At 53.3% G+C, this 63,359-nt stretch overlaps 2 protein-coding genes across 5 annotated transcripts; one reads left to right on the forward strand and one right to left on the reverse strand.

Moving 5' to 3' along the window:
• Nucleotides 1–10,301: 10,301 nt before the first annotated feature.
• Nucleotides 10,302–15,545, forward strand: TMEM106C (transmembrane protein 106C). 4 transcript variants are annotated; one of them, XM_010997464.3, is made up of 8 exons: nt 10,302–10,361; nt 10,897–11,108; nt 11,988–12,051; nt 12,536–12,695; nt 12,786–12,926; nt 13,379–13,428; nt 13,907–13,960; nt 14,825–15,545. In XM_010997464.3, exons 2-8 carry the CDS (start codon nt 10,925–10,927, stop codon nt 14,919–14,921), a joined length of 750 nt encoding a protein of 249 aa, XP_010995766.1. In that variant the 5' UTR covers nt 10,302–10,361; nt 10,897–10,924; the 3' UTR covers nt 14,922–15,545. The 4 variants fall into 4 exon arrangements, with proteins under 4 accessions (XP_010995766.1, XP_031318544.1, XP_010995767.1 ...); XM_031462684.2 differs by having other exon boundaries at nt 10,326–10,357; XM_010997465.3 differs by having other exon boundaries at nt 10,347–10,421.
• A 4,826-nt stretch (nt 15,546–20,371) lies between these two features.
• COL2A1 (collagen type II alpha 1 chain) lies at nt 20,372–51,397 on the reverse strand. The gene is made up of 54 exons (XM_031462683.2): nt 51,189–51,397; nt 46,822–47,028; nt 45,291–45,307; nt 45,049–45,081; nt 44,919–44,951; nt 44,762–44,815; nt 44,498–44,599; nt 43,428–43,505; nt 42,756–42,800; nt 42,598–42,651; nt 42,135–42,188; nt 41,313–41,366; nt 40,881–40,934; nt 40,700–40,753; nt 40,376–40,420; nt 39,833–39,886; nt 37,246–37,290; nt 36,726–36,779; nt 35,174–35,272; nt 34,825–34,869; nt 34,635–34,733; nt 34,417–34,470; nt 33,914–34,021; nt 33,472–33,525; nt 33,292–33,390; nt 33,088–33,141; nt 32,552–32,650; nt 32,117–32,170; nt 31,686–31,739; nt 31,290–31,343; nt 31,024–31,077; nt 30,759–30,803; nt 30,446–30,544; nt 30,106–30,213; nt 29,721–29,774; nt 29,362–29,415; nt 28,854–28,907; nt 28,445–28,498; nt 28,057–28,164; nt 27,390–27,443; nt 26,862–26,915; nt 25,927–26,088; nt 25,604–25,711; nt 25,285–25,392; nt 24,947–25,000; nt 24,667–24,774; nt 24,399–24,452; nt 24,143–24,250; nt 23,812–23,865; nt 23,257–23,364; nt 22,621–22,909; nt 21,965–22,152; nt 21,410–21,652; nt 20,372–20,949 (listed from the first exon to the last, which is right to left on the reverse strand). The coding sequence occupies exons 1-54, from the start codon at nt 51,271–51,273 to the stop codon at nt 20,803–20,805; spliced, it is 4,464 nt and encodes a 1,487-aa protein (XP_031318543.1). The 5' UTR covers nt 51,274–51,397; the 3' UTR covers nt 20,372–20,802.
• Nucleotides 51,398–63,359: the final 11,962 nt, after the last annotated feature.

Raw genomic sequence — 63,359 nt, forward strand, 5'->3', positions numbered from 1 at the left:
TATGAAGATGGCTGCCCTTCTCTGGGGCACTGGGGTAACCATCTCCAAAACCGGGGTCGTCTCAGGGTTTCCTGTGGATTCTGGTTTGACTAAGAAATCACCAGGGCATCAGCCAGTCCAGATACAGCCCTGGTGCTGCCACTTACTTGTTGGATGGCCTTAGACTAGTTATTAAAACCTTCTGAGCCTCAGTTTTCTCATCTGTGAAATGGGAATAATAAAGTTATTGTGAAACTCAGAGATGATAATATCTAACAGACTCAAATAGTTTGGAAGACAAACAAGGAAATGACAATCACAGAAGTCAAGATTCTGGTTCCCTGCAGGGCAGAGGGATGGGGCTGTGATCAGGGAAGGACGAGGGACTTCTGAGGTGTTGGCAATATTCTATTTCTTGACCTAGGCTATGGAAACATGGGTGTTGGATTTATAGTTATTTATTAAACTGTACATGTATATTTAATATGTGTATGTTATGTTTCATAATGAGAAAAAACGCTTTGGAAAATTTTGTCTTCAGCATAAATGTAAAATAATATTAGCAAATACAAGTTCCCATTCTCATACCCTCTGAGAAGCCTCTGGGACTCTAAATTTTGCTCTGGGTTAGCTGGGTGGCAAGCAGAAATTTCCGTTATAAATTTAGACCAATGTTGTTTTCCTTGCTAGGGGATGTCTCAGAGGGCAGAGGTGCCTAAGGGATTTGGATCGCCATGGGGAGACCTTGAGGAAAGCTGTCAATCCACTCAAAACTGAACCCACCTTCCCCATGGTCCCCCCCTGCCACAGAACGCTGAGAACTGCAGGCACGTCTGCCCACCCGGATCTCGTGGCTGGCATAATCCTCGCCCCTATGGAGCTCCCTGAACCCCAGACAGGCTCCTTTCCACACCCAGCTGCCACCCCTCATTCCTCAACAGCATGGCGCCTTCCTCAGGCCCAGCACTTTCCAGCTCCACTGGCGTCCTACCTTGTGCCTGGAAGCTCTGTCCCCTACTTCCCAGCCTCTCCTATAAAACTGCTGGCTCCCCTAGACTGGGAGGCACCCTCTACCGCCCTCAGCATCCCAGGGCTCCAGAACATGGTCTGCACAACCGCATCTCCCCCACTACTTTTATTGGCTCTGACTCCAGGGAAGGGAGCCCTTGGGAGAACAGGGGCATGGAGGGCAGGGAGGCCAGAGACCCCATGCTGGGCCCCAGCACCCGAACAGCTGTCTGGGCTGAGCCCACCCTGTCATCAGAGGCCGCAGGAATTTCCACAGGGCCAGGCCTGGGACATGGGACACTGCCTGGTGACTGTCAACTCCCTACGCCACATCTGACTTGCTCCCTGTCTCTTTCTGACTCGGCTTCTGTTCGACTCTGTGAATTAGTGTCTCTCCCAGCCCTGATTTTCTGTGGGTCTCTGTCTCCGCAATCCTCCCCAGCCAGCACGGGGGCAGCAGGAACCGTCCCCCTGCATGTGGGGCGGCCCGTGGGCCCCGCTCCTGGCTGTCAGCTGGAGGGAGCCGCTGCCTGCTCCTCTCGGGAGGTCTCCCCACCCAGGGAGGTGACTGGGGTGAAGATTTCGGGAAAGAGCCCGAGGGCCTCGATGGCAGGGCAGAGCTGAAAGGGAAGAGGAAGCTGATGAAACCTGGGGTGCAGTAGGCTGGAACTTCTCTTGTTAGGGGAATAAAGGGCCACTGACGGGGGTGCTGTCTGGGGTATTGTGTAATACAAGCTAAGAAGGAAGTTGAGTTCTAGAGAAAAACAGTCTGGAGTGACATAAAGGTGGGTTTCTGAGGTAGGATCTGATACTAAATTCTTTTCAGGGTCTCACCTCGATCCTGCCTGCTGCAGAACCAGCTCTGTCCCGTCCATTTATTTCTTGCATCCTCAGAATCCATGCAGGGCAGAAAGTGAAAGCAAAAAGCAAGGACAAGAGGTGCTTGTGAGGGGCAGAGAGCCTTCCTCCTGGGCCTGGGAGGTCACCAGGTTGCCCCCCCCCCCCCCCCCCCCCGCCGGTAGCTCCACCGTCCTTGGCAAGTAACCCAGAGACCAAGCTGTAGGCAGTGGCAGCTCCAAGCCATTTAGACAGTCTTCCTTTCACGGGCGTATTTATTATTCTTTTCCCACCTCCCCACCCCTTTCCCCACCAGCTGCTTAAAATATTTTTCAAGCAGAAAAATCCAACCACAGCTGGAAACCAACCCTAAAGTTAGTCCAGAACATGGGAGCTGCCAGGGAAAATTGCCGGAGCTCAGGCAGGGCTGTGGGAGGGAGAGCCTCCCCCTCGGAGACAGCCCCACTCTGCAGGGCCTGGGGGAGAGGGCCCTCGGGTCACATCGTCATCCCACACCTGGTCATCGAGGACCCGCGGTGGCCAGGCCCTGTGCTGGGGCCGTGTGAGGACACAAATCAGCTAAGGTACACGAGACCCATCCTCTCCTCCAGGGGCTGCAGGCTTCATGAGAAGGTAAGGTACAGACACAAACACTCCAATGACACCGAGAGCACCCACCGAGGGTGTTTCCTGTGTTCGAGGTCCTGGCTTTGACACTTTACATGCATTGCTCAGTTAAAGCCCTGTCAGCCCTGTAACGAAGATACTGCTGTTCTCCGAGGAGGAAACTGGGGCACACAGAAGTTAAGAAATGCTCACCCCACCATACAACTGGTAGAGGGTAGAGTCGGAATCTCGGCCCAGGGAGTCCAGAATCCATGCTCGCAGTGCTGTACTCTGCTGCCTCTGTATGATCGTGCACGCAGCAAGGCAAAAATCCCGTAAGAGAGTATGAACAAGTGAACATGAAAATTCAAAGAAATGGTCCCTGGCCAAAGGTCAGAATCAAGGAGGGCTTCATGGAGGAAGGTACACATGCACTACTTCTGGAAGGATAGTGGGGATTTTGAGCCTTTGCTCAGTGGCAGGGACAGAAGGTATACAGCAGAGAAAGCTAAGGCAGGAGCAGAGACAAAAACCAGACCAAGAGGCCCAGCTCCCATCACATGGCCCCCACCACTCAAGAAGCCATCCTCACCACCATTCGGTGCCCAGAGGGGAAGAACTCGCAGCCAAGCCCAGGCCTGGCCACTGTGGACACACTCCCTCTCTCCAGCATCCTGGGCTGCTTTCTCACCTCCCTCCGACACCTCCCTGCCCACTCTGCCCTCTCACCCTTCCTGTTTGTACTGGTCCTCTTGCACACCTGTTCATAGAGGAGGATGAAAGACAAAAGCCACAACAGTCTAAAAACTCTTTGTAATACAGATTTTTAGTGGCATCTAATTTAGACCAAAATCATCAAGCTGTCTAGGTTGGGATGAATGGCCCAGGAGGGTGGCCACAAAGCCATGTGGCCCCCAAGGCCCCAAGAGATAGGTTGGCAGGTCCGTGGACTGGACCTGTCTCCTCTCTGCCCCACCTCCACGTGTCTCTGTGACCTCTTCCAGTCACTTAGCCTCTCTGAGCCTCAGTTCTCTCTCTGGATCTGTTTGGTGTGCTCCCTTTCAGGTCCGAAATCCCCATGAACACAAGTACCCAGCCCTCTACTTCATACCAAAGGACTTGTCACAGAAAGACCAGCTGGCTAGTACACAAGGCTAACCCAGAGATGGCAGCAGTACTGCCGGACACGGGTCCGGCTGGTCTCCTGTGTGCCTTCAGTGCAAGCTCCTAAGGGCCCTTGATTGAGAATCGTCATCACGATAATAGCTGCTGTTTATTGAATGCTTATTACCCGACAGGCACTATTCTAAGAGGCTCTCACGGATTAGCTCATTTCATCATTTTAACAGTGCTACACCTAGGAGGAGGAGAGGCGCAGAAAGGGTTAAGGATGCTTTCGCAGGGTCACAAAGCTTCTGAGGGGCTGAGCCAGGATTCCCACACAGGCAGCCTGGCTCCAGTGGCCAGCCACTGGAAGGACACAGGTGTGGGGCTTCCATGAGGGCGAGGAGGAGGGGGAGAGTGTCTGGAGGGCAGGGATCACATGTCCTACCCATCACTGTCTCCCAGGCCCCGATTCCCTGGAAAACTGGCCTTGACTGGCATGGGGAGGGGTGGGAAGACAAAGCTGTGAGTTCTGAAGCGTTGCTTAGTGTCCAGGAATTTGTGCAAACTACCTCCCCCAGGCCCATGATGTGAAGGGCTCTGAGCCCTTTCCCAGCTCTGGAACAGCTGGACTCCAGCCACAGCTCCCAGCTGCAAGCACCCACCTGTCCCAAGGTGGGCCTTGCCTGAACCCAGGTCCCGGGACGGGGAGCTGGCTCCTTCCGGTCTCACCAGGCAGGACAGGCCAGGCCAGTGCCAGGTCTGCTGCTGCCGTAACCCAGCTTTGGGTAGGCTCCTCCCCCCTGGGTCCTGGCTGCCTCTTGAATCCTTCTATGGAGGTAAACAACCCCAGACCCCCGAAGCGTTAAGGCTGAGCCTCAGGGAGCCACTACCAGTCTGAGGGCCCCAGCTCCTGGCCCCCCCACGCCCCCTGGCGGAAGGGAAAAAGCAGTGCCCAGGTCAGCATTGCCTTCTGAGTCCAACCTTCCCTCTTCTGTCCTGCAGTCCATCTTCTCCACTCTTCTCGCCTCCATTCCTTCACCCTTGACTGCACGTCCACTGCGTGCTGGGCACATGCCATGAGATGGGGACACAGACTATGTCCTGTGACTGTGACACTGTTCCTGCCCCGAGGTGCTCACCATTCATTCACTCAACTCACTCACTCATTCAACAAATATTCATGGAGCTCCTACTTTCTGCCAGGCTCTTCACCATGCTCCAGGGACACCATCCCTGCCCTTATTGAGTTTACAGTCTAAAAGGACGTTCAGCCTGTTATAACAGACAAGTATCACATAGCGGAGAAAGCACAGGCACCAGAGAGGAGTCCCACAGAGACGGACAGATGGGAGGACAGCGGCGCTGACACTGAACAGTGTGTGTGTGGGAGAAGCCGGCGATGAGTTTGCAGAGAAGATTTCAGGGTGACATCCGGGCTGGGCTTGGATGGCAGCATAGGGTCCCTCTGGGCATAGGAAACGGGGTGTGGAGTGGGGCGGGGCAGGGAGGAAAGAATATCCTACCCAGAGAGGACAGAACTAGTACATAAAGTCCCGGCGTGTTTAGGGAGCTACAAATAGTCCTGCGGTCGGAGTGTGTGGTTAGTGGGAAGGGGGCAGCAGGAGCGTGGAAAGGGCTTTGCAGGCAGTGGAAGGGGTTTGCGGCTTTTCCTGCAGCCAGTGAGGGGCCACCAAAGGTTTGAAGAAACAGGATGATACCACCACGTTTGGGTTTTAGAAAAGGACCAGTAGGCGCATGGAGTGCGGAGGAAGGGCTAAAAGGGAAAGCGGCCAGGGTTGGTGTGGCATTTGTACCCCAGCCATGTGACACAGGGCAAGCCCTTCACCTCTTGGAGCCGAAGGCTCCTCGTCCATGAAAGCGGGCAATGACGCCCCGCCTGCAGAGTGTACGGGGAGCGCCTCCCCCAGTGCCTGACACATGATAGACACTCAGTTACTTTTTTGATGTCAGAAAGTCTACTACACGGGCTGCTACAGCTGCCTAGGTGATGGATGTAGGGGGCCTGAATCCAGCCACCGACTATGGATGGATGGAGAGGGAAGACACCAAGAGCTATTTCAGACGGTTGGCTTTTGGGATGGGGTTGGGTGCTGCCTTTGTTTTTCTAAACACCTCCTGGAGTTCATCTCTGCCTTCTGTCCTCAGGCTCTCCCTCGTTCCCATCACCCGCTGGTCCTCACTGCCTGCTTTGCACAGAGTGTCCAGTTGTTCAGTGTCGGTCCCTCCTCTGGGCAGAGGCTCTGCTGGCTGAGGCCCTGGGCACGATGCCCAGCCCAACAGCAGATGCAGACAGGAGTCAAATGGCAGTTTCTGACGACAATCAGATGTGGATCTGTTCAGCCACCAGGTTTGTCCCTGAAGCTGGCACAGGGGTGAGAAAGGCAGTACTGAGGGAGGTCGACCAGGAGACTGGCCGGCTACTGCCTGGGTGTCATCAAACGTCACTGTAGTGCTAAAATCCAGCAAGCCCACCCCTGGCCTCCTCCTCAGGCAGGCTTCCTCCCACACCTGCCCCAAGGGTGCCAGCTCAGGAGGTGGCCCAGAACTTGCAGGTGGGGTCCTAGAGGGGAGGGAGGGCCAGGCAGCTTACATCATGGGCGTATAGCACACGTGCTGAGGTGACTTAGAGTGTGTTCATCTGAGTTCATCGGCAGTGGAGAGACTGGCAATTATAAGGACCAAGGTCCCCACAGCCATCATGTAGACCCTGGGGACAGTTGTTAATAGTGTTCAGGGGCCAGCCATTAGTCTCCTCCACCTGCGAGCTCCTCTGCAAGAGAGTCTGGTTCAGGTGTTCGTTTTAAGATGTCAGTTTGTAGTTTGGTTTTCCCTGTATTTCTGTCCCCTGTTTCAAGGAGATAACAGCCCTCTGGGTCTCTTTGACTTCTGCAGAGTAGAACATTTCTTAAAAGATTGCTCAAAGCTTGCCCCTTAAACAGTCTTTACCGATGGCTCAGCTCATTGGAGGAGTGATACTTGGTATCCCTGAGGAGCCTCTGAGGGGAGAAAGGAAAACATGGAGAGGGCAGGGAGAGATGGAGCCCGTGACAGGCGGGGAAGGGACCTCCCGTGAGCCAGCCCGCTGGTGGGGATGTGAAGATCTGAGACTCCTGCCCTGGCTGGGTCTGCCCTGTGCACTGGGCATGCCAGACCCTGGGCACCAGCTCTGCCAGCCTGGCAAAGATGCCCGGGCCCCAAGCAAACAGTAGTATCACCCAAATCAGAGGCCTGTGGGGTGTTGGACAGGAGAAGAGAGCGTGACCCGCTGGGCTGAGTGTGAGAGGTCCTTCCTGCCCCACTTCCTGGGTTCTAAGAAGCAAATCTCTAGGACTCAGGGAAGGAAAGGCAGCCTCAGTAACCAAGATTAAATTCCCTGCTAGCCCATTGGGATGGGGCTCTGAGTTGGATCTGGGTGGGTTTCCATTTTTTTTTAAATAGGGCATCTTTTGTCCCCCTGGGTTTGTGGAGGAAGAGTCACACCTCCTACTGCAGCCATCACTCAGAACACTTTTACGGGCTGTTTCAGGTGCCCCCCTGAGCCAGGTGAACACAATCAGTCTCCTCTCTGACCCTCAGGGAAGGAGCTGGGGAGACCCTGACCTGTGGACCACCATGGTTGACTGTGGCTCCAGGGGTCCCCTTTGCCCCTGGTAGTGGATCATGAGCTCCTTGAACACACGAGTCCCTGCCTCCCCACTGTGACTCTCCATCACGGGTGACCTCTCTGGGCAGAGCTCCCTGCCTCCAGCCGCCGTGGGCTCAGCACACAGTGCAGCACCCACCCTCCAAGACCCCCTCTGTATATAAGTGCCTTCTGTCCCACTTCTCTTCCTAGAACAGGCCTGCAAATTTTCTTCCTTTGACCATTCTTCCTAGGAAATAGCATAGTAAAGTTAAGAGAGATGGACTTGGGAGCAGAAAACCCGTGATCCAGTTCTGAGCTCACCACTATCGCTGGGGCAGACGGCTTCCCTGATTGTGTCTCGGTGTAAAATGGAAGTGACAGCTGCTTCACTTCAAAGGAAGTGCCAGGCACGTGGCAGAAGCTCCACTGGGAGAGGAGATTCTTAAATATCTTCTCCCCCTGCTCCTTTTATACATTTCTTTAGAGAACTGGACCTGGAGATTCGGAGGGTGGGACCATTTTCTTTTTATCTGAACAACACACGTGCCAGAGATCTCTGATTCGAGTTAGGATAAGCACAATCTGTTGAATAAAGAGGGTTGCTTGACCCTTAAATTCACCCATTGCCACAGCAGCTGCAGGAATGCAACTAAGACCTGGTTCTGCCCCTAACTCTCCACAAACTAACAAGTCCCCAGGTCCCTTTGGAAAGTCTACGGAGCAAGGAAACAGCAGATTTGGTCCTGGTCTGGATTTTTTCACTTACTGGGTGTCATTTAACCTCAAGCAAGTTTCCTCCACTGTGGAAAAAATAAAAGGGGGCAGAATGAAGACCAGGAAGAGCACATCCAACTCAGGCTTCAGTCTCCCCGTCAGGGCAGAGGCAGGTTAACACAGCCCTACACCCCCACCCCACCCTCCGCACAGCCCTGACCCTGTGCCTCAGGCAGACGGTACAGAGCCAGAGCAGAGCTGGTCCCCGGCCTCCTCCTGCCCCTCAGGGCCTTTCAGGACCTCAGCCCCTTGATGCCTCTACTCCCCTGGGCCTGTGGGGCCAGGGGTGCATTATGCACATGGAGAAGCCCAGGAGGCTGGGGGCGCAGGGATCCCCAGTTGGCCCCACTCCACCCTGGCCCACCCAGAGAGCCCCAGTGAGCTCACGTCTGCAGTGACCTCACTGCTCATAACCGGGATGGTGAGACAACCCTGGAAGCCAGGCACAGGTGAGAAGTGATGGGTGTCTCCACAGGAATATGCTGTCCAATTAACACTGCCTTCCAGACCGGGTGGCTGTGGCGGATGCTGGACTGCTCCCCTAGGCAGTGCTGGACAGCCTCCAGGCTGAGTTGTTCTGCAAGCATTTACTGAGGGCCCACTACCCACCAGGCTTCGAGCCGGGTGCCAGGGAGACATGGAGGAACAGGAGACACACCGGAGGGTACAGTCTATCTGTCCCAGACAGTAGGCTGTCAGAAAGCCTCAAGGGTTCGGCTGGTTAAGCCCCCAGACCTCCTTATAGTCCCCAGCAACCTGAGCCCTGATTTTCCTCACCACAGTTCCCAGCTCTCAGCCTGTTTTCCTTTCTTTACAAAACACCCACAGCCCTCAGTCTTTCCCTGCCCTCCTCTGCCTCTAAAGCTGGTAAGCTCCTTGAATCCCTCTACCCAGCCTTCCTTAGTATGTAATTCTTGCCTCATGGGCACAAGATGGCTGTCCCATTTCCAACATCAAGTCCAAATTCCAAATAGGAAGAGGAAGGTCAAAGCACAAGTTGAGTCTCCATCCCTATTAAGGAGTTTTCCTGGAAGCCCCACACATCTTATTGGCTCATACTCTGCCATGGCAAGTTAGACCGGGAAATGTATTTTTCATTGAGCATATTGGTGCCTCCATTAAAATCGGATTTGTATAAATAAGGAATGCAAACTGGTATAGAGCTTGCAAGGAGAGAGGTGAAGAATGATTTCAGGAAGGATAAGGTGTGGGCTGGAGGTGGAAAAAGAGGGGCAACAGCTCCTTGTTGCTTCTAACAAACATTCTTTCCTTGACCAAACTTTAGTCAGGCTCCTGAACCTTCTCCTAGGCCCATCTGCGCACTTATTGTAAAATCCAGTTTTAGTATGAACCCTGCTTAGTCAGCTTAGCAAGAACCCCTGACCCTCAGAATCTGATCACCTTCCATATCTGATGGGATTCCTCAGCCTCCACCATCCCCCAGGTGATGTCTGATCACCATGACCTGTCTTTAGCAAGAATCCTGTCGGGTCAGTATAGCCAGAGTTCCCCTCACCCCTGATGTTTCTTTCCCCTTAGTAATTTTCCATCCACTGACCCTCACCCTGCTCCTTGGCTATAAATTCTCACTTGCCCTGCAGTATTTAGACTTGAGCCCAATCTCTCTCCCCCACTGCAAGACCCCACTGGTGCTGCAGTTCCTACACCTAGCACCCTCTTGAATAAAGAGTGCTTTGCTGTCTTCAACAACTGTCATTCAATATTTCTTCTTTAACACTCCTTACTCTAAAGGCTCAGGGGTCTGATTGTGACCAGCAAGCAGTTGGGCTGGTGGCTAGACAGCAGCAGGGGCAGCAGCCCTCCTCAAAGGAGAAGGAGGAGAGAGATGGAGATGGTAACAAACTCACAGGTCCCCATCCTCACTCTCCCTCGCCGGGCAGGGCCCCCATGCACCCAGTTCAGACTCTCCTCTCCCCCATCATCATCTCTAGTAACTTCACCTGCTTAATGTCTGCCCTCACTTCCTTCTGCTGCCGGTAAAGCTCAACCAAGCAGTCCCCACAAAGAAACCCGCCCTTTAATAAGCGTCCTCTAACTCCTTGCGTGCATGCTGATGCATCTTTGTACCCTCAGCGTCTACACAGCCCCTGTGCTCAAAGAATAGTTGAAGATGGTTTTGGCCTCGCTTCCCGCCTCCCCCTTCCTCTGGAAACTTGACTCGACCCTTTGCCACCTTTTCTGGGAGACCGCAAAGCAGCAGGTGTCCACCCGCCTCAAGCCGAGAGAGGGGCTGCTCTCCCCGGCTCTCTGCCGCCCTCTACCGGCTCCATCAGCTGGGCCGCGAAGAGCGCACGCGCGCGCTCACGCCGGCGTCTCCCCCTGCCTGCTTGCCATTCGGCGCATGCGCAACGAATGCGGGCAGCTCGCAGGAACCAAGAGGCAGGTAAACCAGCTGAAGCGGGCGGGTGGCGGGGAGGTGCGGCCCGGAGTTCGTGCCTTGCAGGTCCGGGGTCCTCGGCATTGGCTCCCCCTTGGGCGACTCTGGTGGGCTCGGAGCTTGCTTTTTGCCAAGGGGTGTGGCCGGAGCCCGCCTCCTGGGGCTGAAGGTGGAGGGGGATGGGGAATCTCTGAAGCCTGTTATTAATTTGGTGCCTGTTGTTTGTCCAGGAAGGTTTTCTTGAGGAGGGCGCTGAGTTTGCAGATAGCGGACAGGAGGGGGTGAGGCTGGACCACATGGCTGCTGGGGTGCCGCACATCTCGGGGCGGTGAGGAGCCGGCCCCGCTTGGCGGTTGGCGAAAGCGGCGGTGTGTGTCGGAGCGGAGTAGGCAGCACTGCTACAAAATGAAGGGCTGGGCAGAAATTACGCAGGTGTTCGGGATCACACTTGGGACGCCAGTTAGGTCATTTTTGTTTTCACTTTACTCATAGAAAGATGAATGGCCACTAACATGCACTCTCTTGCCTCTTTCCATCCTAGGACATGACACAAGTGGTACGTCCCGGCCATGGGGTCTCAGCATTCCGCCTCTGCTCGTCCCACTTCCTGCAAGCAAAAGAAAGATGACAGGGAGGATTTGCTGGCTGAATGGGAGCAGGAAGAAGCCATTGCTCAGTTCCCATATGTGGAATTCACCGGGCGAGATAGCATCACTTGTCTCACTTGCCAAGGGACAGGTTACATTCCAACAGGTGAGAGTATTTAGTGGTCATGGGAAGGATGATTCCCCACTGAGAATCCCAAGGAACCCACAGGGCTTTCCTCAGACAGCAATACCTAGTTATAGACGGTGCCCCGAGCAGGAGCCAGCTCAGCTGACTTAGTAAACCTGGGCAGGTTCCACAACTTCTCTGAGTTTCCTTAAATTTGAAGCCCTTGTTTTTCTTCACTTCCACTCTTCTGTTGGTTGTTTCCTTGGTTGGGGACATGTAATTTGCTCTACATTGTGAGATTGTTGACAGGCACGTTTCCTTATTGCTCTCACTCATAAGACCTATCATGGGTGTTGTGGGGGAGAGCAGACACCATCCTGGAAGCTTCTGTTCAAAGAAACAGATAGTAAATCATTAACAACTTAAGGTCTGAAAAATAAATCAAGTGGGGAGAGAAAAGCACGCACAGGAGTGGAGCCTGGATTGGGTGCAGAATCATCTATCACTAAATTGGCTCTCAGAAAGTCCAGACTGTTTAGATGGAGAGTCACAGAGGTTTAGAGCTGATAAGAACCCTAGAAACCATCTAAATTAAAGCCTTCATATTGCAGATGAGGACACAGTGGCCTCGAGAGGTAATGAATTCCCCAAGGCCGTACAGTAAAACTGGAACAAGATCCGAGATTTCTCAGGTTTCGTGTCACTATCCTGGCAGCACTGATAAGTGTTGTGTAACTTGTAGCACTCTCTACAGATTCACTGTTTCTTGTTCATTCCACCCAAAATGTGAACCTAGTATCTTAGAAACGTCTAATTGCAGACAAGCGATATGTTGGGGCAGGCGGCGGTGTAGGTGAAGGAAGGTACTGCAACACGTGGAATTTATTTTACCAAAATAATTGTTTGGTTCTTTTCTAGAGCAAGTAAATGAGTTGGTGGCTTTGATCCCACACAGTGACCAGAGATTGCGTCCTCAGAAAACGTAAGTCACCTGCCTCTCTCCTGCTAGTGTCTACCGCTGTCCCTAGTCCCTTTTTATATGTAACTTTTTGAAAACTATCTGTTCTTGTAAACTTCCCATTTCCTTTAATACTGTTTGCTCAAGCAAGATATCGCTGCCCCCATCACAATCTGGGGAAGGAAACACGAAGGTAGAAATATTCTGAGGGCCAGATGAAGGAACTGCACTGGGAGGAGTTGGAGAAGAGAGTGTCCCGGGGGGGTGAAGAAATGTTTCTGTCCACACAGCTCCTCTCTTCAGCTTCTCTTCCCAGATTGCGAACAACATTCAGATGGGTTTAAAAGGCTTCCCCTGCTCCACTCATCCTTGCCTGGTTTGTGGTTCCTTGCTCTTTGCACTTTCTTGTCCCTCCCTCCTCATTCCAGATTTTACACTAAATCTTGACTGATTGGACCTTGATACCTGACTCATGGCCTGGGTGGGTCGTGTGCTTTGTCATTTGCAGTAAGCAGTATGTCCTTCTGTCTGTCCTGCTCTGTCTCCTGGCATCTGGTTTGGTGGTTTTCTTCCTGTTTCCACATTCAGTCCTTGTGGATGATGACGGCATCAAAGTGGTGAAAGTCACATTTAATGAGCAGGACTCCCTTGTCATCCTCGCCATCACGGTAAGGGTAGGGCCTCCCTTCCTCGGTTGTGCACCTGCAGGTCTTGGACCCAGGACACTTACACTTGTTTCCTCACTTGCCCTGATGCAGGCCACCCTGAAAATCAGGAACTCCAACTTCTACTCTGTGGCCGTGACCAGCCTGTCCAGCCAGGTCCAGTACATGAACACAGTGGTTGGGTCATACGTGACAACCAACGTCTCCCTCATTCCGCCTCGGAGTGAGCATCTGGTATGTGGTTCTTTTAGGTCCCTGCCCCTGGGGCCTGAGAGGAGAATAGGGGCTGTGGAATGCCATCCCCGCATTACTTTCCTTTTCGTCTCCTCACTTCCACTTGTGGAAACTGATTGATGAGGAAGCCCTGATAGGCTCTGTAGTTATGAAAAATTAGAGGAAAAAGAATCAACGAGCATTTAAGTGTTACGAGAACAAAATAATTTGTAAGAGAAAGCAGTTTTCTCACAATGAAGAAGAGGCGGTGTGATCGTCTGGAGTCCTTTGGGCTCCAAAAGGGAAGAAGTTGGAAGATGAGTTGGAGGCTCATAGTCTGGATTAGCGACAGTCTTGGGGAAATATTTTGTATGTGATGGAGGAATGCCCCCTGGTCCCTGGGTTGCTAATAATAGTACTGTTCTGTGTCAAGGCTGCTGAGCCACAGACTGACTCTGGCGTCTTATTTTCAGGTGAATTTTACCGTGAAGGCTGAGATGGGAGGACCGTTTTCCTATGTGTAGTAAGGACAGCATTCTCTCTTTGCGTGCTCTTTACTGGGATTCAGGGTTGAGCTCGATTGATTGGGGCTGATGCTGCCTTAGTTTCCAGCCTTTGGCCTATGGGTTCCCTCGCTTTGGCTATCTTGAGGTTTCTCTGGAGGGTGTGGTGTTTGATCTGTGAGTGCAGTGCTGGAATCTCTAAAAGAGAACGTAAGGCCACTCGAAACATTTTCAAGCTCCAGCATTTTGTGATGGGCATGAAAAAAGCAAAAGATCATGATGTCGGGGAGGTGAAGGACCACTTGTGGGGATGCGGACCAGTGAGCCATGGCAGCATTCAGGTCAGGAGGGCGGGTGTGGGGCAGGGGAGGTGCCCACACAGGACTGACTGCTCGTCAGTTTGGGGGTGTAACTCAGCACTCTGATTCTCCTTTTTTTTTTTTTTTTATTTTTAATTTTTAAACCAAACTGACCATTTCCATATTTGCTGTTTGGCAGCTTCTTCTGCACGTTACCTGATATCCGGGTGCACAACATAGTGGTCTTCATGCGGTACGTTCCTCCTCTCCCTGTGCCCGGGGCCTTTGTGTTGGATTCTGGCCTGTCAGGCTGCGTGAGCTGGCCTCCTCTGCTCAGGAGAGCCTGGGGACCCACAAACCAGAGAGGGGACAGGCGATACCTCCCAGGCACAGATACGGCAGACCCTTGGTGTCCTCTAGAGGTAGTGTCCAAGTCCCTATCAGGGATCACTGTGAACAGTTAGGCATGGAATTTTCTCCATGAAATGTGGTCAAGTTGTGTGATCCCGTTAGAATCCTGATGAGACTAGTAAAGAAAAGCTTTCTCAAGGTGTGAGCACTGGGCGTTTGGCCAGACTTACTCTCTAGCCACACAAATTACTACATGTCATGGACCTGTAGGGTTATTTCTAGAACCATGACTTAAAATTTTGCAGGTGACAAGGGTCTGCTGCAGACATTTGAAATATGAGGGTTTAGAGCAGGGTTTCTTAGCCTCAGCACTTTTGCCATTTTGGGCCAGACAGTGTTTGGTGTGAGGGGCTGTCCTGCGTACTGTCTGTTGAGCAGCATCCCTGGCCTCTATGCAGCAGATGCCAGTAACGCCACCTCCTCCCCCGCACAGTTGTAACAACCCCAAATGTCTCCAGACGTTGCCGGAAGTCTCCTGTGGGGTAGAATCATCCCTATGAGAACCACATATTTAGAAGGTCAGCTCAGGCCACAGCGTCGCTGGTGATGTGGAAAGATCCTCTCGCCTCCTGGTTGTGTAACCACGATGATATGTATCTGAGACCAGTGGCCATTGTTGTCTGAGCTTGCAGTAAATTATTTGGGCAATTTTTCTTACTTATTTTATCTCCAAAACAGAAATAATTCTTGGTTTTCTTTCCCCTAGAACTTCAGTGAAGATTTCCTACATTGGCCACATGACCCAGAGCTCCTTGGAGACACATCACTATGTGGACTGTGGGGCAAATTCCACAGCTGTTTAGAAACTGCCCTTGGTTCTTCCATGGCATCAGCTGTTCCCAGGGCTTGAGCTCCATACCTACCCCAGGTGGTAGAAGTAGAGGGGAAATTGGTTTTCAGTCCCCAGCAAACATCTTCCTGCCACGTGGAGGAAAATGCCTCTCTGTAACACCATTTACATTTCTCAGAACCAGCCAGATCACTGCCTAGTGCCTCGCCTATGCCCAGCACGTAGTAGGCACTCAAAGAAGGTTTGAAGACTTTTAATTCAGATCTTTTCAGCTGTTCTTGGGGCATTATAAATCGAAATCATACCATGGATCTAGGTTATCAGACAATAGAGTGACATGGAGATAGGGCTGTCAGTGCATCTGCAGGACTGTTGTCAGGGCCTCGTCACAGAAGTGGCGGCAGGGCGGGAACACTGGAATACATAAGGAAGCACAGACCGTTCCATGTGGGAAATTTTTTCATCTGCTCCCAAATGCCTAGGAACTTTATCAAAAAAAAAAAAAAACTTTTTTTCCCTGTAGAAAATTACAATTGTTTTTACCAAGAGTCCATGTGGGGCTTGATTTACCCTTCATCCATTGGCTGGAACATGGATTGGGGGATTTGGTAGAAAAATAAACCCTGCTTTTGATTCATCTGAGTCTCCTCTGATTGCCTGGACGTCTTAGTCGGTACCTCTGGGGGAATGGTTGCCTGCGGAGTGGATCAGCACAGGATGGGAAGGGAAGGGGACAAGCCCTACTGTACGGTCCTGGGAGCTCCTGTCAGGGAAAGCAGCCGCACTTTTCTCCGTCTGCCTCTGGTGGTGACAGACTGTCCTCTTGTGGTTCTAGGACAGAGCACTTAGTGCCCCCTGGAGGTTGGGAGAGGTAGTGCGGCGGTGTCTAGGGAGTGAGAAGCTGCTTCCCTGCGGAGGAATGACTTGCTGATTACGAGAACCTGGTGTGAAGGTGAAACTTTCTTGAGCTGTGTCCACCCTTCCAGCTACCAAAGAGCAGGCTGCAGCCCCACGATGGCAGGGAGTCTCGGTGGAAGCTTGAATAGTCAGGTTTCAGAGCCGTGCTGAGGTGGGCTCCAGCTCCTTTCCCGGCGCTGGTGCCAACAGGGCAACAGCTGCTGGCAGGGCTCTACATTCATTTTTGTCCCCATTCCCATAGCTTGACTTTCAATATTTACTTAATGGTTTTTGCCCTCTGAATCTTCAAACGAAGGCTTAATTTCTTGACTACTTGGCTGATTCTGACCATGATTGAGTAACCCAGAAGCGGAGGGTTGAAACGTGAGTTTCCGTGTTAACCTGGCTCCTTTAATGGTCTGTACACGGTGGTGATGACTGTTCTGTGTATGAATGATGGAAGCAAATGTGCATCATTTCTGAGAACACTGCCCTAAACACATGAAGGTGTTCACATTGCTGTACTCTTTATTTAGTTTAACCATTTTCCAAACAGCCTGTAGCATGTTTTTCGTGTGGTTTTGAAAAAGCTACTCATATTAGTACTAAGGTTTTGAATACTTTTTGTGACCGTGTACCTCAGCAGCATTTCTTGCTTCTCAATGTTACCTTTAAATCCAGCTATGATATTCAAATGAGAGCTGTTACACTTTTTTAACATACAGCAGTAAGTCTGATCTCATGATGCTATGAACCCTCATGCCTGTTTATATTCTCAGCATCCCATGCTGCACTTTGGGATGCTCTGCGAAGTTGTAGCATGCTGTCAATTCTTGAACAGATGCATAGAGTTTGCTCTCAGCAACACCAAAATAGAAAGGGGAAGTGGTTGGCTCAGATGCCATTGCCATCACCATCATTTTTCTAGTGGATTGAGATATGGGAAGAACGCATTTCTTGGAGATGAAGCTTCATTGGAGATATCTTTTCTCTGTAGCTTCTGAGTTGGCCTCTGCTGTGACCTCTTTTTTTTTAGTGTACTTTTTAATTGAAGTATAGTTGGTTTACGATGTTGTGTTCATTTCATAGTGAGTTATACATAGATATATATTCCTTTTCATATTCTTTTTCTTTTAAAAATTTATTTTATTATTTATTTACTTATTTATTTTAATCTTTTGGGGGGGAAGACAATTAGGTTTACTTATTTATTTATTTTAGGGGAGGTACTGGGGATTGAACCCAGGACCCTGTGTATGCTAAGCATGCGCTCTATCCCTTGACCTATATACCCTCCCCCCCATATTCTTTTTCCTTATAGGCTGTTACAAGATATTGAATATAGTTCTCTGGGCTATACACTAGGACCCTGTTGTTCATCTATTTTAAATATAGTAGTTAGTAGTATCTGCAAATCCTGAACTCCCAGTTTGTTCCTCCACCCCCTCTTCCTCCAGTAACCATGTTTGTCTTCCATGTTTGTGAGTCTGTTTCTGTTTTGTAAATAAGTTCATTTGTGTCATTTTTTTTATAGATTCCACATATAAGTAATATATGGTATTTTTCTTTCTCTTTCTGGCTTACTTTACTTAGAATGACAATCTCCAGGTCCATCCATGTTGCTGCAAATGCCATTATTTTATTCTTTTTTTATCACTGAGTAGAATCCCATTGTTTAAATACACCACAGCTTCTTTATCCAGTCATCTGTTCATGGACATTTAGGTTGCTTCCATGTCTTAGCTGTTGTAAATAGTGCTGCTATGAACATTGGGGTGTGTGTATCTTTTCGAATTAGAGTTCCCTCTGGATATATGCCCAGGAGTGGGATTGCTGGATCATATAGTAAGTCTGTTTTTAGTATTTTGAGGAGTCTCCATACTGTTTTCCATAATGGCTGCACCAAATTACATTCCCCGTTTGTGGACTTTTAAATGATGGCCATTCTGACTTGTGTGAGGTAATACCTCATCATAGTTTTGATTTGCATTTCTCTGATAATTAGCAATATCAAGCGTTTTTTTCATGTGCCTGTTGGCCATTTGGATGTCTTCAGTGGAGAAATGTTTGTTTAGGTTTTCTGCCCATTTTTTGATTGGCTTGTTTGTTTGTTTGTTTTTGTAATTGAGCTGTATGAGCTTTTTGTATATTCTGGAAATTAAGCTTTTGTCAGTTGCATCATTTGCAAATATTTTCTCCCATTCTATAGGTTGTCTTCTTGTTTCATTTATAGTTTTCTTTGCTGTGCAAAAGCTTATAAGTTGAATTAGGTCCCATTTGTTTATTTTTGCTTTTGTTTCTATTGCCTGGGTAGACTGCCCTAGGAGAACATTGCTAAGATTTATGTCAGAGAATGTTTTGCCTATGTTTTCTTCTAGGAGGTTTATAGTGTCTTACGTTTAAGTCTTTAAGCTATTTTGAGTTATTTTATTTTTGTGTGTGGTGTGAGTGAATGTTCTGACTTCATTGATTTACATGCAGCTGTCCAGCTTTCCCAACACCACTTGCCAAAGAGGTTAGAACAGGATACTTTTTTTAAATAGGGGTACTGAGGATTGAAGGCAGGACCTCATGCATTCTAAGCATATGCTCTGTCACTGAGCTATTTCCCTCCCCTTTGTGAACTCTTATTCTCAATGTACTTACCTTCTCTTGTTCATTCACTCATTCCAGAAGTGTCTACTGAGCACCTGCTATATGCTAAGGATTGCATTTTCTATGCATTTTGTCCAGAGTCATAGCTAGAAGTTTCAAACTCCATCACAAGCCTTTGATACTTACCAGGCCCTATACAGGCCACAATTTATCTACCCCAAAAGCAGGATCCCTGAGGTCTGACTCAACTGCCCTTCCAAGGATTTTAGCCCCAAATGTGAAACAAATTATTAAAAGAATCAGCCTATTTGTAAAAGCTCTACAGAAATCTCAGAGGTCCCAAGTACTTCTCTGGGCAAAATATTCCTTACTCTGCCTTTGTAAGTAAGAGTCTTCATCCCCTTATGTACTCTTCAAAGATTCATTCTGTGTTTCTTCTCTTGTTTAGAAGGGGCAACTATTTCAGAAGTTGTTCTGCGATTTACCCAGGATCCAGGGACTTGAGTAAGTCTTTGCTGGAGCTCAGACCCAGCAAACTGACTCCAAGCTAAAGCCCTTGGAGACCGGACACTCTCGTAGAGACCAGGCAGCTCATGAGAGGAAAAGTAACTGGACTGAGGCCTATAATTAGTAAGCCAGGTGGGTCAGAATGTTATCTGAGAGGTTACTCTGCCTTTCCCGGGGCGTCAGGGATCACAGCAGTCAGTCACGAGCCTCTGGGCCAGGTCGGGACAAGGGGCAGCAGCGGTGCGGAGGGGCAGCACTGCCGCCCGGGGCGGAGCTTTGTGGTCTGACCGCACATGCAGGGCTTTTGTCCCGCTGTTCTCGTCCCCCGAGCTACACCTTCTGGTTCACCCATCAGTTACCTATGCAGCAGCTGCTGGTATTTCTAGGTTTTACTGGGAACGCGGGAAACGAGTGGGCTGTGAAGGATCAGCTTGATATCCTAGTGCAAGTGGGACTCCTCTTACCAAGGTGTGAGCTGATGGTCGCCATCTGCTGAGCTGCCTTTGAGTAAGTCGCTCTGATGCCACTGTGGGCCGAGAAGTGTACGGGGTCGGGGGCAGGCTGGGCTCCCTCAGTGTGGCTGGCAGGTTGGAACCAAACTCAACTCTTCAGCTCCACCTGTGGTCTGAGGAAGTGTTCATAAGCCCCTGTGTACCTCCCCTGGTGCCCTCATTAGCTCTCTTGGTATATGGAAGGGTCGTTTATTTTGAATTATGAGATAGCTGTGCTAAAGATGTGTTCTTAATCACGTTTGCATTTTATTCTTTTAGTTTGTTGTGAACTAGCCCCTTCTAGGGAAAAGGCAACTGCTTCCTTATTTTTGTCACACGAAACATTGCAAAGCAAGAGGTGGGAGACTGTCCATTCATAAGCCTGGTGTTGAGAAGACTTCCCGTGGAAGCTTTAAGTGCCAGCCCAGGAAGTGAGGAAGGGGGGCCAGAGGGAGGGGAGGCAGGAAAAAGGAATAAGGACTGGGGTAAGTGTTTACGCTAACTCTTCTCCCTGAACTGAAGTCTTAGAGAAAGGCCCAGATAAATGGGTCACCAAGCTTGTCTGATTGTGTGCACTGATCCCGGCCCCTGTGGACGTGCTCCCCTGCCCCCCCCCCCCCCGCTGCACCGTGCACCCCGTCCTCTCTCGGAGCAACTCCGATCCCCCCAGGTAGCAGGATGCAGCCCACGCGTCCCCATCGGAGCTTTGTGTCTGGGTTTGCTCTCGGGAATAAGGCCACTCCACTTTGGCCCCTCCCTTCCCAAACCTTGATCTTTAGGTGAACCTAGTTCACCCCTGGGTTCCACGCCATGCCAAGGTTTACAAAAAGAGGCCAGTTTGTGTTTATGTGAGGTCGCTCATCCAGGCAGTGTGGCTTCAGTCAAGAGAGGAAGGCCTGAGGATGGCGGTTTGGTCGTGCCCACAGAACCCACAGAAAGGAAAATAAAGAACAAAGGACAAGCCAATAGGTACTTTCCAATAATTTTTTTGTTTTTAATATCAATTGACGTCTTAAAAAATACAGAGGTGTTTGACACAGAATAGCACCATTGTGTAGGACACACAGTTCCTGCGCCCGGCACCTGAAGGGGTCCTCTTGCCTGGGCTGGGGGGCAGTCACTCAGGGGGCGTTTGACTCACACCAGTTAGTTTCCTGTCTCTGCCTTGACCCAAAGGTCTTACAGGAAGACAATAAATAAATAGAACACCGAGATTTTATTTTTGCAGTCTGCCCAGTTCAGGTCTCTTAGAGAGGGGAGAAAAGTCCAAACTGTGAGAGGGTGAGATGAATGGACATCAGGTCAGGTCAGCCATTCAGTGCAGAGTCCTAGAGTGACTGGGATTGGAAAGTACTTGGGTCCTTTGGATTCGCAATGGATTGTGTTGTTTCTGGGTTCGGGTTTTTACAAGAAGCAGACAGGCCCTATGTCCACACCAAATTCCTGCTCAGGCCCTCCTATGTCCATGGGTGCAATGTCAATGATGGGGAGGCGCGAGGTCTTCTGTGACCGGTACTCGATCAGAGTCTGGCCCCACTTACCGGTGTGTTTCTAGGGGAAAAGAAGAGGAGAGTCAGTGGGTGCCTTGCAATCCAGTGCCAGCTGCCCAGGACCCCAAAACTGAGCATCCCAGTGCAGAACACCCCTGAGGGCCCCCTCGACTTCTTTTGGAGTTGACCTCTACCTCGATTCCAGTCCCCAGCAGCAGGGCCTCCTCCGCCCTGCCCTGCTTCTTCCCTACTCCCCCCAGACAGCAGCGGGCCCAGGGCGGGTGGGCAGACCCACACGCATGGAGTGATGTTCCTACAGGAGTCACTGTAGAGTGGAGGAGACAGAAGGACACACACCTCGCCCTCACCTGTCGCTCTGTGTGCCGTCCCCACATAGCCCCTCACACTCATACCCCTTTAGGACGACGACACCTGCTGTGGACCAACCCTCTGCCTGCTCCAGCCTGAGCCCCGGGTCCCAGGAAGCTGATCTCTCTGGCGGCCCAGCCGGCCTGACTCACCGTGCAGCCATCCTTCAGGACAGTGTACGTGAACCTGCTGTTGCCCTCAGCCCGGATCTCCACGTCGTTGGAGCCCTGGATGAGCAGGGCCTTCTTGAGGTTGCCGGCTGCTTCGTCCAGGTAGGCGATGCTGTTCTTGCAGTGGTAGGTGATGTTCTGGGAGCCCTCGGTGGACAGCAGGCGTAGGAAGGTCATCTGGACGTTGGCAGTGTTGGGGGCCAGGTTGTCATCTCCATAGCTGAACTGCAGGGCAGAGAGCAGTGCCATGAGGCCGGGGACAGGGGCCACAAGGGCCACCAACCAAAGTGCAGTGGGGCTGGGGCAGCAGGTCACTGGGAGCAAGCACTTTTTGCTTCTAGGGAGTGAAGCAAGCCCTCCAAGGACCTCTCCCTCCACCCCTAAATTGGAAAAAAAATACTATTCCTCCTCTTTCCTTCCTCTTAAAGCCCCAAAGAAAACTGGTGAGAATGTGGGCAACGAGCTCTCAACTTGCAGGGAGAGAGCAGAGGGAGATTCTGAGGCGCCATCTCTGGCCTGGAGCGAGCAGGGACTCACGTGGAAGCCGCCGTTGATGGTTTCTCCGAACCAGATGTGCTTTCTGTCCTTGCTCTTGCTGCTCCACCAGTTCTTCTTGGGAACGCTGGCTGGGTTGGGGTAGACGCAGGTCTCACCAGTCTCCATGTTGCAGAAAACCTTCATGGCGTCCAAGGTGCAGCCCTGGTTGGGGTCGATCCAGTAGTCTCCTGCCGGGGGGGGAGGCAACACCCCATCGGGGCTCAGACGGGCACAGACACCTGCTCCTGAGAGGGCCAGGCCTGCCTGGGAGAGGCAGTAAAGGCCCTCGGGGACACCAGGGGAAGAAGTGCAGGGTGTGAGGGCCACATGCGGCCAAAGGGAGGGCAGAGGGAGGGATCTAGGGTAGGAGGACCTGGATGGGAATGTCCAGGGCTAAACAGGGGTGCAAGCAAAAGTGCAGGGCTGCCCAGTGGCTGGAGCTCTACCCTGAAGTCACTTCCACCATGTAGCCATGGCAGGACGAGGCCAGGGCTGCAGTCTCTCTGCTGTGAAACGGGGAAGCACCACATTCCAGAACCTTCCAGGCCTGGCTCTGCCCTGTGCTAAGAGGCATCTGCTCCCTCAGCATGAGGGGGCCGTGCCCAGTGGGCTGCCTTCCCACTCCCTGGGCCAGGTGTCCTGCCCTCCAGGCTCACCGCTCTTCCATTCAGGGTGGCAGAGTTTCAGGTCCCGGCAGGTGCGAGCGGGGTTCTTGCGGGAGCCCTCGGGGCTGCGGAGGCTCTCAATCTGGTTGTTGAGGGACTTGAGTGTGGCGTCCACCTCGGCGTCATGCTGTCTCAGGTTGCCGGCTGCCTCGTCGGCCCGCATGTACTGCAGGGGGTCAGGGCCCTTCTCTCTCTGGCCTAGGCCAGCAAAAGCGGACATGTCGATGCCGGGGCCGGGGGGACCTGGGGGACCAGGGGGGCCAGGATTTCCAGGAGGACCCTGTGGCAGGAAACAGAGAAATCAGCCAGGAATTAGAGACACCCCTCCTGTGTCCATCCCCACCTGCTAGAATGTATAGAGTATCTTCTTCCCAGTGCCATTGAGGGGTGGGGGTGCACCACAGGTCAAGACCAAGAAAACCATAGTACACTCCTCGTTCTCTCATCAGCCCCTCTCTTCTGTTTCTTATGGACTCTCTGAACCTCCAGGGAGATCCCAGGATAAAAGAGATGCCATCACATTAGCTGCAGGCTGATGCCCCGAAACAAGCCCTTACAGCACCAGAGAGCGCCAGCCTCCCAGTGCTGGGGACACCCCAGGCAGCAGGAAGGAGTCAGGACACTTACAGCGGGGCCGGTTTCGCCTGAACGTCCACGGGGACCAGGAGGTCCGATGGGGCCAGGGATTCCATTAGCACCATCTTTGCCAGAGGGACCGACAGGGCCAGGAGGACCCTGCAGGCAGAGAGAGAGAAGTGGTGAGGAAAGAGCCATCAACAAAGGGTAGGTCCGGGAGGAGCCGGGGCTGGTTAGGTGGCCATCCTGGTAGCACTCGCCGCCCCGTTCCCAGTTCTTCCCACTTCTCAGCCGTAGAACCCCACGCTGGTCTGTGTGGCCAAGAGCCAGCAGCATGGCTTCACGGCTCGCCTACCCTCCTAAGCTCCTCTTTGTAAAATCCTGTTCCTGCACGTCTGTCTGACAGCCAAGAGCTGCTCGTGTTCGTCCTGAGATCTCAGGTACTTTTCTGGCCGTGGTCTCACTAAGTCAGTCCCACCTCCACTGCTGAGTGAGGGCCGCTGAGCCCAAGGCTTCCCCAGAAGCAGCAACATTTCCCTCCTCATCAAACACCTGGCCAGCGGCCTGGGCCCACCCCGGAGGAAGGGCTCACTCCATCTCACTTACTCTAGGGCCAGAAGGACCAGCAGGACCAGAAGCACCTTGGTCTCCAGAAGGACCCTGTACAGAAGGAAGAGGCGGAGGTCAGAGTTCAGCACAGATAGGGCCCCATCTTCCAGGCTGGGAGGCCGTCTTGAATATGTGTAGATACTGGGAGTTGGGGGAGCAGACGCCTGTCCCACCCCCACGTCCCTTCCACTCGCTCCTCCCTCCGACCCTGAGGAAGTCCTGGACATTTCTTAGGATGGTCCCAAGTCATTTTAGGGGCATGGGAAGCTCAGGTGGGCTCTGCGCAGTGGGAGGCCTTGGGGAGCCAAGCACAGGCAGCAGCACTTACAGGGGGGCCTGGCAGACCCTGCAGACCGGTGAAGCCACGGTGTCCCTTCAGTCCCCTCTCGCCAGCCTCTCCAGCTTCTCCTTTGTCACCTCGGGGGCCTTGAGGGCCCTGGGAACAAGACACACAGACACAGGTTGGGTCAGCTCGGGCTGGAGCAAGAGCCCTCTGCTGGCCTCACCCAAGACAGGAGCCCCGGGGTCCCTGCAGCCCCCAACCTGCCTGCTGGGGACCCAGCACAGGATGCTGAGATACTCACTGGCATTCCTCGGGCTCCAGCCGGTCCTGCGGGTCCCATGGGGCCTTGTGCACCCTGTGAGGAGAGTGGGAGAAGCGTCAGAGCACAGTCAGGGCAGGGACGGCCTCTCTGCATCTGCCCCCAGCCTGGGCACTGAGGCTGCTGCACCCATGGCCAGAGATGCCTGGACCCAGGGACGCCTCCAGGGCCTGGACGGGGGAAGGGGGGTGGTGGAAGAGCTCCCTGCTCACCCTCCACCTCCGGCTTTTACTGACGTGAAGATACTCACAGCTTCTCCTCGGTCTCCCTGCTTGCCAGTTGGGCCGGCGGGGCCAGGAGAGCCAGGGGGTCCAGGGGTTCCGGGAGCACCCACGGGGCCAGCCTCACCACGATCACCCTGTTAGGAGAGAGGTCTTAGGCTCAGAGAGGAGTGTTCCAGAAGAGGCAAGGAGAGAAGGTCCTTCCAGACTGAGATACGACTTGGGCCCTGACTCACCACCCCAGGCCAGCCTGTTAGGCGGATGGAATGTCCTGCCTGCCCCACCACGTGTAGAGCCCCAGATACTCACCTTGACTCCAGCCGCACCATCTCTGCCAGGGGGGCCATCAGCGCCAGGGCTTCCCTGGGCAAAGGGAAACAGATGCCATCAGAGCTGCCCGCCAAACCCCCTCTGCACCCCATCCTCCCCTCGGGAGCTCAGGTTTGTTCCCTCTGGCCAGTTGAAGCTTTGGAGCCAAAGCCTTCTCACCAAGATGGTTCCAGCCTCCCTCCCGTGTGCCCTTCTCTCCCCTATCATGACCTTCCCTTCATACCCAGAGGCTTAGACTTGGCCCATCCTGTCACCTCCTTCTCCAGGGCTCCCCTCTCCCCAGGAACAGCCACCCCACAGTGGGTCCCACTGCTCACCTCACGTCCAGGTTCACCAGCAGGACCAGTCAGGCCAGGAGGACCCACAGGGCCAGGGGGACCTCGGTCTCCAGATGCACCAGGAGCTCCTTGCTTGCCAGGCTCACCCTGGGAGACAGTGACAAGGAGAGTAAGTGTGTGCTCCGAGGCCCCTCTGAGCCTTTCTGGGGAGAGGGCTGACCAGGGGTCAGTTCTGAGGATGTGGGGCGGGTAGCAGGCTCAGGGGGTGAGTAGGCCACCACCAACAGCACCGGATGAAGAGCCAGCACTGAGCCAGGCTGGGCCCAGCTGTCCTGGAGGAAGGGGCGTCCCCACTCACCGATGGGCCAGGCAGGCCAGGGAATCCTCGCTCACCACGCTGCCCAGGCAGGCCAACAATGCCCCTCTGACCTGCCAGACCCTGGGGACCTGGAGGACCGTCGGGACCCTGAGAGAGGAGAGGTAGGGGGCAAGAACTTGAGAACTGACACGGAGCCACCCCCATCCACACAGCAACCGGCTGCGCACTGCTGGGGTCAGAGTCAGCGCTCCTCCTGCCCGGCAGGGCACTTCTCTCCAAGGTGCTTCCCACCCTGGCAGCCCCACAGCCCTGCTCCCCCAACTCCAGGCTCTGTGCACTCACAAGCCTGGGGCAGGACTTACAGAGGGACCATCATCTCCAGGCTCTCCCTTCTCGCCAGGGGGTCCAGCAGGACCTTGGAGGCCAGGGTCACCAGCTCGGCCAGGGGGACCGCTGTCTCCTCGAGCACCTTTGGGACCATCTTTTCCAGAAGGACCAGGGGGACCGGGGGGCCCAGGGTTGCCCTAGAAGGAGCAAATGCAGGTAATGAGAAGTCATCACATCCTTCCCCATCCATCCAGGCTGCCAGAGCCAGTGTGGCCCCAGGGACAGCGAGCGCCCTTCTAGGGGCCTCCTTCACAGTAAGGGCAGCTTGACCCCTGACCCCAGTCTGCCTCTTCCATCTTCTCTCCCATGTGAGCTCTGGGCAGCCAGCCTGGCTTCTCCAGCCCCAAGGACTCCTAAAGGTTAGGCTCTCAAAGATGCAGCTTTCTTGCACGAAAATCCCAGCACACTTTCCTTTTTCTGATCTGCTTGGAATCCCTCCTGCCTCCTTCCTTTTGGCCTCACTCCTACCACTGATCCTCAAGGAACATCTCCAGCCTTGCTCCTCTGACCCCTAAGCCTCTGTACTTGCTTCCTTTGTGCTTGGCAGTGTTGGTGAGCTGGGTGACTTCTCAGCATCCCTCCTCCCTCTACTGCAAACTCCCCAAGGGCAAGTCGTGGACTTTCTTATAAAGCACAGGGCCAGGTACACGCAGCGTGCTCAAGAAATGTGTGTCCATGATGAAAGCAATTGTACCAGCCCATCCTGCCCCCGAGCCAGAAGCCTATGGTCACCAAGACCCCTGCTCCTAGCTGTCTACAAGGAGAGCAGGTCCCCATGGTCAATTAATCACTCCTCCCAGGAGCAGGAATGGGCCCAAAGGGGTGCAGGAGACCGGACCAGACTCTTCAGCCCCTGCCTGTGCCTTGCACACCAGGAGTAAGGCAGGACCTAGCCAGGAGTGACACTTACATTAGAGCCGGGTGGTCCAACGCGGCCAGCAGCTCCGGGGAATCCGGTGGCTCCCTATGTGAGGAGAGGAGAGACCCTGAGTACCTTGAGCCCTCAGGAGGCCCAAGAACCAAGTGTTGGGGGGGTCTCAGAGGCTGGTGTGGGAAGGGGCGGGGACTGCATAGCAGCAAGGGGAGCTAGAGAGGGAGAAAGGGCCCCGTGGGGTCTGGCCATGACCTCGTGCAGCTGCAGCTCTCTGCCTCCAGCTCCTGCAGGGGGGCAGACTCAGGGAGCCGAGCAGGGGCGAGCCTGGGGCCAGGGAACTCCCAGGATCACTGCACACCGGCAGAGAGGGGCGCCCTCTTTCCTCCTGGATTGGGATGGGCTTGGGCTGGAGGCAAAAGCCGGGCTGAGAAGGAGGGAGGTGGGGTGGAGTCTCTGTGGCCAGGCCTTCTTCATGAGAGCGGGGGTGGGGCATGGAAAAAGCTGCTGCCCCAACAGTACCCTCCACCCCACCTGGGCGACAGTGGGAACGCGGGCCTCACTCACCGGGGGGCCCTGAGCGCCTCGGGCTCCTTTAGGACCAGTCACGCCAGTAGGACCCTGGGGAGGAAGGAGGGAGACAGTGAGGCCTGGTTCTCCCCGGGAGGGCTGTGGGCTTCTGGGCACAGGGCCTGGCTGAGCCCCAACAAGGACTCCTAAGGGCTAGGCTCTCAAAGATGCAGCTCTCTCGGCACTAAAATCCCAGCGTGGAGAAGCTGTCACAGGCGGGCCTCCCATCCTGGCCAACAGGAGACTCGTGTTCTAGGAGACCTCGGGGAGGAGAAGCCTGTCAGGCTCTGCAGAGCCAGTCCAAGATCTCCCCGCTGCTCACAAGAGACCGGCTGCTCTGTCCCCAGCTGTCTGTCCTCAGGGAGACACAGCCGGGACCCTATGTCATCCCCCAGCACCCCCACCACACGCCCACACCCACACCCAAGACAATGAAAGCCAGTTCAGCTACTAGAGCCTTTATCCCTGAATACAAATGCCTCCTCCCAGCAGCCTCCCCCTCCTATGGCAGCAGCGGCAGCAGCAGGCTCCGAGTCTGCAGGTGGAGAGCCCTAAATGCAGGCGGGCATCCCCCAGCCGCCCTCCGCCTGCCCAGGCCCCTCACCCTGCACCCAGCACTCCCCGCCCTGTGGGGACAGTTCCGGGGGAGCTCAGCATTACCCACCTGAGGCCCAGGAGCTCCAGAGGGGCCCTGAGGACCTGGGGCACCGGCATCACCTTTCTGGCCGGCCTCTCCTTGCTCGCCTTTGGCACCAGGCTGGCCATCAGCACCCTGTCGGGGAAAGTGGAAGCCGGTGAGTGGGGGCAAATATTCAAAGTCCTTCCCAAAGGGCCAGAGACTCTGAGTGTGACTGTATGTGTCCACCCTGGGCCTGAACACTGGGTCTGAGGTAGGACTGTTACATCAGTGTGGCAATGTGGGATGAGAGGAGCCCATTCCTCTTCTTTAAACTCTGTCCTTCGCTGCCCCGCAGGTGGAAGGTGCCCTCGGGTACTGACGCAGAGCTGGGAAGAGGAAGGGCCCAGGAGGGAGGGTGGACAGAGATACTCACAGGAGGACCAGCGAATCCAGCGGGCCCGGGGGGTCCAGTCTCTCCACGTTCGCCCTGTGAGAGAAGAGGCCCAAGAGGAGTGAGGCTCAGCTGCCTGCCTGCTCTGTTCCCTCCTGTGAGCCCAGATCCCCCTCAGGCCCAGCCTGGCCTCCTGCACAGTAACCCCAGAGAGAAGGGGTCAGGAAGCTCCCTCGTAGAGGGACCCAGGTCAGAAAGCCTCCCTTGGTCAGAGGAGCTGAGGACCCAAAGACCCTCCACCTAGATCACATCGTGGGGGTGATGTGCCTTCTCCCTTCCTTTCTCATCTCTCCTCTCCACCCCCAGACCCAGACCCAGACCCAGACCCAAAGGGCAGGGAGGGAACGCGTGCCGGGGGCTTGCAGGGCCAGGCTCAGGGGCAGATACTCACCGGGGCACCACGAGCACCAGCAGTTCCTGCAGGACCAGGAGGTCCAACTTCTCCCTAAGGTGGGGAGGGGAGATGAGCCGTGGATGAGCGGTGTGGGGCCTGAGTGGGCCTTTCGAGAGCACAGTGCACCCAGGAAGCCCCGATGGTGAACGGGGGCTCTGGTCCCCCCACCGACCCGCAGCCTATTTTCTCCTTGTTGCTTCAGCCACACCTGCACCCTCCTCGGGGCCTTTGCTGAAGGCACCTGTACCCCTGTCCAACTGCTCCCCTGAATGGCACACACAGCCATGAGTTTGCTCCTAAGAAGACCCCCACCCTCAATGCCCTGCAGCCGCTGGTGGGCAGGAGGGTAACAGTTGTTAAGCGAGGGCAAGAACTGGCAGTCTTTGGCAGGAGGGTAACATTTGTTAAGCGAGGGCAAGAACTGGCAGTCTTTGGCAGGAGACGAAGGAGGCTTGATAGAGGAGGCGAGGCAGAGCAAGAAAAGGGACCCACGACTCAAACTCACCTTCTCACCATTGGCACCAGCTGGGCCAGGGGGGCCGATGGGGCCAGTCAGACCCTGGGGAGAGAAGGCGGAAGTGAGAGGCAGGGGAGAGGCAGCTAGCAACGGGGAGCCCAGCGGGGAACCCACACCCACTGGACCTTGGTGCACCCTCCCATGGCCCCCAGAACTCCCTCTCATCCTGGGCCCCCGTTTTGATAGGCAACTCCATGTGGTTGTCCAGCCCACAGAACTGAGAAAGGACAGGAGACCACACTCACACACTGCCCCCCTGTCCCCTGAGTGCAGGGCTGGGGACCCGTGAGGTCTTCTGCATCTGTCCCCACCCAACCCCAGGAAATCTGCAACCAGCATTCACTTACTCGTCCGCCGTCCTTCCCGGGGGCTCCCTCAGGGCCTTTCTCACCAACGTCACCCTGTGGGATAGAGAAAACAGGCCACCTCAGGCATGCTCTCCAAGACCCCCTTTGTCAGCTCAGCTCAGCTCCCCCAGAATGGGGCTCTGGGCAGAGCTCAGAGCCTGGCAGGGGGGATTTGTTGTGGTCTCAGGGTGAGTGATGAGGAATAACATGAGTGAGACGGAGGGAAGGGTTAGGAGAGAATGTCAGGTCAGACAGAGAGCCTTGGAGGCGGGTCTCCAAGTTCCTTCGGAGGGTAACTGGGAACCTCACCCCCAGGGGTTGTGAGGAGCTTGAGGGAGTATGAGGAAGCACACTGCGGGGGAGGCATGGTCAGCCAGGTACTCACCCTGTCTCCCTTGGGCCCAGCAATGCCAGCTGCTCCCCTCTCACCGGGCATCCCCTGCAGACCTGGAGGGCCCTGAGCCCCAGGGGGGCCGGCTGGGCCAGATGCACCCTGTTGTGGGGAGAGGGAGCCTGTGGTGGGCAGCTCCTCCCCCAGGACTCTCGTGCCCCAAGCCCCCTTTCCTTCCTTTCTTCCTCTGCCCAGACCCTTTTCTGTCTTATCCTCCACCCCTCCCTCCTTCCATCTTCATTCCTCCGGAGCCCCCTCCCCTTCCCCTTCATCCCTCAGCAGGGCCTCCCAGGCAGGCCCAGAGGAGCCCTGCTGGCAGGACCACCTCACTTACTTTGGGACCATCAGTGCCAGGAGTGCCGGGGAGGCCGCGGGGCCCCTGGAGGCCCTGGGACCCGGGAGAGCCGCGTTCCCCTGGGAAGCCTCGTTCACCCTGTCATGGAGACACCAAGGAGCAGTTAGTCAAGAGAGATGGGGTGGAGGCCCAAAGAGAGGAGACCCGGGGAGAAGCAGGGAGGTGGGGAGCAGGGCCGGGCCCCAGGACGCCAGGGGCGGTGCTGCCAGGAGGCGCCGGCAGGCAGAGCCGCACAACGAACGAGAGAGCAGGCCCAAGGAGGCCACCCAGAAATGGCCGACAGGACACTCACCCTGGGGCCCACGAGGCCGGGAGCTCCAGCTTCACCAGGAACACCCTGAAGAACAAAGAAGGACGTGTGAGAGAGCAGAGGCTTTTCTGTCCCAGAGCCTTGGCCGAGTGTCCCTCCTGCTGGAGGCTGAGCTCAGACTGTCATCTGTAGAGGGAGGGGTGGCTGGCCTCCTGGGGCTCCTGGTGCCCTCCTGCCCTTGCCTCCTGGGCCTGAGAATAGACTTCCCACCTAAACAGGCTGCAGGTTCAAAGAATCCCATGCTCACCTGGTCACCTGGTTTTCCACCTTCACCTGGGGGACCAGGAGGGCCAGGAAGTCCCTAGAAATCAAAGTGGTTTTGGTTAGGAAAGGAATGAGTTTGCTGCCCCACCCTCCAGGGAGGCTGGCACAGGGCGACAGCCGGGGGTGCAGGGAAGACTTATCCCCGGGGCCCCCTCTAGAGGGCAGGCCTTCCGCCCCCGGTGCCTGCTGCTGCCCCCAGAGCCCTGGGCGTGGACAGGGACTGAACAGGAAGCTGGTACAGCCACCTACCTGGAACCCAGATGGCCCAGGAGCACCCTGCTCGCCTCGTTCACCAGCAGGTCCCTGCAGAGGAAGATGAAGGTGAGCTGAGCCAGCGTCCCAGAGAAGCTAGGAGCCTCAGCTGGGCCCAGAAGGGTCTGGGGCGGCCTGCAGGAGGGCAGGCAGACACCGTCCCGCACTGCCCAAGCAAGGCGTGCATGTGTGCCTCGCTGTCCTCCCACCCTGGGAGGACACTCACATCCCTGACAACCAGGGTGGGGTCCACACTGCCCCCAGGGACATTCTGCCGCCCTCAGTCTAGGTCAGGTGTCCTAGATCAGCCCAGATCCACACCTGTCAGCCCCACTACTCCGCCCACCAAGCCCCTGCCCATGGGCCACCTGGAGAGGCTGGGCAGGTACTTACAGCGGGTCCAGGGGGGCCTGCAGCACCTGTCTCACCATCTTTGCCAGGAAGACCCTAGACAGAGAGAAAGGGGTGATGTAATGATCCACTTTTCTTCAGTTCTACAAACCCCAGGACGGGGCAGGTGCACTGTGTGGCCCAGAGTTTCCAGATGATCCCCCACCTGAACTCCATTTCCACACCTTCCCTTCCCATCCTTCCCCAGCCCCCTCCTTCTCCCTCAGTCTTTCTCAGCATGGGAGCCTTCTCCATCTCCCTGGGCTGCTGTCAGCAGCCAGATGTCTCCCCTGTGGACTCCCAAAGGGCCCAGCATGGGCTCAGCCACAGGAATCCACAGGGTCAACTAGGGGTCCCAGGGGCAGGCCAGAGATTTCCCTCTCTTTGCAGATACCCAGCAAACACCAAGGCATGGCAGTAGGGAGGGTACTTACTCTCAGACCAGGAGCACCAGGCAGTCCCTTCTCGCCAGCTTTGCCAGGCTCACCCTGGAAGAAAGAGTGCAGGGCCATGAGGCAGAGGGTTTTGGTGGGAGTAGGGTAGGTCGCTAGGCTGGGGAGATGAGCTTGGGGCCACGACCTGATGAACAGCAAAGGCTAAAGCCGACTATCAGCACCTCTCTTAAGCTCAGAGCCCTGCCCCAGGGAACACTGTCACAGCTGAGATGTCCTGAGGGCTTTAAAGAGCCCTGGGGTTCCCCAGATCACATGCACTCCTGCGGGGCATGGAGGCCCCAGCTGCCCAGGGCACAGTAGGGCCCGCTCATCAGGGCCCTTGGGTTAACTCTATTCAGGAGCCAGCCCTTTCCCCAGGGGCAGGGAGGCAGTAGCACCATGTGGAAGGAAATACAAGGACAGGTGTTTACTTACATTGGCACCTTTGGGACCAGGGAAACCCATGACACCAGGCTGCCCACGAGCCCCCTGAGGACCTGGAGGTCCAGGGCGACCGTCTTCACCAGGGGCTCCCTGAAAAAAAGAAAACCATTCTCAGGACATGGACACTCGACCACATTCATCCATCCAATATCTGCTAAGTGCCTACTGTGTAGCAGGGACAGGGCTAGACACTGGCCAGACACACAGCCAGGGTTGCAACCAGCAGCCCACATCACACACCGGCCCCATCAGTGACAAGGCACTGCTTAGCTTAGAAGTTTTGCTGCTGAAAGTGTGTATCAGGCTTTGTCTTCCCACAAGGAAAAGCCCAAATGCACAAGAGGGTGGCATTTTCAGAACTCACAGCCACTGCACAGGCCACACCTGGCCCCAGGACCTACCATCTGTCCCCCTCCACAGTACTTCAAATTCACAGTCCGCCCCCACCCAACTCCAGTCTCTTTTCCCATCTGCCTCCCCAAGCATATCCCCCAACCCCTCCCAACATCCCCAGATGATGGACTTACAGAAGGACCAACTTTGCCTTGAGGACCAGCATCACCAGGGCGACCAGTGAGACCCTTTGTTCAGGGGAGAGAAGAGGATGGGTGTCAGGGCAGCCCCAGGACTGTCCAATCCTGGCAGCACAGGGTTGGAGGGACCAGGTGGGGCGGTGCAGGAGGGGTCTGCTCAGAGTCAGAAGCCAAGAACTGAAGCAGCTCCGTACTTACTCTGGCTCCAGGAAGGCCAGGCTCTCCGGGACGGCCAGGGTCACCATTGGCTCCCTTCGGACCAGCAAGGCCACTGGGTCCTCGCTCTCCAGGGGCTCCCTACACAAGAGGAGGCAGGATGTCAGCAGAAAGCCATCTGACCAGTGATGCGGGGACCCCAGTCCCTGTCCCTCCACTCACCTTGGGACCTGCCAGACCATCTTGACCTGGGAAACCACGGTTGCCAGGAGCACCCTAGGCAGAAGTGGAGAAGAGAGGCAGTGAGTTAGAGTTGCCCTTCACCCAACTGTGGCTGCAGAAAGCCTAGCCAGGCCCCAGGGGGTCCATCCCACCAGACCCCCAACTAGTTTCTGTGGAGCAGAAGATACGGCCTGCAAGATTCTGAGAGATTAACTTTTGGGGCCTGTCCCCACCTTTTTGGGAAGGAGCTCTATTTCGTGTCATCCCCAGGGGGTGAGGGACACGAAGAAGGAGAAGGTTCCCTACCCCTATGGTGCAGGTGGGGAAGAGAGGAGCGTGGTGTCCAGAAGGCCACGTGCTTGGCACAGACCCAGAGCCACAGGGACTTGCCTTGCATCCCCAGGCCACGCCCCAGTGAACATGGGACTCCCCACCCACTTACTCTTTCTCCAGGGGGACCAGCGGGCCCAGCACCACCAGGCTCTCCACGGGCACCTCTTTTGCCTTCTTCACCAGCAGGACCGGGGGCTCCTTGGGGACCAGCAGGGCCCTGAGAACCAGCACAAAAGAGAAACACGGTGAGCCTTGGCCTGGCCCTGGGGCAAGCACCGGCCCAGCCTGTGGAGGAAGTGGCTGTGGCTATTGTTTCAGGGCTGGGGGATCATCTGGGAAAGGGGAGTCACAAAGGACCAGCCTGGGGGGAGCAGAAGTGGCCCAGTGGGAAGAGAGAGAGTATAAAGTTCCAACTGGTCAAGCCGATCAAGCCAAAGATGGGAGCTGAAGCTGCATCAGCTTCTCAGCCCTGTCACAGCTCTCTCTGGGCACAGCCTGAGAGGGCCCAGATGAGGGGCCGGGGCTACGGCGGAGGTGGGCAGTGGGCCAGGGGTGCCCTGGACTTTGTGGAGCAGCCGCCTGGAAAGACAAGGGCTGTAAGCAGATACTCACCGGTTCTCCCTTGGGGCCTTGTTCACCTTTGAAGCCAGCAATACCGGGCTCACCCTTGACAAAAGAGAAAAGCAGTTTCTCACACTTGGTTCTCTCCATGGCCCTGCCTCCACCTCCCGAAACCCTTAAAGGCTCCCACCGAAGGACACAGTGTGAGCACAGGAAAGAGTTTGACTCCGAGGCCGTGGGTGGGACTTGGGGATCACTCTGGGTCTTACCGTTTGACCTTTCGGGCCCAGAGGACCAGTTGCACCTTGAGGGCCGGGTGGACCACGGGGCCCAGGGAAGCCGGGAGCACCAGCAATGCCAGGAGCACCCTGTCAGCATGAGCAGAGAGAAGGGAATCAGGACGGGGTTAAAAAGAGAGTGACCCCACCCGGAGGAGCCAAGTCCAAGGGCAGCACTCACAGCAGATCCTTTAGCTCCAGGAATTCCATCAGCTCCGGGGTTACCCTGAAAAAGGAGACAGTGTCATATAATACGCAGCAAAGAATAAACCCCAGCCACGTCCCAGCCCTCCCCACCAGGACCAGGGGCTGGGCCACCAGATGCCCATTCCAGGCATGGCCCTGCTGGACATCTCAAGGTGAGAGTGAGCGATAGAGGAAAAGGTCTCTAGACATGGGGGGGTGGCAGGCTCTGAGCCAGAATGGAGGTTTGATGACTGGGGCTCTACTTCCTTCATATTTAAGCACAAGTCAAGTGTGTCAAGGCCACAGACCCCAGACCCTTCAGGCCAAAGAGAAGCTGCACTTACAGAGGCACCAGCCGGCCCGGGGGACCCAGGAGTGCCAGGTTCACCGCGAGGACCCTGGGCACCTTCAGGACCTCTAGCACCAGTAGGACCAGCTTCACCCTGGAAAGAGACAGGGAGGGATGTGTGAGGACAAGTCAGGGGGACAGAGACCTCTCATGGGGCAGCAACAGTTCAGGACAAGCTGTTTGAACGCACCAAAACCCTGAGTCATGCACGTGCACCCCCTGCATGTGGCACTCCGGTTCCCACACGTGTTCCCACACGGGCCACCTGGCTGAGCTCGCCGCCCTGATGACTTCCTACCCGACCGCTCCACTCTCCATCTCCCCTCTCTACTGTGACCACCACAAGCAAACACACGGATTCGTGCCACTGCCTAGACATCATGCTGGTCCTGCCAGCACCCATCAGAAAAGCCCGAGCCGGAGGATCCTGCCAGCCCAGTGACCTGGGACGACGGAAGGATGGCTGAGATGGGCAGGCACCTCTACCCCCACTCCCCACCTATTTTTTCTTTCATTGAAGCTCTCGAACATCTCAGCTCAGGGCACCACTCAGCCTGTATCTGGCTGATGTGTGAACCAGGCTCTGGGCCAAGCCTGTTTGGAGGGAGCCAGAAAGCCAGGGCAAAAGCAAGCTGGGACTAGCGCCCTGACCCTACTTTTCCCAAAATGGCCTCTGCTTTTACATTCATTTTTTTCCTGAAAGTTACAACTGGCTGCGGTCTGGGCTCTCTGGACCGCGGAGTCCCTGGGGAGGACTGCTGACCTGGAGGGAGGGCAGAGCCTCCTCAGGTTTCTTCTCAGAACATTCTCGCTTCACTTTTGTAATTATTATTTTCTAAAGGTCAGGCCCCCTCACCTTCCGCTGTCCCTCTCCACAATGGGTCTCCTTCACCCGGCTCCCAGGGCCTCAGACACTGTCTGGTTGCCGTGGAAACCCCCAGGAGGGGAAAAGCAACCTGATGCCAGTGACCACATGGAGGCTCCTTATTCATGTCCTGGCGGCAACAGGAGAGAATTCCCAGGGACTCACGCGCATTGGAATCCCTCCTGGGCCATGGGGGCCTTTCCCTGAACTGGCTGGCCTCCCACTGGCCTCTGCTAATCCTCGGAAGAACCCTATTAACATGGCTTGGAAGAGCCAAGCCCCTCAGATGAAGCAGGGGTGAGAAGAAAGCATGGAACCGTCTCCCAGCCCACTTCCTTCCAACTCCCTTTCAGGTCTAAAGTCAGATGAGCTTTACCTTCCTTCCTCCGGTTCCTGGTCTTCTGGTCCCTCCCACTTCTCGGGTGTCTCCCCATCTTTTTCTGCCTTTCCCCATTCTGAAGCTGTAACTCTACCTCCAGCTTTTTATCATTCCATCTTACTTTCCCTTCCAGCTGGTGACTCTGAGAAATGCCTGACTTTTTCCTTGCCTCCACGGAGAGCAGCGGTGAGGGGGCGGGAGCGGGTGGGACACTCCTCCGAAGGGAAGGGGGATCACCCAGGGGGCAATCAGCAAGGGTTATGGGGAAAGGGGGTCTCCGAACTCGACGAGCAGGGCACGCACCTTGGCACCGGGAGCTCCAGGGAAGCCAGGACCGCCAGCAGGACCCACGGGACCCTGGAGGAAGGACACGGGTGGAGAGGTGAAGGCTGACTCGGCAGCATCTCTCCAGCCTCCCAGGTGAGCCACCTCTACACCACACGCTCCTTCCCACCTCTGCACTGATACTGCTCTGCATCCACTGTGGCTGCAAGTCCCTGGATGAAAAGGGTCCCCACTGCTAGTGTCCCCAAGCCTGGCTTCACAAGGCAAAGCAAGTTTCTGACTATATACATGCCAAGAAGCAGGTGATTCTTTCACCTCCCTCCCTATCCCTCCTCAAAAAAAGTGCCAAAAGGGTGACTGAGAAAAATAAACTATTGCTTCAAAAGCTTGTTATCGACATGCTCGCGCAGAATGAAAATTTAGTCCTCCTTCCTTCGGCAGAAGCCAGAGCACTCTGTGGGTACTGAGTAAACACTGCCAACTTCACTGGCCTTCTGACTGGGACTCAGGTAGACCTGCCGGGGATGAACGAACTTACCGGAGGCCCTGCGGGGCCTGGTTGACCGTCGTTGCCACGGGCACCCTGTCAGCGAGAAGGAAGCAGCCATTGTGAGAGGCTCCCACCCAACCAGTCCCCCTCCTGCCCTGGCCCACCCAGCCGGTGCCCCAGGGCTGCGAGTGAGGCTGGTGAGGTGTGAGCTGCTAAATGTCCACAAAGAGGCCCCAGAACTCTCCACAGTGGCTGGGCAAGCAGTGGGCTGCTTCTCAGCTTAAATATGCTTGAGTAATTTCCCAGCTATTCCATCATTTCTTAAACTTCCATTTAGACCCCAAATATCTCCAACTTCAAGGCTGAGTTATCATTTAAAGACTCGATGGATTGGGCCAAACAAAATAAAACAGCCAATCAGTGGCCCTGACTCAGTCGCTCCTGCCTGTCACAGTGGAAAGTACTTTAGGGCTCGGTTAACCTCCTTGGTTAGGGCTTGGCTAACTCTAGGATCTGCACCCCGACTCCCAACCCACAAGACAACCTGCTTCTAAGGAAAACAGAGAAGCTGCAGGACTTCTGCCACCAGCCCAGGAAGAAGCTCTGTGATGGGGACAGGGCACTGGGCACAGCCCGAGGACCACATCTGAGCTCGTTATCCCGAGACTCCTTTCACAGAAAGGCGAGGCTGCCGGCTCCTCCTCTATAGGAAGCCCTTTGAGGGCTCCCCCAGGTTTGTGCTGAGCTTGTCTGGTCTCTCTCTCAAGGCCCCTCAGGGCCCAGGGAACCATTAGGGTAGGCAGAGCTGGGCCTGCCACCTGGTCCTTGGAGGGAACTGGAACAGGCCAGAGGGCGACTTTCCCTCAGCGGAGTCCCGCCTGCCGGCCTCTGCCTCTCCTCTGAAGCTGAAGATGGATGCTTTAGGGGGAGCTCCTGTTTTAAATAAGACTAAATCTTCCTCCTGGCTATGATCCATTTCTCCTGACTGAGACTCTCCAGGTTGGCATTAAACAAGGCAGCAAGAGAAGACTTAACAGAAGAAAAGTCACAGGGAGCATAAAGCCTCAGCATTGGCCAGAGCCCCTTCTGGGCTGGCCTGGCCCCTTGGAGAAGCTCTGGAGCACCCTCCCTGCAGGAGCTGGCCGGCGGAGAGGCTGGGCTGCGGTGAGCGAGGGGGAGCTGTGCTGCTGCTCTGAGAGGCCAGAGCTGGGCGGGCATCCGGGGCTCCCCCTGCAGCAAGGCTGGAGAGTGGGCACCATCTGGTCTGGCCTGAGGAGGTGGGAACACATGACCACAGCAGGGTGAGGCCAACCCAGCTCAGCTTCCGGGCTGGCCTCGACACCAGGCCTGCACTTGGAACTACATGACGTTGTCAATGTTCTCCGCCAAATCCTGTGCAGCCCCTGCTAGCCTGACTACTGTGAGGACAGGGACCAGTGAGGAGAAGCCAGAAGCAGGGCCTCCCGTGCCCAGGAAGGAAGGAGAACAGGGATGAGGGATGCAGCTCATCTCCGCCCCTCACAGGGCGCAGCCACCGTGGCTCCAAGCCTGGCCAAAAAGCCACAAGCCAGGTCTTGATAATCTGCAGAAATCGCGGTGTTTCTTGGCAAGCCCAGCACTCTCTAATCCCCTCACACAAAGTGACCCTGGGACAAGCCACTCCAGCAGCTCTGGCTGACAAATGGGGGTCGAGGCTGCTTGTTATTTCACTGATCTGCTTTTGAGGGAAATCTCTGCCAAAACAGATACATTATCTGGAAAGCAGTACAACTGAGTGAAGCTAATTTACTTTGGCCGGCCCTGCCGGGACCCACGAGGAGGGGCTGCAGAGCTTGGGTGGTTGGGGTGTGAAATCAGCAGAGAGCGTAATCTCTCTTAAATGCAGCTTTCATCGCATCACTCGCCTGACCAGGCACCCACGGGGCTCTCTATTGCTAAGGGATCAGAGCTAAACCCCTGCACCCTCCATCGCTGCAAATCCTCCTGCTCTTATCTTCCCCCACTAACGAGAGGCCACCAGAGTCTGAGGCTGCAAAGCATTGTTTGCCTTAAGCTATTTAACCTTTCCGTGCCTTAGTTTCTTCTTCCCTAAAATGGGGAGAACAATAGAATCTACCTCACAGGATTTGAGGGAAAACTGGATGAGACATAGCACCTCGGGTATTAAACAGAGGAAGTGCCCGTGAAGTGGTGGCCACCGGGGTATCACCAGCAGTATGGCAATGTCAAGTCAGTGAGTTGATGCTAAACTGTTATACTTTTCCAGGGCATAATCTGAGCAACCAGAAAGAACAAAAAGGGGCACAGTACTATAGCCAATTGAAGTCTGTCCATAAATTCAAATGGGATTGACTGGGGAGTGGGTGGAGCTGCGGGGATTAGCAGAATAATTCAGACTAGTTAAGGAGACTCCTGCCCTCACCAATGAGCCCTCGCACCACCCACCCGCCATCCTTCAACTGAGCAGACCCAGCCTGGGAACCTGTGACTCAGCATGAATCTCCACGGGGCGATGCTACTCTCTCCAGCCCGCAGGGTTGTGCTGAGGGTCAAGTGAAATAAACCTAAAGGCAAGTGCCTTGTAAACTCTGAAGTGCTGGGCAAATGGTGGCTCTGGGTTTTGTCAATTACTCACCGCAGCGCCAGCAGGGCCAGTCCGTCCTCTCTCACCAGGAAGGCCGCGGGGACCCTGGAACACACACCAGGACAGCACAAGCATGAGTTGACTCACTGACACTCTGTGGCATCACTTAACCTGCAGGCCCTCCCGGGACACCGGAGGGGAGGGAGCACGCAGTGCCCAGGAGGCGAAGCTCTGGGTACCCCTGATCCCGCCTTCCTGACGCAACCTCCTGCTGTGTAGTGGGAGCTTTGTTACAAGTACATCTTGTTTCTTTCAATGAATGAGCTCCCCAAAATGTTAAAAATAAACAGAATTTTTAAAAAATTGAAGCACACCTTAAGTCTGTTAAGCTCTTTCGATGAAATGTTGGTGAAACCTTGAACAAATCATCTATTTGATACAGTTTGCTCTTTGCTCATAATTGGATCAAATCTACAGAATTGAATATCTACTTTGCATAAAGGGAGCAGTGGCATTTACAACAGAGCCATCTACCAGGCTTTAGAGGGTGTCTGAGGAGCGTCTGGAGGCCCCAGGGGTGTTGCTCATACTCACCATTGGGCCTGGAGAACCATTCTCTCCTGGGGAACCACTCTCACCCTGGAAAAAAGATGCACAGGGTCAGTGACTGGGACCCCATTGCCAGCCCCCAGATAACTCCCAGGGAAGAAGCCAAAAGCTCTGGTTTCAGCTAGCACTGACACCCCCAAACTTTAGTTCTGTGAAGGAGAGAGCTCCCCAGACCTGCTGTTTGTCCATTAGAATGTAGGGTTGGTTGTTCCCAACCCAAGCTGTTTGGACGTCCTAACTACACTAAGCAAGCTCACTAGCACCTCCCTGTCATCCGCTCCCCATCCCCGTGCGCTTCTTGGTTCTTACCTTTACACCTGGAGCACCAGCTTCTCCCTTAGCACCATCTAGACCTGGGTAACCCTATGCGACAAGAGAAGACATTCAATCATGCTTCTGGGGAAGCCAAATAGGGACATTCATGTCCCCAAAAGCTTTTCTCTCGCTTGAGCAATCCCTTCTTTCCAGCACCCTCACCTACGATACTTACTCGGTGACCTTTGACACCAGGAAGGCCTGGGGTTCCTGGGAAGCCGCGAGCACCCTGTAAAAGAGGAGATGTTCAGAACTGGGTAAAGGCTGCCCCAGGATGCTCGAGAGCCTTCAGACCCAGCTCCCCAGGCCGCCAGGGAGCAGTGGAAGCTCAGCACTGGGACCGTCTCTCAGTCAGTCCCAGAATCCCCCTCACTGTGCTTCACCCCATCTTGTGCAAAGTGGGTATAAACTGCCAGCCTCCGGGGCCCACATTAGGATCAGAGACGTGGTCATCAGCATGAAGACATGATGCACATAGGGACTGTTGGAATTTCATTTTAGGAGTGAGCTAATGGGACTAGAGGAGTTGGGTGGGCGGCCACTGCCTTGGCTGCAAGGAGGGGGTCTATGGGAACGAGGTTTCAGGCTGGGCAAGGTGGGGTTTTACCTGAGGGCCAGGAGGGCCTCTCTCACCGGCTTTTCCAGGCTTTCCAGCTTCACCCTGAAGGGAGACAGACAGACCTCAGCTTCCTCAGAAGATACGTTAGCACAGATGGCACAGTCCGGAGCGGTGCCTCCCCTCCTGGCCCGCATGCTGCTGCCCAGGGGCTCCCTCATCTCCCCCGCCTCCTTCAGATCCCAGACACCCCTGCAGGCCTTTCCTGGGTCACCACGTATTCTCTCAGACAGCAGCCTGTGGCCTAGGCAAGCTCCTCCGTCCCCACGGCCCCCAGCCTCCCCTAGCGGGTGTCCTCTCCCCTCTCAGGCCCTGCTGACCAGCCTAGCGCTCCCTAACCTCAAGAGACTTTCACCAACTAATTGCATCCCCAAGAATAGCCCGGGGGCTGCCTCTTGTCTCTTCCCTTCCTTGGCATCCCTTGCAGACATCCTGCCTCAGGCCGAGCTTCTCCCAACTCATTTGCAATTAAGATAATGGCAGGCTGTTGAGCATTTCTTTGTTTTTCCTTCTCTACATCTTTCCCCTGTGTTTTCCCTTTCCCATCTCTCATTTCTCAATTTCTCTTCCTGGAGCTAATGGTAATTTAATTAGTTCCCTTCCCACTGGGTCCAAAGCAGTCCCCAGGGCACTTGCAAGCTGAGTTGCCAGTGGAAATGTAGCAGCAAGTCTCCCTCCGCCAGCTCTGCCCCTCAGCACACTCCCACCCTGGGCCAAGCCGAGCGGTGTCTGCAGCCCCACCCAGGCCAGCAGCCCCTTTCCAGACCCCTTCAAGTGAGGTGACCACTCGTTTGACTACTCAAGTGTACTCACATCATCACCAGGTTTTCCAGGGGGGCCAGGAGGACCACGGGGACCCATGGGACCCTACAAACAAAATCAGAGAGTTTAAGAAATGGTTGGAGGGGGAACACACCTCATCAGTGGGCAAAACTTTGAAATTGTAATTTTTGGAAGCTAGTTCCCTTGTAAGGAAAAAAAGATGGAAGAACCCACTTGGCATCTGAGCAGAGGCACAGAGCAGATCATAGTGGGACACAGCGGATGAGGGGTGACCCAGAAACAGGACTGACACAACAGAGTTCCGGGTGGTCCCTGCCACATCTGGTTCTCTGTCAGAGTTCCTCCAGAGCTCAGAGGGGAAATGCGGGTGTCCTTTGGGCCCTCCATTGTGGGAAAGCACTGGGCAGAGCCCAGGAGGTGACAGGACTGGGGTCTGAGTGGTACATCATTGGAGGCTCCCCCGGAGGAGGGCAGGGCCCGTGCCGGTACTCACAGACACGCCAGGTTCCCCAGGTTCACCAGGGTTGCCTTGAAATCCTTGAGGTCCCTAAAATGTAAGGTGATGACACCAGGTTGATCCCACAAACTAACATCAGAGAACGTGAAAGCATCTGCATCTCCAGTTTCCAAGAGGAAAGACCCAGTACTTACGGGAGCACCAGCAGGGCCTGGAGGTCCGCGAGGTCCCATGGGGCCCTGCATTGGAACAGAACACAAGGAGATTTACTGGAAAGGCTCCGCCCACGGCCTCCAGGGAGCCACCTCCTCCCAGCCAACAGCCCAGACAAAGGACAAGGAGTTACTCTGTGGGCAGGGGGCCTGCAGTGGCTGCTCCCTCTCATTTCCCCCTCCCCACACAACCTATTTTTATTTATAGGTACCATTTGGACAGAGTAGCTGGCCTTGCTTTCTCCTGGACAGCAGCCATGTTTACTAAAGTCTGAGTTTCATTTAGCATGTGCCAAGTCGGAGCTGCAGGACTGAGATTTCCTGCTGGAAGTCTTGTGGATGCTGGAGAACAGTGGCTGCTGTCTGCATTCTTCAGTTCTCATTCCAAGAGCAACACGACTGGCCTTCTAACAGACCAGCCTATATACCTCTCTCCATCCTCATTCTTCTCAGTCACTCCAGCACATCATTAAAACTGGCATCCATCGCCATTGAAGACCAAATACTTTGGGCTAGCTAAACGGGGGGTTACGTAACTGACGGGGAAGAGCTGCTCTTAGCAATTATCTGTAAAGTGAGGTTGTCAGAGTCCCTGGCTTTGCTACGGGCCACCTCCTGCCATTTCAGCTGCAAAGAATTGGCGTCTTTTCTTACCATTGGTCCCTGCATTACTCCCATCTGGGCACCACCAGCCTTCTCATCAAATCCTCCAGCCATTTGGGCAGCAAAGTTCTGCAAATACACCCAACAACATTAAAAGCTTGAGAGGCCCTGTGTTTTTCCTACTTGGCTAGGTAAGCTACATCTGGAGAGAAAAAAATTCTATTTAGATAAACTCTAATTGTCTGGAGACTAAACCAGCATTGATCAGAATTACGAATGATCCCTGAAAATAGTTTTGGAAATGTGTTATTAGATGACAGCACCATAATAATTTCCCTGGGAGATGAAGTATCATTTGGAAGAGTATCAGTTACTTACACTTCATTTTACAGGTTTTTTTTTAAATTCTAAAATATTAAATATGTTATTTAACATAAATTGAGAAATATAACTAAAAATATCACTCTTAAAGGTTTTTTTTTCCTTTTCCAAGATTTTAATGCCCAGCAAAAGACTAAAATCAACAGACTTGAAATATTTTAGCAGGGGATGTAGCGGGCATCTATGAGGCCTTCAAGTTGAAAAATTTTAAACATAACAAACATCAAAATGGCAAACCTGTAAAAACCGGGCAATAACATAATTTGTTGATTGGTTTGATTCCAAAAATGACTCAAGCCACACACCTTCAATCAGTGGGGCTCTTTCATGAGAATAAATAGTTGCTTGGAATGTACTTGGCAAAGACGAGGATTAAATGTCTTCCAAGGACAGTGGTCACTCTCCTTCCAGGGAACTACAAGTGCCCAGTCATTCTCTCCTCCAGCCCCCCACCCACTCCCAAGAATCAGCCACACAGCACAGATGCCAGGAAGTCAGGTAACTGAAGACTTTCTTTGCAGAAGCCCGGTGAGCCAGAGAAGTCATCCCTTAGTTTCACAGTCTCATGCTTACTATGTGATTCCACTAAATTATAGGCCTGGGGGAGAAGCCCATGGACAAGCTGTGTACACACTGCTGGCGGCCCTGGGAGCCAGCCAGGTGAGGTGAGTGCGAGTAGCAATTTAGAAGCCATTCTTCTGGAGGGACAGCCTGAAGGAAGGGGACATAAGGATACTTACTCCACCAAGGCCAGGGGGGCCAGGGGGGCCAGGAGGACCGGGGGGGCCAGGATTTCCAGGAGTCCCAGGCTCTCCATCTCTGCCACGAGGTCCAGGAGCACCCTTGGCAGAAAGAGAAAAAGGCCCCAGCGCGAAGTGGTGTTTATACAAGAACTATCCGTCCGCAGGCTGCCCTTGAGGAGGCGGTCAGGCATTTTGGGCGCAGGGGGGCTTAGAGAACCTGGGGAGTCCACAAGGGTCAGGCAGCATTGTTTCTCTACTCACTTTTTCACCTTTGTCACCACGATCACCTCGGGGTCCTTGTTCACCTGCAGGTCCCTGAAAATGAAGAAAGTGTTGAGATGACAGCAAGACCAGGGGCCTGCAGATCTGTATCAGATCTCAAGGAAGGCATGGAGGAAGGGAGTTCTCCTTTTCTTACCTGAGGCCCTGGAGGTCCTTTAGGTCCTACAATCTGTGAGAGAGAGAGAGATCCACAGGATGGCAAGTTAGAGGGGACCACAAGGAAATGACCCAGTGAGAGCAGGAGATGCAACATAATTTGTACTTACATCCTTGATGTCTCCAGGTTCTCCTTTCTGTCCCTGAAACGCAAAACAAGTTTGTCAGAACTGAGCCAAGCAAGCCCTCCAAGCCCCAATCACAAAACCCTGCCCGGTAGCCCGTGCCTTGGGGGGGCCTCTGAAACAGATAAGTGCTGGTGTCTAAGAACCACAGGCTGCATAAGCATAGCATTGCTTCCGGAAAAGGAAATGTAAAGGTGGAAGAAAAAGCAAACAACAAAAATCCTCACCTTTGGTCCTGGTTGCCCTGCAAATGGGAAAAAATAGAGAAGGAAAATATAAGATTCATGAGGTGGATGAGAACAACTTCTTGTCATTCCAACACTCTTTAAGGGATCAAACAGAGAAAGCGGCACAACCAGAGAAGGAGGCGACTTCCTGTTACTCCCATGAACCCTTCTGTTGGGATGCTAAGGGCACTGGGGTCCTGGAGTTGCTGAGGTCCCGTGAGGAACAGAGATGACCCAGATTTTGTTATTCAGAAAGGAGTCAGCATGCAAAATAATGGAGCAGGGGCCGTACAAAGAGAAAATGATGAACTGGAGATCTAATCAGCCACAAGAAAGAAAGCACCCGAAACTGAGAAACTGCGAGAGTCAGTCTCTTCTCTTCCTGTAGCCCAAGCACCGCCCCACCACCACCCCAGAAGAAGAGTTAGGTAGTTAGAAAGGTCTTACATTCAAGCTGGGTCTCCGTGAAGCAAGCACCAAACAAACAAACAAACAAAAAAACCAGCAGAGCAGAGGAGTTACAGAGGGCATTGCAGCCAATGCCATCCCAAATCAATAACCCCTTCCCCCTTTGTAGCAGCAAAATTGAAAAGGCAATCAACACTTCACTCCCATAGGGCCCCTCAGAAATGATCTGAGAATCTGGACATAAAAGCAGCTTCCCCAAACAGCTTTCCAGGGTGAGTGAAGTGTTAAGGAAAGGCAACTGCTCGCTTCATTTTCCACTGTCTTCTCTGCTTGAGCAGGAAGGGAACAGTGAGGGCCACCCTAGAGGCCTAGACGCGTGTTCCCACACCTCCTCCAGGGAGACAGGGCACGTGTTCGAGTGCAGGCGAGGGGCCTGCTGTGCGCCCGCACCTCCACCAGCCCTGTGACTAGCTGGGAGTTAATAGCAACCCAGCAACGTGTAAGCACACGGGGCTCTATTCCAGGCCCATCCCCATCTTTGCCGCCAGAACTCCCAGAACCCAGCTCCTCCTTCTCCCCATAACTTGCTTCCTGATTGGCAGTCAATTCCAACAGAGGCAAAAACAAAAGGAAACTGCCCCCAATATTCCACTTTCCAAAATGGGGCCTGCCCTCTCTGTCTCCCTGCCGGCCAGCAGAGCTTTCTCCACACTGAAGACCGTGTATTCGGAGGCCTTGGACAGAGAAGACCAGGCATGGGTAATAGAAGGAGAATTCATCTGCGGTTCAGCCGGAAGGAACATCGAGTCTCCACTGTGGCGCTTAGTAATTTGCACAGGTGATTCCAGAGAGGCTACATGTGTGGAATCACATCTGTCCTCCACGTCTGGGGAGCATATATTCTGGAGGTGTTAGGTGAGGAAGGACCCCTCTAGCGTGTCGGGCTCACTCAGTTTCAACCTGCGAGCGAGAAGCGGCCTTTCCTTCCAGCCTCAGCTGCTGCTGGGGTCCCACGGATAACCAGCCCCTCTGCTTCTCAGAGAGGACCAGCATCTGTGGCAGGGCATTTGCTGCCCCCGCAAGTAATTTATTTATGTGGAACAGGAAATAAATAAATTACGACCACTGGCAGTGGGGAGGTCAGTTGAGCAGATGGGGCAGCATTCTCCGAAGGGGGTCTCGGGGCTGAGGCAGTCTTTCATGTCTTCACAGATTATGTCGTCGCAGAGGACAGTCCCAGTGTCACAGACACAGATCCGGCAGGGCTCGGGCTTCCACACATCCTTATCATTATACCTCTGCCCGTCCTGCACACAGCTGCCAGCCTTCTCTGCACCAGGGGTGGGGCAGGGGAAGCAGAGAGCCAAGAGAAGGAGGGGGTGAGGAGCCAGAAGAGAAAAAGAGAAAGAGGTTGTAGTCAACTTGACATAATTCAAATGCTGAAGAATGCGGGCTCAGGCCACCCGAACAAAGAGAACTTGAACATTATTTTCCTAAGACATCATTCATTCTTCCATGTAGTCGAAGAGTATTTACCGTGCACCCTGCACTCCACTATTCACCAGTGAAAATCCTGACCCAGCAGTGAAGGTAAGGGCAGCAGACTGTGCTGTATGCTCTTCATGCATCTAGTGCAGGGGAGACCTGATGATGTTGGGGTCAGGGGCAAGCTGACTGGTAGCAGGAGGGGATGAGCCTCTGAATGGGACCTTGGGGACTGTAGAGATAGAGGAGAGGGAAATGGAGAGATGCCCCGCCTCCCCAGCACAAGAACAGAGACCTTCTTTTTTCTGCCTTCCTCTGGGAATTATGGAATTTGCTAAATACAACTGACAGCTAAAATTCAGAAGGCATGTAGAAAATTCTGCCCACAAAAATTAGACTCTATAAGAACCAGGCTCCAAAAGTGCACACATGGGGGTGAGGGGTGTGTGAAAGGAGGAGCTGTTAGAATTAGGATCTTGCCCCATTCTTTAAAGCATATTAGGATTAGGACCAATTTGGGGAGGGGGGCAGGCCCAGTCAAACATTACACGCCTTATCAGCAGTGCTAATAAAAGGCCCTGGGAGACAAGCAGGGCCAAAGAACCCCTCCTGGCTGCGGGTGCTGACCTCCGGGTGTAGCCCTCTCTGGAGAGACCCTGCTTCTGTCTGAAGACAACAGCCCAATTTGAGGAGGGGGCACTGCGGGGACCGGGGCTTTGAATGCCTGGTCTGGGCTAAGATTAGCCAGCCCAGGCCTGGCCTCCTCCAAGAATGCAGCCCAAGAAGGGCAGGGACTGGTCCCTCTCCACAAGCGCCCTGCCGTCTGGAATTCTCCCTGCAGACGAAACCTGTGCTGACAAGAGCGCTCCAGAGAGCGCCAAGCGCCGCAGAGCCCGCACCACGTGCTAGGGAGCGCCCGGTGCTGTTTTTCTCATCAAAATCCCCAAAGCATTGGAGGATGCAGGGGATGAATAATAGGAAAGGGCCACAAACCAGGTGGGCGGAGAAAGGAATGGGCCTGCCCCCTGCTCTTTAAGGTGACTCTGAAAGATAAATCTTTCTTTTTTCTTTTCCACTAGAAAAAATCCACTCAGCCTTTAGGAAAGATAATCAAGGGGTGGGGGTGGGGGGTCGGAGGGTACACACAGAAGCTGCTCGGACACACCCACCGCCAAAAAAGGTGGAGCTGTAGAAAGCCAGAGGTGGGGAAGGAGGAGAGGTTATTGGTCTCCCGTCCGGACTAAGGAAGAACCCACCCTCACCCAAAAGGGGCCGGGGGGAAGAGAAGAAAGTGCCAAGAGAGGGGGGTGCACCCCGAATGCGGATCGAATTTCCCTCGGAAGGGAGGCCCTGGGATGCGCGGGAGCAGGGGCGGGGCCGGCTGAGCTGGGTGTGAGAGCCGTTTGGGTGACTCTTTGTGCCTGCGGCTCTGGATACAGCTCGCCCACAGACACTGGGAGGGTGAAAAGTGGGATTAAATGACTGCCCCAGAAGGGAGCCAGCACCGTAACCGGATCCTCTAGGTGTGGACAGAGGAGCCCAGCACCACCATAATTGCTGTTCGAAACGGTGGCCGATAGCATCCCGGCGCGCCTGATCGGGTTCCCCTCACTACAGCAGCGCGGTATAACTGATTCTTTGTAGCAGACCAATTAAAAAGTCACCTCTTTCGGAGAACTGTTTTGCTTCCCCGGCTTTGCGCAGGGCTGGAGCCCGGGAGGTGGCTGCGGGCGGGCACAGGGGGGCATTGTGGGAGAGGGGGTCGGGGAGTCCGGGGGAACCCACCGGACCTCTCCTCTCATGAATGGGGCTTTTCTCGAGCGCACACAGAGCCCGATTCACAGGTCTCCGCAAGGAACCAGTTTAAATAAATACGGGCAGCGTTTCAGCCCCATCTGGAAGCCATCGCTGCCAATCTCCCAACGCAAACAAGCCTCACAAAGGAGGATTGAGGTCTCTCCCCTGAGCCGAGAGGCACTTTCGGAGGAGAGGGCTGTGAAATGCAGATGTGGGTCAAAGCCGCCGCCACCGCCAATAAGTTTCTCAAACTCGTGGAAAGATGGGGAGGAGGGGCGTGCCCGGGCTCTAGGTTTCTGACATTCCTGACGTCCACGCAGACGACTACGTCTTTCTCCACGTCACGTCTTTGGGTCCGCTGACCCAGAGGAGGGGGTTACGGAGCTGGGATGCGCCAGAGCGCAAAATCAGCCGCTCCAGTGCACTCCCCCTGGGGGGGAGGAGGAGCGACTGGAAGAACTGGGCCCAAGAAACTGTGGAATTCACTCCCTCCCAGGAAAGTTGAGGCGCTGAGAGTGCTTTGTCACTTCAGTGAGCTCCTCTATTACCAGATGGAGAATTTGGGAATTATTTTAGAGTCACCTAGCTAATTCCACTGTACACTAAGGCAGACATCAGCCAAGAAAACAGCTTTGTGAGTTGTACATGCAAATTTAGGACAAATACATAGCCAGCCCTAGCCAGGACCACTTAATAGACACACTGTATTCCAACAAGTGCCGGCGAACGCGCCTCTAATTTAACTCATCATCCGACTCGACCCCGCCCCTGTCCACCCCCTCCCCTGCCAAAATCACAAGCCCGGGGCTCCTTGCGGCTGTGCCTCCGGCTCCAGTCTTGCCCAGGTCAGCCACTCTAATGAACGGAAAGTCCTTCTGGGCCCGCAGGCTTCCAAACTGTCTCTGGAGATAGCCTGGTGGCAGGCTAGACGGCATAGAACCTCGTCGGCAGAGGAACTTTGATTCCCATATCCCACCTCAAAAAAAAAAAAAAAAAAAAGTTCCCCTGCGATTGATTTACAATCTGTAACATACAAAGACAGGGCTGGAATCCCAGCAGTCGGAAACGTGCCCAAACACGTGGAAAAAAGAGAAGAAAAAAAGAAAAACTTTTCTACCTAATACACTTTCCAGGCTTCATTTGTCCTAAATATAATCCCAGACAGTAGGACTACCAAAGGAGGCGATGGAAAGGTACAGTTCGAATCGCCTTTGCACCAGACTGTAAAACTGCCATCTCTAACTATATTCTGTTGAAATTTGTTATAACAATCGACCAACTGTGTCCGCCTCCTCTGCTACACACACACATACACACACACCCCTTGCAGAGCCTGGCTGGGTTAGTTCCAGAAACTTTTAGAAAAGTAACTCATTGTAGTACCTTGAGGGGGGTGGTTAGAGGGGAAGACGGCAGGGAGGGGGCGCTATTTGGCGGGGAGGGGGAGCTGTTTTCCAAGGCGTTTGAAAAGCAGGGTCTAGTTGGAATGTTATCGCCTTTCAGATGGCCTCTCCTACGGGAAGTTTATGTACCCCTTAGAGGCAAAGAGAAAGCCGAGATTCGAAGAGGGCTGCACCTTGCCAGCCGTTAGGAGAGGGAATCTTCCTTCGAGAGGCGCTGATGTCTCAGAGCGTCTCTCCAAAGCCTTTCTTTGTGGCCTTGGATTTCAGCTTACCAGTTTCAGAGCATCTCCTTTGTCTAACTCCCCTTTGAACCCCCAGACACCAACTCCTGGACATGACTGCGAAGTCAGTCCCTTGGCGTTTGCTCTCTCCTTCGCTCGTCCACTTTCTCTCCTACTTCTCGTAAGACTGATGGGCCACAACCTGTTGTGTGGAATTCTGAGTGCTTTGGAGAGAAGAGTTGTGGCGTGTACGCCTAATTATCAAAGCTGGTGGAAAAGAGCGCGCTTAAATCCGTGCGCAAATCTCCGACCCAACACTTTGCTTGTTTAATATTCCTGAGCAACGTAGGGACCTGCAAATGCCTCCAACCGCCACCCGCACGGAGGACCCTGGGACAGAGCCCCTGACTTTCAGAACTCCGCTCGGTGAGCTTCTGCGCATCCTGCGCCCACCTCTCGGCGCGCCTTGACCCCGGGAGCTGTTCTAACCTGGACCCGCAGATTCCAGGCGGGAGGGGGCCAGGGAAGAGGATGCGGAGGGACTGCACAGAAGGGTGGCAGGCGGAAGCGGGTGGGCGACTTACGGACATCCTGGCCATGACACCGAAGGACAGCGGCGACCAGCAGCGTCAGCAGCACCAGCGTCTGGGGAGCCCCGAGGCGGATCATGGCTCACCGCGGGGCCTGGCGGAGCCGGGCCCGGGCGGAGCGCAGCGAGGCGGCAGGAGCACGGCGTGGGTCCGGGTCTCTACCGCGCCCTCATGCAGGAGGCCCTTGGAGCAGGAGGAGGAGGCAGGAGACCCGGCAGCCCAGCAGCGCTCTGCGTCTTCTCGCCGCGGAGGAGTCCGTTATATGCGCCCGGCCCCTCTCGAGGCTGGCGAACTCGCCCAAACCGCGGGCCGCCCCTGGCCCCCCGCGGGGTTGTAACCTGAGACCCCGCCCCCGGAGCCCGCCTGGGCCCAGCCAGAGCCCGCACCTGCCCAGGCGAGACCCCCCCCTCTCCGCTAGCCCTGCTTCCCGCCCCCCACCCCTAGTGTGCCGAGTGGCCTGATCAGGCGGGGCGCAGAGACGGCCCCTGTTCTCCCCCCACCCGGGGCTGCGGCGTTGCCCTCTCCGACCACAGGCGGGAAGGGGGGCCTCCGGCCCCTCCCCTCGGAGTTCTGCCCGGATTGGAGGGGCGGGGGGTGTTTGCAGAGGCTCAGGCCGCGAGCCCTAGACCGTGGACGGAAAAGACTCGGGAGGGAGGAAGGGAAGCGGTAGAAAGGAGCGGCGAGGGAGGGAGAGAGGGGCACTGCGTTGGGACCATGGGCCGGGGGCGAGGGGAAGGGCGCAGGGAGAGCCCACGAAGTATCTGGAGTCCTAAGTCCTGGAGAATGGCCGGCAGAGCCAAATTTGGTGGGTCGTCCCGACCTATCTTCTAGCCCCTTTGTGGAGCACCTGGCCCCTGGGCTCCTACCTGGAGGTTCAGAACGACAGCCCCCCAGCCCTTCCCCCATTCAGCTATGCGATGAATGAGCCTCCTCTGGAACCTCAGCAGACGTTGACCGGAGCCAAGCGCCAGGAAAGGGGCCGGTGTGTTAGAGCACAGAGAGAGACCTGTGTGAAGGTGCGGGGGGCGGGGGGCGGGGCAGGCCCTGGGGAGGGGGCTCGAGGAGACACAGAGGACGACGGAAGGAGGGGAGACTGAACCGTGCACACTGCCCAGGTGGGGGAATGTCTAGGTCCAGGCTCAGACCTGGTGTCTGCTCTTCCTGGCCGGGGTCCGGGAGCCGCCGGGGGGAGTGGGCGCTGTCGGCCGGGTTGAGCCGTTCTGGCCAGGGACGGTCGGCCACTGCTGCAGCCCTGGCCAAGGAGGGAGGAGGCCGCTCCAGCTGGACGGAGTTCTGTGAGCCAGGGGAGAAGCCAGAACTTCCTAGTTGGCCCCCTGGCCCTCACTTCCCACCTCACCTCACCTTCCCCAGTAAGCGCTCTCTGGCATCTTGGCCTAACGCTGCCTTCTCTCCTGTGGGCTCAGCTGTGCTGTCTCTTGGCTCCCAGTGTCTCCATTTACATCAGGGAGGAAAAGCCCCCAAACAGGCCTTCTTCCTCTTGAGTAAATGGTTTCTGTCCCTGAGGATTGTCAGGTCCCCCAAAGAACTTTAGGCAAAATGCAAATTTCCATGAAGCTTAGACTTTGGAATTTGATTAACTGGAACTCCCAGCATTGGGGTTTCTGCAGCACTTGCCTCCTTGAAGCAGAAGGCACTTGGGAGAAGCTGCTCAGGCCTCGGCCTTCACAGGGGACTCTGGGCTTCTCCTCCCTCTCTCCATCCCCGCGGGCTTTGAAGTTTCTCAGAGTAGACCCCTGAATTCCAAGTGTGCAGAATTTAACTTCAGTACAAGCATGCTGGTCAGGAAGCCGAGGAACTTTCATTGTTTAAAAAATACCTCCATGCTGTGTCCAGTCTGGAGGGAGGCGGGTGAAGGATTAAAGCACGAGTTCCAACTTTTCCTCTACCTGCCGTGGGCCTTCTTTGGCTCTTTTCCCAACCTTCTTTCTGTTCAAGGCCTTGCATTAAGTTCTGAGCCTTTCCCCAGCCCCAGCCTGTGAGGAGAAAACTGGTCTGACTCCCACAGTGTCCCACATCCTCCTTAGAGCCATGGGTCCTTCCTTCTCCACCCCGAGGGTAGAATGGTCAAATTACACACATTTCTCAAGACCGTCTACGTTAAAGCCCCTCTGAGAAGCCTTCTCTGATTTCTCTAGAACGCAATGTCTCTCTGCCTTTCTGAATCCCTCTGGTATTTGAAGCCTGTATCCACAACTATACTGAAAACTACATACTTTCTTGTGTAACTTTCATCCCCCTCGACCCCCGTAGTCATTTGTCATATCTTACCAATGAGCCTAGAAGCTCCCTGGGGTACAAGATCAGTGCCTAGCACAATTTTGGCACATAGAAGGATGTAGGTAGACCCCTGTGGACTATTGCATTTAGATGCAAAATATAATTTATTTTATGATACAAACAATACATAGGCAGCTATAAAGCTAGGCATTCACACAATTGACCTCAAATACAAGTGGCTATAAAAAGTCAACCAAAAAAAATTTGGGGTGAAAACATTAAAATATGTGAAAAAATGGAAGCCAATTTCAAAGTGCTCTAGATCAACGGGCAACAAAATGATACATACTTCTGTTGCTAAGTCGCTCTTGATTTCATCCTCTAATTCTGAGATTCATCTTTTTTTAAAAAAATGTTTTACTTATTTATTATTGTATTACTTATTTTTTATTTTGGAGGGGAGGTAACTAGGTTTATTGATTTTTAGAGGAGGTACTGGGGATTGAACCCAGGACCTCATGCATGCTAAGCCCACATTCTACCACTTGAGCTGTACCTTCCCCGCAGCTAGGAGTCATCTTTGCCAGTGAACTATATTGCCGTATAAGAACTCTGGATTCTTTCCAGTAATCATGGTTCATTTGTGAATACAAAATTTAGTTCTTCACTCCACATGGGGGAAAAGGTTTTTTCATCAGAGATAAGAATTGACAAAAGCCAAATAAAATTTAAAATTTAAATTAACAAAGCCAAAATAAACTATGGAAATTATTTAAATTCTAAAGTCAACTAAATACCAATATTAATATTCAACCCACTCATGAATCCAAACAACTACAGCTTAAAAACCTCTAATTTTTGACTCTGAGTGGAATTGAACCCATATGTGGGAGGAAAAAAAAATCACTGATTTGGAGATGACTTACCCAGGAATCTCACTATCCAGAACATAGCCAAGAAACTGAAAAGAAGGGAAAATAAACCGGTGAGCTGGGGGAGAAGCACCATTCAGAATTCTGAACAGCAAGAATTTGTGTTATGGAGTAAAGCATATGCATTTTATGCATATGCGAGTCCCTCTTATTCTGTGTCTATTAATTCACAGTTTAGATATTATATTAACTGACAGTCATCTGACCTCATCAATTAGATGGAGAAAAATGAGGTGAGACAGGAGAGCAGTTGATGAAACACAGTAAGAACAGCAAGAGGGAACCATAAGAGAGGAGACAGAAGAACAATCAATAAAAACACGGTAGCCTGGGGCCAATAGGGTAGGGGTCAGTAGCCCTACAGTCTTCGATGGCTCCAGGGAGTATCCATTCTGGTTTTTGGCATCTGCTGCTGTCTCTGTGGTTCACAGTGATGAACTTAAGTGTCCAGTAAAGTGTTAACTCAAGTTTAAGATGATCTCTTGGGGGAAACAAAGAAATCTGTGTTCCATTTTAGAAAGGTCTCCATTAAACATGATGAAAATAAATGTTCATTCCTTAATGTGAAAAATCTTATATCCTAGTGGTGCTAGCTCGGTAAAGAAGCACTGCGGTGTCTAGAACTGTAGAAATGGAGTTAAAGAACTGCTGTTTCCTCCGCTTAGTGGAAGAAGAGCATTGATGGCTGAGGGTGAAGGTCCCATCGTTCACAGCAGACCTAAAAGGGGGTAGAACAGGGAGAAATTAAACAGACACAATCAGTGCATCTACCCCAAACCAGACCAACTCAGTGAGACGGGTGGATTAAACCAGTCATTTTGCATTGTGTAGACAAAATAACTTTCCCTATTTTTCTCTCTTTTACGGGGTTATTAAATTTAGACTCAATGTAAACATAGCCTTATTGGGAAAGATATTTGTAGGCAGACTGTAAAGAAAAGATCTCTTTCTCTCCCTCTACACAAATCGCATTTAAAAATAGTGATAAAGTGAGGAAGGAGTCACATTCCACAGAGGTGAGCCCTCTCCAAATATGGCAGGTGGCGAATGCATACACTTCACACAGATGGCCACGGTGGAGGCACAGCAGGGCCAGCTCGCTCAGTGACACTCAGTTTCTGTTGGGCTCAGTTCAGACATCCTTTCAAGATGTGTTTATGTTTTCCTTTGGCATTTTTGGGGCAGAGTAACAGGATCAGGACTGTCCAGGATAGGGTTTCCAGATTTATGGTGTACGTTCTGGTTCATAGGAGCATAAATGTGTTACTATGTATTCTCAACCCAAACGGCATTAAGAATCCCACCCCGTCTCTTCTGTCCTGTCCCAGGGCCATACAAATCCTGTTTAGCGCTCATCCTGAACACTCGTTTCTGTATAAATTGGGGATACAGAGAGGATTGAGAGACTATCTATTAGTCTGCAGGGGAATAAGAAAAAAAGACTGTTACAAATGCTGCAAGCAAGGTACCATCTTCCCTCCTAAAAATCAGAGCAAATGAAAACAGAAAGATCAGCATTCTGGAAGGCATAGAGCAAGCTGGGAGAGGTTTCCTAGGAGAAGTGAGTCTCCCAGGATGGGTGGGGTTTTGAAATGTGGAGGTATAGCGAGAGGACAGGATGGCATCTATAAGAAAGTAAGAAGAGCAGATGAACCAGAAGACATGGCAGGGGTCCCAGCACAGTGTGGAGTCAGCCATGGGGGCCAGTGGGAATAAGATGTAGCACTAGGGACAGGACCCCATGAATGCCACTGGTTGTCACTGGGTCTGGCTCAGACCTGCCTTTCTTACCTCTCGTTTTTCTCTCTTCTCCCTATCTCCTACTAGATAGGCCTTTGGGGCAAAAGAGAATGATGTCTGGGTTTTCTAAAGGCTTACTTTCTGAAGACATAGCTGTATTTTTATAAAGAAATGACCTTCCCATTTCACTCTTTTTTTTTTTTTCCAAACAAAACCCTTTCATGCAAAATTTTGCATTTTCTTGAAGGGCATGGTTTTCTGGCTTTAAGGAACATATGTCTCTCTCATCAGTTCTTGGGGTGAAGGGAAAAACACCAGCGCCTCGAGGCAGAGATGTTGGAGCCCTCCCAGCAGAGGTTACACGTGAAGCAGCTGTGGTTGTCCAGCCACAGCTGTCTCCAAGAGCCAGGGAGCATGTGCTCTGGGCACTCGCCAGGCAATGACACAGCACGACGGTGGCTCCAGGGGCCACCCTTCGAGGGGCCGCCAACCCGCCAGATGTGTGAAAGTGGCTGGCTTGTACCTCTCATCTCTCTCCCTCCCTTGAACTCTTTGCACGCATATGTAGCCCGTATCATGGAGTTGTGCCCCCATTCATTCATCCATTAATTCACCTGTCCCTCAACCATGCAGAAAAATCCACGTGTCTATTTCCATACCTCCTTGAGAGCAGGGGCCATAGTTTTTACATTTCCAGTTTTCCCCACAAAATCTACCTAGCACAGTGCTGTTACAGAGGAAGTGTTCTAAATTCTTGCTACTGGAAAAGTGGTCCCTGGAATCCATTCAATCAGAATTGGCATTTTACCGGATCTCCAGATAACTCATGTGCCCATTAAGGGTGGAGAAGTGCTGGTCTGAAGATTGGATTGGGGATAGTTATTTGTGGCCCCAGCTGATAGAGCAGGTGTCCTCTGCAGTTCCAGGCGGTGGGATGATACATGCCCTGCATGGGCAGGCATGGCAAGGAGGGGCCCAAGGTAAGGGGCGGGGGCAGAAAGGAAAAGTGAGCAGAGGGAGAAGGATGGACTGAGGGTTGCAGAGGAGGGGACAGACGCATGACTTCGGAAAGCCTGCTGCCAGGGGTGGGAGTGTGTTAACTCTCAAAGGCCACCTCCTTCTGCAATAGGTGGGAGGTCACTTTTCTTACGTTCCATTTCTCTGACAGGAAGTGGGATTGGTGCTAGGAAGAAACTGACCCATTCTGAGCTTGAGTCTGGAACTCCACGGATGGGAATGACGTCTTACCTTTTTCCACCAGCCCTGCCTCTTGGGGACTCGTGACCCATGAATTCTTCCTGGGTGGGATGTATTAATGGAAAGCAAGGAGCTAGACTGGGAGCCTCTGGGCCTAGCAGGGTACAACCTCCCCGCCACACACACTCGTCCCCTATAAAGCCAGGCGCCTGGAAACCAAGTTTATTCTACCCCAGTGGGTGGGGTGGACCTGCCCTCCAGGAAGTCCTTGAAAAGCTCAAGGGAACCTGTGGTAAACTTCTAGTGGGCTCCTCTGCCAAAAACAACCTCGGGAAGGAGCAGAAAGACGTGTGTGCGCCCTTCCCCATCCGCAAATCCAGTGAAGGTACCTCATCTGCCCTGTGGAGCAAGGCACCTGTCCAGGGCCAGACAGGGCACCACCCCGACTCCGCACGCCCGCACCCTGCTCTGGCCCGCAGGCCAGCTCCTCCGCTGACACCCAGCCACTGCCCTTGAAACCACCCCACCCCAGACTCCTGGGCTCAGAGCCAGGGTGTCCTCTTTGACTGTCTCCCTTCTTGTTCTCTCCCCCTCCCACCCCTCGGCTGGCATTCCATCCACTGCGCTGCGTTGAGCATCAGCTCTGCATCAGGCATTTGGTAGGTGTCAGGGACACAAATAAAGTTCTATTTGACATAGATCGTGTCTTTAAGGAGATCACCACCGCCTCAAGGAAGACAGCCACATAAAAAGCCAAAATACAAGGGAAACCAGTTGCAGTATGACGTATCGGGACGTGGTGTGTATGATGCGGCACAGCGCAAAGGCCATCCGCCTGAGTGCGCCGCTCCAGCGTTTCACTGAGAACAGCCCTTTACACGCAGCTTGGGCAGTGAAAGCAGCTTGGTCCCATCTGTGCCATGGTGTTACTTACTAATCATTAGACTTCCCAGAGATCTGCCATTATCCCCCTCTCTCCACCACCTCCATCCCTGATTGTAAGTTTTTCCCTCTGGTGGATTAACTCAGGTACCAGCGAGGTCCCCACAATATCCTCCTATGCCAGCCCATCAAGATGCCTGTACGGTTTCATCCTAAAAGTTCCCAGAAATGCACAAATCCTTACCGTTGCCCTTGAAGTTGCCCAGGTGAGATCTGGCAACTGCACTTCCCAGCTCTGTCCCCTCGGGCGAGTTACTCAGCTTCTCTGAACTTCATCCATAAAACAGGGATAACAGCGATTTACTCACAGGCTGTGAGGATTAATGAGCTTCAGCTGTGAAGCCTCAGCACCGCGCTTTCCAGGGGAGGCTGAAAGTCACTTACTATCTTCGGTATGCTTTCCGTGGTCTCCAACGTGTTCATTTACCTTGCCCCACCGACCTACCATACCACACCACAAAGAAACAATCTCATTTCTCTGTGTTTAATGTAGGTGAGGCCCATTAACATTGTTGCCTTGCTAGTTATGTTTCCGTGAGTTTGGATCACAGCTGACAGATCTAGGTTGATTGATGTATATCCTGGGATTTGAAGTGTAGAATTGAAGGTGTCTGAATTGTTTTGAAATCAGCAACACAAACTCAGGATTCACAAACTTCAATATGACCTGAAAAGGAACCTTGGTACTGGGGATAAGTGGACACAAAACTTGGGCACAACTTCTCCCTAGGATGGAGAACAGGAACTTCTAAGTTTATCATGAAAGCTAGGAAGATTAAGATAGTGGTTAACCTCAGTTTACACAAAAAGACTTTTGATATAACTGTGGAAAGAGTGATATTTGGGGGGAAATTATCTACAAGGCTTTTTTAAAAAATTCTTTTTTATATTCATGTGTAGTCAATTTACAATGTTAGTTTCACGTGTAAAGTAAAGCAATTTGGTTATACATACACATATCTTTTTTTTTTCCAGATTCTTTTCCACTACAGCTCCAAGAAATTGAATACAGCCCTGTGCTAAACAGTAGTCTACAAGGCTTTTTGATCCAGTTGCATGAGAGGCTCCAGAGGATCTAACTCTAGGACATGAGAGAAGCTGATTCTGCTCAGGTCACAACAGCACCAACGCTATGCGGTTGACCCTTCCCTGAAGGGAAGGGGTTTTAGGGGCGCCGACCCTCCCGCAGTCGAAAATCCAAATCTGTGTATAATTTACTGTTGGCCCTGGGTATCTGCAGTTCCTCCACATACCCGGTTGGTTCTGCATCCACGAATTCAATAACTGTGGATTGTGTAGTATTGTAATGTTTTCTACTGAAAAAAAATCCATGCATAAGTGGACCCGCACAGTTCAAACTCACCATTGTTCAAGGTTTAACTGTATTTCCCAGTCAGGAAATAGTTCATGAGTGGAAAAGATACCTGATTGTATATAGGCATTTCTGTCTCTTTAAATCTGGCTTGGAATCATGTAACTTCACTTATAAATTACTGATCCTCTGTGATCTTTATAATTAACTCGATTAATAAACGGTTCCAGTTTGTCAGGGACGATGTATTCAAATAGAAATCTTATGTCAGGTTACTGCCCACAGACAAGACAGAGCATCCACCTGGTGGCAGAGGGTGGCAATTGCAGGCAAAGTGCCCAGGAGCTAAAGGCTCGAGGACTGCAGCCTAATAGTGTGTCACATCACTCCCTTTTCTAGATGAGTTGTAAATACTACATTCTACTTGAATTTAGTTAATATGCTATCTCTTGGTGAGACTGTACCTACTGATGTTAATAAAACGAGAGCACTTAGCAAATGTTAGTTTCCCCTAATATGAATGCCTGTGAGTGTATTTGTGTATCTGCCCTTGACAGTAAACTAAAAGGCAGCGATTGCTTTTGTCTTCACTGATTCTCAGTGGCACTAATACAAATAATAACTCTAGGATAGTTTTCTAGCCTGAGAGCTGGTAAATAGTATGATCAGGGCTAGGGTAGGGAAGAGGCAGAGAGATTTTGAGAAACAGTGGCTAAGTTCATGCACTAATTAAGAGATTTTTTTTTTTTTTACCACTTTGGTGCCTTGGGTTGCACGGCTTGCAAAGGTGCAGGGTGGTGTGTCTGCAGACACACAAAAGGAGTGACCGTACTTACTCTACCAGCTTGGAAACATTTCCTGTGGTTATGGTGCTCCTCGCTTCACCTTTCTTTACACATAGTGAATTACTCATTAAAGATGCTCTTTGTTGCTGAGATACGCACTGGGGTGGGAGAAGGTTTAGTTAGCCACAGAAGCCACTAGCCCCACGTGATGACTGAGCACTTGAAACATGGCTAATGCAATTGAGGAACTGACTTTTTAAGTTTAATTAATTTTAACTGGCTTTAATTTTAATTAATTAGCTATATGTGGCTAGTAGCTATCATCTTGTACCATCACATCCTTGCTACTCAAAGTGTGGTCTGCAAATCACCATCACGTGGCCAGAGAGCCTGTTAGAAATGCAGAATTGCAGGCCCCCCCACCCCGTCCAGACCAACTGAGTCAGAATCTGCATTTTTAGCAAAATCCCAAGGTCTTGTGTTTGCACGTTAAGTTTGAGAAGCACTAGTCCAGGGCAGTGTTTCCCAAATTTGACTGCATATTAGAATTCTTAATATGGGGAGCTTGAAGAACTCCCATTGCTGTGATGGAACCCCAGACAAGTTAAATCAGAATTTCTGGTGGGGGGGTGCGCTGTGAAACCCAGGCATCAGTGCTTTTTTAAGTCCCCTCCTCAGATGATTCCAGTGTGCACCCAAAGTTGAGAACAGCTGCTCCCGGGCCATGCAGCCAGCCGGGGTCAAACTCTTGATGGATGAGTCCATGTGAGAGCCAGAGATTCACTTCTCAGCCTCTAAATTCATTTGCTGGGCCCGGCTGGCTGGGAAGCCAAAGGGAGTTGTTTTTCACCCTCAGCGAGTGTAAGAACTGGCCGCGGTGTATGTTTGTTTCCAGCGCCTCAGTGAGATGTTCATTAGTTTTTGACAAAACACATCCAAATGCCACACCACCAGAGGGTACTGAACATGCCTGATGACTGAAGGGCTGGGAAGGGCTGATTCACTTCCTCACTCTAGGACCTGGATAACCCTGGCACCCCAGAGCAGCTCCATGAAGGGAGCTATTCTTCCCATCCAGGGCAGAGGTGGCTGGTTTTTCCAATGCCATTTGTCTCCAGCTGCCCTTCCCTGCAGCTCAGCAAACGTCCGAGGGTCACTGGGGCCAAAGAGAAAAGGTGGGTTTTCCTGAAGAGCTGGATTCTCTCATCGTGTTGATCTGAACAGGACCTCAAAGGCCCCGGCCACTTTCTAGTGATGAATGACATGTTCAGAGATGAGTCTTCATCTCCCAGCTTGGGGAAAGCACATCTGAAGTCAGGCTCTGAGAAAACTGGGTCCTGCGAACAGTACGGCTGTCCCAGGGGATGGAGATGCAGCCCTTGTGTGGATTGTCAATTTCACGTCTCCCTGAGGAATATCATCCTTGACTTGGGTGATACAGCGATGCAAGTGATTCACCGTGGAAATGGGATCCGCAACTATATGATTATTAGCTCCTTTGTCTTGACACGTTCATAGAGTTTCTCAAGCCTTGTGTCCATTAGGCCGTCTCACACATTCCATGCTGACCTTAGAAGATTCCATCAACACAAGGATGCCCTCAGACAGGTTACAAGAGAACAAGCTATGATGCTTTGCCCATCTAGGGGCAAGGGAGGGAGGAGTGAGGGCCAGCGCTGGGGGTGTCCCAGGCCAGACAGAGCAGGCACGTCTGTCTCCCTGACGTCCGTCTCACCTGTAGGTTACCAGGCATCCTCAGGAGGCTTTGTTAGCCAGCAGGCCCCTGGCCACAAGCCACGTCTGAATGAAGCTCTCTCTCAGTTCTGACTGGATACGAGCCCGTTTCCAGGGGAAAATCAAGAAAGAGGCAGGGAGAGGATTTTTCTCCCATCCATGGCGGCATAGGTGAGGTTGAGCCCCGGGGAAAGAGAGAAAGCTGGCCAGATGTTGTCTCCTCCAGCTGTCTCAGCTCCGTTGCTGTCCCACTGTCTGGATGAAGTCTCCCTGTCTCCCACCCATACTGTGTCTGAGCAGTACAATTAGCACTTTGCTAAACGCTCCCTAATTCTTCAGCAGCACTTCATTACCAAGCCATAAAGCATCAAGGCCCAGCAGGCTATGGGGAGGTCAAATGGTCCAAACCCCTTGACTTAGAGATGGAGAAATGAGGCCTAGGGAGCAGAGCTGTGAGCTGTAACGGAGCCTAAAGCTAAAGGAGAAATCAGCGGTGCTGCTCTCATCTTTATTTAAAATGTTGATATTCTGTTCATCATGGATTTTTTGCATTTTTTAAAAATTGCCTTAAAATACTTTTGATCTTGATCGCTGAGTTTTTGGCATGTGTCCCTAAAAGTCTGCACCCAAGGCAAGTGTCTCACTTGCCTCTCACCTGAGGCCTGGCTGGCCCCTGCAGGAAGGGTGGGGACTTGCCCAAGGCAGCAGTAGTTTTGACCCGAGGCAAAAGGAGAGCTTGCGGCTTCCGACTGTATCTACCTCCTTCTTCTCTGTCAACTTCAAGTGCAAAATCCTGTTTCTCCATATAAGTAGAGAGTTCCAGCAGGTAGGGAGCTGAACTCATGGGATAATAACACTCAGTTGGTTATTGCCCAGCCAGAGATGTGATACTTGAAAATCTGATAAACTGTAAAGTGATTCCCTAGATAAGAGATTGCTGTTGATGACAGTATCAAAATAGTGATACTGCAGTGACAAGAGTACAGGAACATAGGCTAAAATGTGGGCCAGTTCCCCTGCCCAGCCCTCTCTCACCTGCTCTACTTCGGAAGTGAGGAAACTCCTTGCAAGCTGGCCTTTCTCAAAAGAGTTTTCCTTTGATCAAGCTTCACCACACCTCAGGTTCCTCACCTCATGCTTATGGCATACAGCACAGCCTTAGGCATAGAGGAGGTGAAAAATATTCAACAACCGGGCACCGAGAATCACCTCTTCTTTTGTCATATGGCTGTGTGACATGGCGTTCCCCTGTATGCAAGCACCGTGGCACTCCAGCCACATGTTG

Source organism: Camelus dromedarius, chromosome 11, assembly GCF_036321535.1.
Source record: "Camelus dromedarius isolate mCamDro1 chromosome 11, mCamDro1.pat, whole genome shotgun sequence".
Lineage (NCBI taxonomy): Eukaryota > Metazoa > Chordata > Mammalia > Artiodactyla > Camelidae > Camelus > Camelus dromedarius.

What these genes read in the sequence shown, in the direction of transcription:
- TMEM106C (XM_010997464.3), top strand. Translation starts at nt 10,925, where the DNA reads ATGGGGTCTCAGCATTCCGCCTCTGCTCGTCCCACTTCCTGCAAGCAA. An exon ending in GGACCGTTTTCCTATGTGTA is followed by an intron (nt 13,429 to 13,906) that starts GTAAGGACAGCA and finishes GCTGTTTGGCAG; the next exon opens with CTTCTTCTGCACGTTACCTG. An exon ending in AACATAGTGGTCTTCATGCG is followed by an intron (nt 13,961 to 14,824) that starts GTACGTTCCTCC and finishes TCTTTCCCCTAG; the next exon opens with AACTTCAGTGAAGATTTCCT.
- COL2A1 (XM_031462683.2), bottom strand. Translation starts at nt 51,273, where the DNA reads ATGATCCGCCTCGGGGCTCCCCAGACGCTGGTGCTGCTGACGCTGCTG. An exon ending in CTGGTGCTCCAGGTGTAAAG is followed by an intron (nt 40,421 to 40,699) that starts GTAAGAACCAAG and finishes TCTTTTTTCCAG; the next exon opens with GGTGAGAGTGGTTCCCCAGG. An exon ending in AAGGCCCCAAGGGAGAACCG is followed by an intron (nt 34,022 to 34,416) that starts GTGAGTATCTGC and finishes GCTGGTTCTCAG; the next exon opens with GGCCCTGCTGGTCCCCAAGG.